The 72,089-nt window shown below is 44.4% G+C and overlaps 1 protein-coding gene across 2 annotated transcripts; it reads left to right on the top strand.

Moving 5' to 3' along the window:
• The first annotated feature begins 36,733 nt into the window (after positions 1–36,733).
• Positions 36,734–44,417, top strand: LOC125543038 (transcription factor GTE11). 2 transcript variants are annotated; one of them, XM_048706281.2, is made up of 10 exons: positions 36,734–37,227; positions 37,540–38,788; positions 38,881–39,018; positions 39,698–39,765; positions 40,232–40,295; positions 42,893–42,952; positions 43,052–43,164; positions 43,248–43,290; positions 43,373–43,494; positions 43,579–44,417. In XM_048706281.2, exons 1-10 carry the CDS (start codon positions 37,198–37,200, stop codon positions 43,828–43,830), a joined length of 2,139 nt encoding a protein of 712 aa, XP_048562238.1. In that variant the 5' UTR covers positions 36,734–37,197; the 3' UTR covers positions 43,831–44,417. The 2 variants fall into 2 exon arrangements, with proteins under 2 accessions (XP_048562238.1, XP_048562237.1); XM_048706280.2 differs by having other exon boundaries at positions 37,537–38,788.
• The last annotated feature ends 27,672 nt before the right edge of the window (positions 44,418–72,089 follow it).

Below are 72,089 nucleotides of genomic sequence, written 5' to 3'. Positions count from 1 at the left end.
GAGGCTATTCGCATATTACTTTCTTATGCTAACCATCATGATATCACTCTATATCAAATGGATGTGAAAAGTGCATTCCTCAATGGTAAGCTTGAGGAAGAAGTATATGTTGCTCAACCCCCAGGTTTGAAGATCCAAAGCATCTTGACAAAGTCTTTAGACTCAATAAGGCCCTCTATGTCCTCAAGCAGGCCCCACGGGCGTGGTATGATACTTTGAAGGAATTCCTTATGAAGAAAGGCTTCAAACCCGGTTCACTCGACCCTACTCTTTTCACTAAATCTTATGATGGTGAATTGTTTGTGTGCCAAATATATGTTGATGATATTATCTTTGGCTGTACTGACCAACGTTATACTGATGAATTTGGTTATATGATGAGGGAGGAATATGAAATGTCTATGATGGGAGAATTGAAATTCTTCATAGGTCTTCAAATTCGTCAACAACGCAATGGCATATTCATATCTCAGGAGAAATACCTCAAGGATGTACTGAGGAAATTCGGCATGCAAGATTGCAAAGGCGTCAAAATTCCTATGCCCATAAATGGCCATCTATGCACTGATGAAAATGGTATTGACTTCGATCAAAAGTTATACCGCTCCATGATTGGTTCTTTATTGTACTTATGTGCATCTAGGCTAGATATTATGCTTATTGTTTGCATGTGTGCCCGATTTCAAGCTACACCGAAGGAATCACACCATAAGGCTGTGAAGCATATTCTTTGATATCTAGCTCACACACCAACACTTGGATTATGGTACCCCAAGGGTTCGGCTTTTGATCTCATTGGATACTCTGACTCTGACTATGCTGGTGATCGTGTGGACCACAAGTCAACATCTGGTACATGTCATTTCCTCAGACAATCTTTGGTCTGTTGGTCCTCGAAGAAACAGAACTGCGTATCACTATCTACTGCTGAAGCTGAGTACATTGCCGCTGGTTCTTGCTGTGCTCAATTGCTATGGATGAAGCAAACTCTCAAGGACTACGGTGTCAACATGAAGAATGTGCCTCTCTTCTGTGACAATGAGAGTGCCATCAAGATTGCTCATAACCCAGTTCAGCACTCGAAGACAAAGCACATTCAGATTCGTCATCATTTTCTTCGTGATCACGTGTTGAAGGGTGACATTTCTATTGAGCATGTGAAGACTGAAGAACAGCTAGCCGATATCTTCACAAAGCCCTTGGATGAGAAGAGATTTAGCAAGTTGCGGTGTGAGCTAAATATCTTAGAATCTTTGAATGTTCTTTGAAAAGGACACTCATCCTAACACTTATGCAAAATTGATGACTTAGATGTGCAACACATGAAGAAACGTTTTTTCTTCAATCAATGAAGAATAACACTCTAAGTGTGAAGAAATTAACGAAGAATTTGATTCTTAGAACCCTACGATAATTGTACGCGGTGTCTGAAGTCATCATTCTTATACGGTGGGTCACGCCACCACCAAAGGTTAAAATTCCTCAGTTGTTCAGATTCTTCAACTTTGCATTGTCTTCTCTGTTTCCGTCATTTTTCTTCATTGGCTATATATATATATATGAGTTGATGTCCTCTACAGCATTCACTTATGACTATTTCTTCAAGTTGGTTTTTCTGCTAAGTGAATGTGATCGGACCCTTCCCTCTCTATGCTATACTCAACCCAATCTGTTCACAAATTCTTCATGTGCGTTCTATTTGAAACTCGTTCAAAATCTTCACTGTGTCCTTGTCAGCTGATGAAATTGCGAACGAAACTTTAAAACCTATCTTATCTAAACTTTCGGCTTTGCCGCTCAAACCGTTCCGCATCCCACGATATACTTATCCATTCACCCACGATCACGCACGATCTCCACTTCTCAGTACGTGGGTGACACATGTCAAGCGAATGAGAAGGGTCAGGGGCACGTTCGTCCAAATTCTTGGGGCGAACAGTTTTTCACCGCGGCTATAAATACCCCCTTCCCCTTCCTCACTTCCTTTACTCTGCTCAACCACTCTCCAGCTCGAGCTTCTCAAACCCTAGCGCCGCTGCTACATCATCGTCACCGGTGAGGAAAAGCTTCACTGCCTCGACCTCATCGCCGTCGTACTCGCGCCGGCCGCAGAAATCTTCACCCCGCCATCGCCGTAGTTGTCTTCCTCCGCCAAGTTAGGGCGTGGAAGATCTGCACTGATGAACTTCACATCTCCACATTCCAGTTCGTCGTGTTCTTCGTCCAGGGTAATTAAAAGTTACTTTTACTGCCCTCTTTGATTCAAATGATTTCTACAAAATCCTCAAAGGTGTTTTTGTTCCTATCTTCACACACTAAAACACCTCACATGACATCTGTTCTTGATTCGTTTCTCTAAGCTATGTTTTTCTTCAAGATTCCTCATATGTGTGGATTTTCAATCTATACATCTCTGAAACCTTAGACAAAGAACGCTTAGTGAAATTCTTCAAGACTCATCTGGTCAAATTCCTCAAACTTTTTCTTTATATAAAAACCTTCTGAGAACGGATATGACCTCTCCAAATTCCTCGCAACTATACTCTGTTCACAGGTACTCATGTCAGCTGCTGAATCACTAGGTTCTCATCAACTTAACTCATTTGCAGCGTTCCTCGAATAAAAGTTGCATACCTCTTCAGAGAATTCAATTGTTCAAATTCCTCAACTGAAGAAAATGGCTAATGGTAAGAAGCCACAGAAAGGAGGAAAGAGGCTTGAGGTCAATACTGCTTTTGAAATCCTCGAGGACATCTATGCTGGGTACTGCACACCCCCTGAGGAAGATAAAAATCAGCGCAAGGTGCGCATTCAAAAGATTGAGAGGAGATGGGCAAGAGAGTGGAGGGAGTACAGATATGTCACTCCCAAATATATGAAGAAATTTGCACTAAATCCTCCATGCCCAAGACCTCCGTTGGCACATGGCCAAATAGCTGATCCCACCAGCCTCAAGCGCGGTGAGGACTATCCTGACGAATGGGCTAAGCGCCAGGCCAAGTTGGCCAAACAAGCAAAAGATGCAGTGAGGAAATTCAACGAAGACTCTGCTGCCGCTGCTGCTGTTGAGGCCTCTATAAAGCCGAAGAAGGCCATGCTAAAGAAGCCTGCTCACAAGGCCAGTGCTTCACCAGCAATGCCCTCATGGCCGAGTTCCTCAGCTATGCCCTCACGGCCAGATTCCTCAAAGCCCTCACGGCCAATTCCTCACGTTGCTCCTGCTCCTCCAAAATCTTCAGCTCCTCCGCCAAAATCTTCAGCTGCTCCGTCCAAATCCTCAGCACCTATGCATCTCGCCATGTGCCAAAGGACCACAGGCATATCTATTGCCTCAGGAGCCTCTGCAAGTTCCTCAGCTGCTCCCTCTCTTCTGAAGAAGAAGACTACTGCTGGACGAGGTCCTCGACCAAGTCCTCACAAGAAACAAGTTGCTTTCCAAGTGCCCTCTGATGATGATGAAGCTGATGATGAAGAACTTGCCGAAATCATCAGAGACAGGCAAGTCAGGGCCGCTAGAGCCAAGGGTACAAGTGTGCCTCTGCTTTTGGATCCAAAGTTGATCCTCGAATATATTGATGTTTGGCACAAGGACCCCAACACTCCCATGCCTGACTTCAAGCTGACTCCTGGCCAGAGCCATATGTTGACTCACTTCATACAAGAAGAGAAATGGAAGTTTGAGAAGGCCAGGCAGATCAAGAAAGCGCGGTACAAGAAGGAGCGCTATCTGAAGAAAAATGTTGTCTCTATGACAACTGAAGAACTTATCACTATTCAAACCGAGATCAAGAAACTCAATGATGAATTTGACGCATACCGCGCTTATTGGCTTGGAGCCAAGGTTCACTTTGTGAGACTTGCTGATAACTTCACCTCAAATGGTACAGCCCCAACGCAACAAATTCCTCAGGCTGAAGCATCTGCTCAGCCGACTGAAGAACTTGCCAGCACCACTGATGAAAATCAGGTTGCTGAAGAAAATATGAGTTCCAGGGCTCTGCATTCCAGCCACTGAAGAAATTGCCAGGGCATCCACTAGTGGTGCGCCTGGAGAAAATGAAGAAGTCAGGGCGACTGCATTAGTTGTACCTGAAGAAATTCAACCCAATTCCTCTGCTCCTCCTGCACCTACACCAACTCCAATACTTCCATCTGCATCAGATATGAAGAAGACTAAGGCTGCAGAGCATGCAGCAGTGAAGAAAAGGAAGGCATCGACTTCATCAGATTCTTCATCCCCGAAGAAGATGAAGCCACTGACAAGCTCGTTTGCAAACCCCATAGATGTTGTTCCTATCTCAACCATGCCATCAAAGGACCTTGTTCCTTTTGATGAAGAATATGTTGGGGAACGTAGCAGAAATTCAAAATTTTCCTACGTATCACCAAGATCTATCTATGGAGAAACCAGCAACGAGGGGAAGGAGAGTGCATCTACATACCCTTGTAGATCGCTATGCGGAAGCGTTCAAGTGAACGGGGTTGATGAAGTCGTACTCGTCGTGATTCAAATCACCGATGATCAAGTGCCGAACGCACGGCACCTCTGCGTTCAACACACGTACAGCCCGAAGACGTCTCCCATGCCTTGATCCAGCAAGGGGAGTGGGAGAGGTTGATGAAGATCCAGCAGCACGACGGCGTGGTGGTAGATGCAGGGCGTCACAGTAGCATGGCTTCGCCTATACTACGAGAGAAAGACGTAACGGGGAGAGAGGGAGGCGCCAGGGGCTGGTGTATGAAGTTCCTCCTCTCCCCCACTATATATAGGAGGGCCAAGGGGGGTGGTGCGCCAGCCTAGGAGATCCAATCTCCTAGGTGCGGCTGCCCAAGGGAGGTTTCCCTCCCCCCCAAGGCACCTAGAGGTGCCTTCCACTAGTGGGACTCCTCCCATATGGAAACCCTAGGCGCATGGGCCTATAGGGGCTGGTGCCCTTGGCCCATGTAGGCCAAGGCGCACCCCTTACAGCCCATGTGGCCCCCCAGGACAGGTGGCCCCACCCGGTGGGCCCCCGGGACCCCTCCGGTGGTCCCGGTACAATACCGATAACCCCGAAACTTGTCCCGATGGCCGAAACAGCACTTCCTATATATAATTCTTTACCTTCGGACCATTCCGGAACTCCTCGTGACGTCCGGGATCTCATCCGGGACTCCGAACAACATTCGGGTTACTGCATACACATATCTTCATAACCCTAGCGTCACCGAACCTTAAGTGTGTAGACCCTATGGGTTCGGGAGACATGCAGACATGACCGAGACGTTCTCCGGTCAATAACCAACAGCGGGATCTGGATACCCATGATGGCTCCCACATGTTCCACGATGATCTCATCGGATGAACCACGATGTCAAGGACTTAATCAATCCCGTATTCAATTCCCTTTGTCTAGCGGTATGTTACTTGCCCGAGATTCGATCGCCGGTATCCAATACCTTGTTCAATCTCGTTACCGGCAAGTCTCTTTACTCGTTCCATAACACATCATCCCGTGATCAACTCCTTGGTCACATTGCGCATATGATGATGTCCTACCGAGTGGGCCCAGAGATACCTCTCCGTTTACACGGAGTGACAAATCCCAGTCTCGATTCGTGCCAACCCAACAGACACTTTCGGAGATACCTGTAATGCACCTTTATAGCCACCCAGTTACGTTGTGACGTTTGATACACCCAAAGCATTCCTACGGTATCCGGGAGTTGCACAATCTCATGGTCTAAGGAAATGATACTTGACATTAGAAAAGCTTTAGCATACGAACTACACGATCTTTGTGCTAGGCTTAGGATTGGGTCTTGTCCATCACATGATTCTCCTAATGATGTGATCCCGTTATCAACGACATCCAATGTCCATGGTCAGGAAACCGTAACCATCTATTGATCAACGAGCTAGTCAACTAGAGGCTTACTAGGGACATGGTGTTGTCTATGTATCCACACATGTATCTGAGTTTCCTATCAATACAATTATAGCATGGATAATAAACGATTATCATGAACAAGGAAATATAATAATAACCAATTTATTATTGCCTCTAGGGCATATTTCCAACAGTCTCCCACTTGCACTAGAGTCAATAATCTAGTTCACATCGCCATGTGATTAACACTCACAGGTCACATCGCCATGTGACTAACACCCAAGAGTTTACTAGAGTCAGTAGTCTAGTTCACATCACTATGTGATTAACACTCAATGAGTTTTAGGTTTGATCATGTTGCTTGTGAGAGAGGTTTTAGTCAACGGGTCCGAACCTTTCAGATCCGTGTGTGCTTTACAAATCTCTATGTCATCTCCTAGATGTAGCTACCACGCTCTATTTGGAGCTAATCCAAATAACTGTTCTACTTGGAGCTATTCTAAATTGTTGCTCCATTATATGTATCCGGTATCTCTACTCAGAGCTATCCGGATAGGTGTTAAGCTTGCATCGACGTAACCCTTTACGACGAACTCTTTTACCACCTCCGTAACCGAGAAAATTCCTTAGTCCACTAGTTACTAAGGATAACTTTGACCGCTGTCCTGTGATCCATTCATGGATCACTCTTGTACCCCTTGACTGACTCATGGCAAGGCACACTTCAGGTGCGGTACACAGCATAGCATACTGTAGAGCCTACGTCTTAAGCATAGGGGACGACCTTCGTCCTTTCTCTCTATTCTGCCGTGGTCGAGCTTTAAGTCTTAACTTCATACCTTACAACTCAGGCAAGAATTCCTTCTTTGACTGATCCATCTTGAGCACCTTCAAGATCATGTCAAGGTATGTGCTCATTCGAAAGTACGATTAAGCGTTTTGATCTATCCTTATAGATCTTGATGCTCAATGTTCAAGTAGCTTAATTCAGGTTTTCCATTGAAAACACTTTCCAAATAACCCTATATGCTTTCCAGAAATTCTACATCATTTCTGATCAACAATATGTCAACAACATATACTCATCAGAAATTCTATAGTGCTCCCACTCACTTCTTTGGAAATACAAGTTTCTCATAAACTTTGTATACACCCAAAATCTTTGATCATCATCAAAGCATACATTCCAACTCCGAGATGCTTACTCCAGTCCTTAGAAGGATTGCTAGAGCTTTGCATACCTATCAGCATCTTTTAGGATTGACAAAACCTTTCGGTTTGTATCACATACAACCTTTCCTCAAAAACCGTCGAGGAAACAATGTTTTGACATCCTATCTGCAAGATTTCATAAATAATGCAGTAATCGCTAATATAATTCCAACAGACTCTTAGCATCGCTACGAGTGAGAAAGTCTCATCGTAGTCAACTCTTTGAACTTGTCGGGAAACATCTTAACAACAAGTCGAGCTTTCTTAATGGTGACATTTACCATTATCGTCCGTCTTCCTTCTAAAATCCATCTGTACCTAACAGCCTTACGACCATCAAGTAGTATTCCCAAAGTCTACACTTTGTTTTCATACATGGATCCTCTCTCGGATTATATGGCCTCGAGCCATTTATCGGAATCCGGGCCCACCATCGCTTCTCCATAGCTCGTAGGTTCATTGTTGTCCAGCAACATGACTTCCAAGACAGGATTACGTACCACTCTGAAGTAGCACGCATCCTTGTCATCCTACGAGGTTTGGTAGTGACTTGATCTGAAGTCTCATGATCACTATCATAAGCTTCCACTTCAATTGGTGTAGGTGCCACAGGAACAACTTCCTGTGCCCTGCCACACACTAGTTGAAGAGACGGTTCAATAACCTCATCAAGTCTCCACCATCCTCCCACTCAATTCTTTCGAGAGAAACTTTTCCTCGAGAAAGGACCCGATTCCAGAAACAATCCCTTATTGCTTTCGGATCTGAGACAGGAGGTATACCCAACTGTTTTGGGTGTCCTATGAAGATGCATTTATCCGCTTTGGGTTCGAGCTTATCAACCTGAAACTTTTTCACATAAGCGTCGCAGCCCCAAACTTTTAAGAAATGACAGCTTAGGTTTCTCTAAACCATAGTTCATACGGTGTCATCTCATCGGAATTACGTGGTGCCCTATTTAAAGTGAATGTGGTTGTCTCTAATGCCTAACCCATAAACTATCGTGGTAATTCGATAAGAGACATCATGGTATGCATCATATCCAAATAGGGTGCAGTTATGATGTTCGGACACACCATCACACTATGGTGTTCCAGGCTGTATTAGTTGTGAAACAATTTCCACAATGTCTTAATTCTGTGCCAAACTCGTAATTCAGATATTCATCTCTATGATCATATCATAGATCTTTTATCCTCTTGTCACGACGATCTTTCAACTTTACTCTAAAATTACTTGAACCTTTCAATAATTCAGACTCGTGATTCATCAAGTAAATATACTCAACGTCTACTCAAGTCATCTGTGAAGTAAGAACATAACGATATCCACTACATGCCTCAGCACTCATTGGATTGCACACATCAAAATGTATTACTTCCAACAGGTTGCTTTCTAGTTCCATTTTACTGAAACCGAGGCTTTCAGTCATCTTGCCCATGTGGTATGATTTGCATGTCTCAAGTGATTCAAAATCAAGTGAGTCCAAACAGTCCATTTGCATGGAGTTTCTTCATGCATATACACCAATAGACATGGTTCGCATGCCTCAAACTTTTCAAAAATGAGTGAGCCCAAAGATCCATCAACATGGAGCTTCTTCATGCGTTTTATACCGATATGACTTACGTGGCAGTGCCACAAGTAGGTGGTACTATCATTACTATCTTTTGGCATGAACATGTGTATCACTACGATCGAGATTCAATGAACCATTCATTTCAGGCGCAAGACCATTGAAGGTATTATTCAAATAAACAGAGTAACCATTATTTTCCTTAAATGAATAACCGTATCGCGATAGACATAATCCAATCATGTCTATGCTCAATGTAAACACCAATCTCGATGGTAGAGGGAGCGTGCAATGCTTGATCATATCAACATTGAGAACACTTCCAACAGATATCGTCAGCTCACCTTTAGCTAGTCTCCGTTTATTCTGTAGCTTTTATTTCGAGTTACTAACACTTAGCAACCGAACCGGTATCTAATACCCTGGTGCTACTAGGAGTACTAGTAAGGTACACATCAACACAATGTATATCCAATATACTTCTATCGACCTTGCCAGCCTTCTTATCTACCAAGTATCTAGGGTAATTATGCTCCAGTGGCTGTTCCCCTTATTACAGAAGCACTTAGTCTCGGGTTTGGGTTCAACCTTGGGTTTCTTCACTAGAGCAGCAGCTGAATTGCCGTTTCATGAAGTATCCCTTCTTGCCCTTGCCCTTCTTGAAACTAGTGGTTTCACCAACCATCAACAATTGATGCTCCTTCTTGATTTCTACATTTGTGGTGTCAAACATCACGAACATCTCAAGGATCATCATACATGTCCCCGATATATTATAGTTCATCACGAAGCTCTAGCAGCTTGGTGGTAATGACTTCGGAGAAACATCACTATCTCATTTGGAAGATCAACTCCCACTCGATTCAAATGATTGTTGTACTCAGACAATCTGAGCACAAGCTCAACAATTGAGCTTTTCTCCCTTAGTTTGCAGGCTAAGAAAATCGTCGGAGGTCTTATACCTCTTGACGCGGGCACGAGCCTGAAATCCCAATTTCAGCCCTCAAAACATCTCATATGTTTCGCGACGTTTCAAAAACATCTTTGGTGCCTCAACTCTAAACCGTTTAACTGAACTATCATGTAGTTATCAAAACGTGTATGTCAGATGTTCGTAACATCCACAGACGACGTTCGAGGTTCAACACACCGAGCGGTGCATTAAGGACATAAGCCTTCTATGAAGCAATGAGGACAATCCTCAGTTTACGGACCTAGTCCGCATAATTGCTACTATCAACTTTCAACTAATTTTTCTCTAGGAACATAACTAAACAGTAGAACTAAAGCGTGAGATACGACATAATTTGCAAAATCCTTTTTGACTATGTTCAGGATAATTAAGTTCATCTTATGAACTCCCACTCAGATAGACATCCCTCTAGTCATCTAAGTGATTACATGATCCGAGTGAACTAGGCCGTGTCCGATCATCACGTGAGACGGACTAGTCAACGTCGGTGAACATCTTCATGTTGATCGTATCTTCTATACGACTCATGCTCGACCTTTCGGTCTTCTGTGTTCCGAGGCCATGTCTATGCACATGCTAGGCTCGTCAAGTTAACCCTAAGTGTTTTTGCTGTGTAAATCTATCTTACACCCGTTGTATGTGAACGTAAGGATCTATCACACCCGATCATCACGTGGTGCTTCGAAACGACGAACTGTAGCAACGGTGCACAGTTAGGGGAGAACACTTCTTGAAATTTTAATGAGGGATCATCTTATTTACTACCGTCGTTCTAAGCAAATAAGATGTATAAACATGATAAACATCACATGCAATCAAATAGTGACATGATATGGCCAATATCATGTAGCTCCTTTGATCTCCATCTTGGGGCTCCATGATCATCTATTACAAGAACATGATCAATCTCATACATTACATATATCATTCATCACATCCTTTTGGCCATATCACATCACATAGCATACCCTGCAAAAACAAGTTAGACGTCCTCTAATTGTTGTTTGCATGTTTTACGTGGCTGCTATGGGTTTCTAGCAAGAACGTTTCTTACCTACGCAAAACCACAACGTGATATGCCAATTGCTATTTACCCTTCATAAGGACCCTTTTCATCGAATCCGATCCGACTAAAGTGGGAGAGACAGACACCCGCTAGCCACCTTATGCAACTAGTGCATGTCAGTCGGTGGAACCTGTCTCACGTAAGAGTACGTGTAAGGTCGGTCCGGGCCGCTTCATCCCACAATGCCGCCGAATCAAGATAAGACTAGTAACGGCAAGCATATTGAACAAAATCAACGCCCACAACTACTTTGTGTTCTACTCGTGCATAGAATCTACGCAATAGACCTAGCTCATGATGCCACTGTTGGGGAACGTAGCAGAAATTCAAAATTTTCCTACGTATCACCAAGATCTATCTATGGAGAAACCAGCAACGAGGGGAAGGAGAGTGCATCTACATACCCTTGTAGATCGCTATGCGGAAGCGTTCAAGTGAACGGGGTTGATGAAGTCGTACTCGTCGTGATTCAAATCACCCATGATCAAGTGCCGAACGCACGGCACCTCCGCGTTCAACACACGTACAGCCCGGAGACGTCTCCCATGCCTTGATCCAGCAAGGGGAGTGGGAGAGGTTGATGAAGATCCAGCAGCACGACGGCGTGGTGGTAGATGCAGGGCGTCACAGTAGCATGGCTTCGCCTATACTACGAGAGAAAGACGTAACGGGGAGAGAGGGAGGCGCCAGGGCTGGTGTATGAAGTTCCTCCTCTCCCCCACTATATATAGGAGGGCCAAGGGGGGTGGTGCGCCAGCCTAGGAGATCCAATCTCCTAGGTGCGGCTGCCCAAGGGAGGTTTCCCTCCCCCCCAAGGCACCTAGAGGTGCCTTCCACTAGTGGGACTCCTCCCATATGGAAACCCTAGGCGCATGGGCCTATAGGGGCTGGTGCCCTTGGCCCATATAGGCCAAGGCGCACCCCTTACAGCCCATGTGGCCCCCCGGGACAGGTGGCCCCACCCGGTGGGCCCCCGGGACCCCTCCGGTGGTCCCGGTACAATACTGATAACCCCGAAACTTGTCCCGATGGCCGAAACAGCACTCCCTATATATAATTCTTTACCTCCGGACCATTCCGGAACTCCTCGTGACGTCCGGGATCTCATCCGGGACTCCGAACAACATTCGGGTTACTGCATACACATATCTTCATAACCCTAGCGTCACCGAACCTTAAGTGTGTAGACCTTACGGGTTCGGGAGACATGCAGACATGACCGAGACGTTCTCCGGTCAATAACCAACAGCGGGATCTGGATACCCATGATGGCTCCCACATGTTCCACGATGATCTCATCGGATGAACCACGATGTCAAGGACTTAATCAATCCCGTATTCAATTCCCTTTGTCTAGCGGTATGTTACTTGCCCGAGATTCGATCGCCGGTATCCAATACCTTGTTCAATCTCGTTACCGGCAAGTCTCTTTACTCGTTCCGTAACACATCATCCCGTGATCAACTCCTTGGTCACATTGCGCATATGATGATGTCCTACCGAGTGGGCCCAGAGATACCTCTCCGTTTACACGGAGTGACAAATCCCAGTCTCGATTCGTGCCAACCCAACAGACACTTTCGGAGATACCTGTAATGCACCTTTATAGCCACCCAGTTACGTTGTGACGTTTGATACACCCAAAGCATTCCTACGGTATCCAGGAGTTGCACAATCTCATGGTCTAAGGAAATGATACTTGACATTAGAAAAGCTTTAGCATACGAACTACACGATCTTTGTGCTAGGCTTAGGATTGGGTCTTGTCCATCACATGATTCTCCTAATGATGTGATCCCGTTATCAATGACATCCAATGTCCATGGTCAGGAAACCGTAACCATCTATTGATCAACGAGCTAGTCAACTAGAGGCTTACTAGGGACATGGTGTTGTCTATGTATCAACACATGTATCTGAGTTTCCTATCAATACAATTATAGCATGGATAATAAACGATTATCATGAACAAGGAAATATAATAATAACCAATTTATTATTGCCTCTAGGGCATATTTCCAACAGAATATGTGATTCAGAGTGAATCCGATGAAGAGAATCCCTCTCCTGCTTCATCAGAGCAGATGGATGAAGAAATTGAAGTGGATACAATTCCTTCAACTCCAGTTGTCTCCCCGCCTATGCATCAGTTTACTATTGAAGAGGCCGGCGTTGAAGAAATGGAAGATGAAGATGTGGACATTGGCTATACCACACCTGTGCTAAGTGATGAATTTTGGGAAAGTCAGCACCCCAACTCTCCACTCTTCACACCGTTGCAACAAATTCCTCAGTCCCCAGAAACTACTGTACAAATGGGATCTGATGAACCTCATGCCACACTGTATGTCCATGAAGAAATACCAACCATTAGTGCTGAAGATCATGTAAATGAAAAATTGAAGTCCCAGGGTGCCACTGAAGTAGCACCTGAAATTCCTCAGCCTGTGGAACCTGAGATCGAGATCTCGGAGGTGGTGATGCAATTGACTCACACTCTTCACCCCAAGCCAAAGGATCCATTCTCAAAGAAGCAGAAATTCAAGGCTGATGATTTCTTCGGCGAGCACGTGTTCTTCACTAACTACAATCCTTATGACTCTGCTTGTCTAAGGAGGAAGCGTTTCTGGACTGCAAACCAGGCCAACTTCTATTCTTCACTGCTTTTCAACAAAGACAAAATCTTCTACCATGAGCATATTCCTCACATGGACATGGAATCATTACCTTGCTTCTCTCCTGTCCTCAGTGTTCTTCATGATGCAGGCCTCCTCAACTTTTGCTCTGACATTGTTGATTGGAATGAAGAGCTTATATTCTTCAGTTCTACGCTACATTGCATATCACAGGTGATCCTGAAGATATCAACACCTGGGTCTTGGACTGGATGACCGAAAATACTCACTATAAGGCACCAGCCTCTGAATTGCTTCACGCCCTGCCCATCAGTCCACCCAGTGAAGGAGCTCGCTGCCTGTATCATGAACCAGAACTCACAGCTCATTACATGCAAGTGTTAATGAAGCCTTTGAAGCTCGGTCAAGCCCCAAGGACCAAATTCCTCGTAAAGGATTTACTCTATGTGCCCAGAACCGTCTATCGCATTCTGACGAGGACAATGAGTCCCATCAAAGGCCACGACTCATCTGATGAGGAAATAGTTGCCATCATGAAGAATCTGCTATTCAACATCATTCATAACATTCCTATCAACTATCACGATTTCTTCATGAGGACTTTGGCAAATGATGCACTTTCTCCGTTTGAGCTGAAGCCTTATGCACCTTGGATTATGAGATTCCTTAGGACAAGGTCTTCACTCAACTATAAGGCTGATTTTCAAAATCACCTTAGCTATGTGCCCCCGATTGAAGTCCTCAAGCAAGCTTTTACTTCAACTGATGGAAAGGGCAAAGCTCCTGCAGTCATTGACGAAGGCATTCGTCCATTGGATGGTCAGTTTCGAAAAGCGGAATCTTATTCCACCAATGATGACTCTGCCACACATGACTCTGCTGCCAATGCACCCAATTCTACTCCTCAAGCCACTGCTCCTCGTGTGATGACTGACCGTGAGCTTCTACTTAGTTTTCACCAGAAGGTGGATCGAAACCATAAATGGGTTAAGCGTCAGTTTGGTTCATTTCTTCACAACATGACTGCCACACACAATGCAGTGAAGAAAAACCATTACTACCTCCATGAAGTCTTTGGTCGCACCTGGGCTATTCTATCACATCTATATGGTGAAGAAGATCTCAAGAAAATGGGTCTCAAGGAAGATTTTGACTGGTCTGCACCTCCACCGAAGAAATTCAAGAAGGTCAAGGTTCCTTCTTTGGTGTCCAGCTCATATTCTTCATCACGCGATACCGACGAGTATGAAGACTTGGACGACACTGCGGCAGGCCCTTCCACGACAAACGACCCCAACAACGCTGGCACTCCTTCATCAACTTGATATTCTTCAGGGGTGTTAGTCCTCATTTTCGATCCTTTTGGTCATTCGATGACAAAGGGGGGGGGATTTTGATTTAGTCTTCAAGCGGGTCTGTCTATATGGGCATTTTTAGTTGCTGAGTTACAACTCTCGTTCTTCTGAAACTTTATTGGATCGAGTTGTAAACTTAAACTCGATGGTGCTCTGATACTTTTGATGTGTTTTTCTTCATGCTTATTCCTCATATATGTTAATGCACGCATGCTGAATTACATCAGTCACCATATTTCATCATGCATTTCAAATTCTTCATTATGATATGTCAAATGCGTGTATGAATTACAAGATATAGAGGGAGATCTCCATGATTTTACTCTTCAAGTGTGCAATGCTTCAAAAGCAAATTTCTCATCATGCACATCTTCAGCGAGAGTTCTTCTATATCTTGCAATCAAATTCCTCAATATGAGTATTTACACTTCATATGTTATCCCCGTTGAAAACTTAACCTATATTGTCATCAATCACCAAAAAGGGGGAGATTGTAAGTGCATCTAGTGCCCCTTGGTGATTTTGGTGTATTGAAGACTTATAGGTTAAGGGACTAATGCATTTTTGAGTGTACACAGGTCTATAAGTCCATGAGGAGTTTGATATTTACAGAGAAAGTCGACCCCTAAAAATGAAGTTCTTCGATTGAAGACTTTGGATTTCTGAAGACTTTGAAAGTGAAGAAATTGGTGCAATCCTGAAGACTTGGTATTCATTCGAGGAACATGAAGCGTGAAGACTTTTGTTTTCGTAGTTTCATTTTTCTCTTTCTTGAGTCATAGGAAACACCGTGCTGTTAAAGGGGGTCGAGGAAATACTAAGGAAAATTTTCCATGTGGTGCTCAACTCAATATCCTACACCTACCAATCCCTTCGAGTGAAGCCATTGGAAATCTCGTACAATTCAGTCATATTCTTCAGTGATAGAGACGAAGTTCTTCTGGTCTCTGAGGAATTTGTTCTGACTGAGGAGTTAGGAATTCGCCAGTGCGGATTGCCTACACAGTGAGGAACATGATAGCCCTGAGGAATTTGATACTCAAATTTCCGACCGTTGTTGTGCTTTGTGCCAGCTGTCCCAAAATATCTATCCACCTAACGGTCATATCATTGAAGGGCATTTATGTCTTATCATGTCGGGCTGCTCCCTAGGCTATAAATAGCCACCCCCTACAACCACTAGCTGGCCGGCTGCTCCGAGAGAAACTGACACTTGTCATTTGAGAGCATCCCATCCTCCGAGGACTTTGAGCGAAAATCATCAAGTGAGGAAAACCCAAACCCAAACCCAAACACCTACAAATCCCAAGTGATTGAGCATCACTGAAGAGATTGATCCTGCGTGGATCCGATGCTTGTTACCTTTGAAGACTGTGCTTCTTCCAAATGGTTAGGCGTCAAGGTCTAGAGCATCCAAGAGGAATTGTGGATCGCCGAGTGACCAAGTTTGTGAAGGTTCGGAATTCACCTGAAGACTTACCACGAGTGATTGGGCGAGGTCTGTGTGACCTTAGCTCAAGGAGAATACGGTGAGGACTGTGTGTCCTCAGGTTTAAATACCTAGCCGCTCCAACCAGATGTACAACTGAGACAGCAGTTGGAACTAGTCTACCAAATCATTGTCTTCACCAAGCTCACTGGTTCTATTTCCTCAACTCTTTCATTTCCTCATAACTGTGTTGAGTGCTTGTTCGTATGTGTGTTTGAAGACTTTGACTGAAGACTTTCTCAATTTCCTCAGTTCAATTTCTTCAGTCTATTTGTCTTCATCCTGTGTTATCCTGTGTTTACGCTTACTGTACTCGGTGCTTGTCTTCATTTCATCATGATGACTATGTTTGTATTCTGCTATGTTTACTTTTGAGTACTTATTCCGCTGCTAGTAGTTCTTCGCTAAGGAATTTCCTCACCTGCAAATTCCTAAGTGAAGAATTCATAAAAAATCGCCTATTCACCCCTCCTCTAGTCGATATAACGCACTTTCAATATCATCGGCACAAAGTGGATCTACCGCAACAAGCAAGATGAAAATGGCCTTGTGGTGAGGAATAAGGCATGACTTGTAGCGCAAGGCTACGCACTTTCATTTTCGGCTGTACTAACCAACGTTACAGTGATGAATTTGCCTATATGATGAGTGAAGAATATCAAATGTCTATGATTGGAGAATTGAAATTCTTCTTAGGTCTTCAGATTCGTCAACAACGCAATGGCATATTCGTATCTCAGGAGAAATACCTCAAGGATGTACTGAGGAAATTCGGCATGCAAGATTGCAAAGGAGTCAAAATCCCTATGCCCACAAATGGCCATCTATGCACTGATGAAAATGGTACTGACTTCGATCAAAGGTATACCACTCCATGATTGGTCCTTTATTGTACTTATATGCATCTAGGCCAGATATTATGCTTAGTGTTTGCATGTGTGCCCGATTTCAAGCTACACTGAAGGAATCACACCATAAGGCTGTGAAACATATTCTTTGATATCTACCTCACACACCAACACTTGGATTATGGTACCCCAAGGGCTCAGCTTTTGATCTCATTGGATTTTCAAACTCTGACTATGCTGGTGATCGTGTGGACTGCAAGTCAACATCTGGCACATTCCATTTCCTCGGACGATCCTTGGTCTGTTGGTCCTCGAAGAAACAAAACTGTGTATCACTGTCTACTACTGAAGTTGAGTACATTGCTAATGGTTCTTGGTGTGCTCAACTGCTACGGATGAAGCAAACTCTCAAGGACTACGTCATCAACGTGAAGAATGTGCCACTCTACTGTGACAATGAGAGTGCCATCAAGATTGCTCATAACCCAGTTCAGCACTCGAAGACAAAGCACATTCAGATTCATCATCATTTTCTTCGTGATCATGTGTTGAAGGGCGACATCTTATTGAGCATGTGTAGACTGAAGAACAGCTAGCCGATATCTTCACTAAGCCCTTGGATGAGAAGAGATTTAGCAAGTTGCGGTGTGAGCTAAATATCCTAGAATCTTCGAATGTTCTTTGAAAAGGACACTCATCCTAACACTTATGCAAAATTGATGACTTAGATGTGAAACACATGAAGAAACGTTTTTCTTCAATCAATGAATAATAACACTCTAAGTGTGAAGAAATTAACGAAGAATTTGATTCTTAGAACCCTACGACAATTGTACGCGGTGTCTGAAATCATCATTCTTATACGGTGGGTCTCGCCACCACCAAAAGTTGAAAATCCTCAATCTGAGTTTTTCCTCATTTTGAAATTCCTCAGATATTCTTCAACTTGCATTGTCTTCACTCTTTCCGTCGTCCTCAGATATTCCTCAGATGTCCTCTACAACATTCACTTATTGCTATTTCTTCAACTTGCTTGTTCTGCTAAGTGAATGTGATCGGACCCTTTCCCCCTCTATGCTAAACTCAACCTAGTCTATTCACAAATTCTTCATGTGCGTTCTATTTGAAACTCGTTCAAAATCTTCACTGTGTCCTTGTCAGCTGAAGAAATTGCGAACGAAACTTTAAACTTATCTTATCTGAATTTTCGGTTTTTGCCGCTCAAACTGTTACACATCACACGATAATACTTATCCTTTTCACCCACGATCGCACACGATCATCACCTCTCAGTACGTGGGTGACACATGTCAAGCGAATGAGAAGGGTCAGGGGCACGTTCGTCCAATTTCTTCAGGCGAACAGTTTTTCACTTCAACTATAAATACCCCACCCCTTCCTCACTTTGTTTTTACTCCGCTTGACTTCTCTCCCGCTCGAGCTTCCCAAAACCTAGCGCCGCCGCTATTTCATCGTTGCCGGTGAGGAAGAGCTTCACTGCCTCAACCTCATCGCCGTTGTACTCACGCCGGTCACGGATTTCTTCACTCCGCCGCCGCCGTAGCTGTCTTCCTCGGCCAAGTTAGGGTGTGGAAGATCTGAACCGACAGGCTTCGAATATACACTTCACAGTTCGTCGTGTTCTTCGTCCGGGGTAATTAAAAGTTACTTTTACTGCCCTCTTTGATTCAAATGTTTTCTACAAAATCTTCAAAAGGTGTTTATTCTTCAAATCTTCACACACTGGACACCTCCCATAACATCTGTTCTTGATCTGTTTCCCTAAGCAACATTTTTCTTCAAGATTCCTCAATTGTGCGGATTTTTCAATCTGCACAACTCTGGAACCTAAGTCAAAGAACGCTTAGTGAAATTCTTCAAGACTCAACTGGTCAAATTCTTCAAACTTGTTCTTATTGCAAAACCTTCTGAGAACGCATATGACCTCTCCAAATTCCTCGTAACTATACTCTGTTCACATGTACACATGTCCGCTGCTGAATCACTAGGTTCTCATCAACTTAACTTATTTGCAGCGTTCCTTGAAGAAAAGTTGCACACCTCTTCAGAGAATTCCATTGCTCAAATTCCTCAGCTGAAGAAAATGGCTGACGGTAAGAAGCCACAAGAGGGAGGAAAGAGGCCTGAGGTCAATACTGCTTTCGAGATTCCTGATGACATATACAAGGATTATTGCACTCCTGGTGAGGCCACACATGGAAAGGAGGACAAAAATCAGCGCAAGGTGCGCATACAAAGAATAGAGAGGAGATGGCACGGGAATGGAGGGAGTACAGATATGTTACTCCCAAGTATATGAAGAAATTCGCTCTTAATCCTCCATGCCCAAGACCTCCATTGGCACCTGGCCAAGAAGCTGATCCCAGCAGCCTCAAGCGTGGTGAGGACTATCCTGATGAATAGGCCAAGCGCCAGGCCAAGGTAGCCAAATTAGCTAAGGAAGCAGTGAAGAAATTTAATGAAGACTCTGCTGCTGCTGCTACCACTGCTGAGGCCTCTGCAAGCAAGCCAAATAAGGCCATGGCAAAGAAGCCTGCTCATAAGCCAAGTGCTTCACTCCCAATGCCCTCAAGGCCAGATTCTTCAAAGCCCTCACGGCAAATTCCTCAAGCTGCTCCAGCTCCTCCAAAGTCCTCAGCTTCTCCATCAAAATCCTCAGCACCTGTGCATCTCGCCACGTGCCAAAGGACAACAGGCATCTCTATTGCCTCAGGAGCTTCTGCTAGTTCTTCAGTTGCACCCAATTCATCAATTGGCCCCTCTCTGCTGAAGACAAAGGCCACTGCTGGACGAGGCTCTCGACCAAGTACTCAAAAGAAGCAGGTTGCCTTTCAAGTACCATCTGAAGATGATGAAGCTGATGATGAGGAACTTGCCGAAATCATTAGATACAGGCAGCTCAGGGCCGCTAGAGCCAAAGGCAGCAATGTGCCATTGATACTGGATCCGAAATTGATCCTAGACTTCATCGACCTATGGCACAAGGATCCCAACACACCTTTGCCGGAGATGAACCTCACTCCTGGTCAAAGTCATGTGCTGACTCACTTCATTGACAAAGAAAAATGGAAATATGAACAGGGGAGGAAGGTAAAGAGAGCGCAGTACAAGAAAGAGCGCTTTCTAAAGCAAAACGTTCTGAAGCTTTCACCTGAAGAACTTGTTACTCTTCAATCTGAGATCAAGCAACTAAGTGATGAATTTGATCGCTATTATGCTGACTGGCTTGGTGCCAAAGTCAGATTTGTCAAGATAACTGAGAAGTTCACTTCCCATGTTGCAGCCCCAAAGCAACAAGAAAATCCTCAGGCTGAGGCATCTGCTCAGCCTACTGAAGAGCATGCCAGCACTGCTGATGAAAATCAGGCTACTGAAGATTCTCATAGTACCAGGGCTGATGAAGAGATTCCAGCCGCTGAAGATATTGCCAGGGCACCCACTAGTGTTGCGCCTGAAGAAAATGAAGAAGTCAGGGCAACTGCATCAGTTGTGCCTGAAGTTGTAGAACCAAATTCCTCTGCTCCTCCTGCACCTACCCCAACTCTGATCCTTCCATCTGCATCAAATGTGAAGAAGACCAAGGCTGCAGAGCGTACAGTTGTGAAGAAAAGGAAGGCATCAACCGCATCAGATTCTTCAACTCCGAAGAAGATGAAGCCGCTAACTAGCTCTTTTGAAAATCAAATTGATGTTGTTCCTGTCTCATCCATGCCATCAAAGGACCTTGTTCCTTTTGATGAAGAATATGAGATTCCAAGTGGATCTGATGAAGACATTCCTTATGCTGCTTCTTCAAAGCAGTTGGATGAAGAAATTGAAGCGGATGCAATCCCTTCAACCCCAATAGTCTCATTGCCCATGCCTCGGTTCACTGCTGAAGAGGCCGACATTGAAGAAAAGAATGAAGAAGAAGATGTGGACATTGGATGCACAACTCCAGTGTTGAATGATGACTTTTGGAAAAGTAAGCACCCTAATTCTCCTCTGTTCACACCCCTTCAACAAATTCCTCAGTCCCCTGTAACCACTGAAGTTCAAATGGGATCTGAAGAACCTCATGCCACACCATTTGTCCATGAAGAGATTCCAGCCACTAGTGTTGAAGAAAATGTTAATGAAGAATTGAAGACTCAGGCTGTCACTGAAGAAGAAGCTGAAATTCCTCAGCCAGTGGATCCTGAGATTGTGATTTCCTGAGGTGGTGATGCAATTGACCGATACCCCTCAGCCCAAGCCAAAGGATCCCTTCTTGAAGAAGCAGAAATTCAAGGCTGATGACTTCTTCGGTGAGCATGTGTTCTTCATAGACTATAACCCTTATGACTCTGCTCATCTTAGAAGGAAGCGCTTCTGGACTGCCAGCCAAGCAAACTTTTATTCTTCACTGCTCATCAACAAGGACAAAGTCTTCGACCATGCGCATATTCCTCACGTGGACATGGAATCACTGCCTTGCTTCACCCCAGTTCTCAGTGTGCTTCATGATGCAGGACTGCTCAACTTTTGCACGGATATTTGTGATTGGAATGAAGAGCTCATTCTTCAATTCTATGCAACTCTGCATATCACAGGCGATGCTGACGATGTGAACTCTTGGGTTTTGGACTGGATGATATAAAACACACATTTCAAAGCACCGGCCTCTGAATTACTTCATGCCCTCCCTGTCAGTCCTCCCCTTGAAGGCGCTCGTTGCATCTATCATGAACCTGAACTCACTGCCCATTACATGCAAGTGTTAATGAAGTCTCTGAAGCCAGGTCAAGCTCCAAGGACCAAATTCCTCGTGAAGGAGTTGTTGTTTATGCCTAGAACTGTCTATCACATTCTGACGAAGACAATGAGTCCAATCAAAGGCCACGATTCAAATGATGAAGAAGTAGTTGGCATCATGAAGAATTTGCTATTCAATATCAAACATGGCATTCCTATCAACTATCATGATTTCTTAATGAGGACTCTGGCAAATGTTGCCCTCTCTCCGTTTGAGTTGAAGCCTTACGCACCCTGGATTATGAGATTCCTCATAACAAGGTCTTCACTCAACTACAAGGCTGACTTTCATAATCATGTCAGTTACCTGCCCCCTATAGAAGTCCTCAAGCGGACATTTTCCTCATCTGATGAAAAGGGCAAAGCTACTGCAATTATTGATGAAGGAATTCGTCCATTGGATGGTCAGTTTCGCAAAGCTGCATCTTACTCCACCAATGATGATTCTGCTACTCATGATTCTGCCGCTAATGCATCAAAGCCAAATCCTCAAGCAACAGCTCCCCGGGTGATGACTGACCGTGAGCTTCTTCTTAGTCTTGACCAGAAAGTGGATCAAAACCACAAATGGGTTAAGCGTCAGTTTGGTTCTATTCTTCACAACATGACTACTACACACAATGCAGTGAAGAAAACCATTACTACCTCCATGAAGTCTTCGGTTGCACCTGGGTTGTTTTGTCACATATGTATGGTGAAGATGATCTAAAGCAAATGGGTTTCAAGCAGGACTTTGAATGGTCTCAGCCGCCACCAGCGAAGAAATTCAAGAAGGCTAAAGTTCCTTCCTTGGTGGCCAGCTCATATTCTTCATCACGCGAAACCGATGAGCATGAAGACTTGGACGACACTGCGGCAGGCCCTACAACAACAAACGGCCCCAACAACGATGGCACTCCTCCTTCAACTTGATATTCTTCAAGGGCGTTAGTCCTCATTTTCCGTCCCTTTTTTGGTCATTTGATGACAAGGGGGGAGAAATTTGAGTTAGTCTTCAAGCGGGTCTACTTATATGGGCGTTTTTTAAGTTACAACTCTCGTTCTTCTGAGACTTTATTCAATCGAGTTGTAAACTTAAACTCTATGGTGGTCTGATACTTTTGCTATGTTTTTCTGCATGTTTATTCCTCATTAATGTTAATGCACGCATGATGAATTACATTAGTCACCATATTTCTTCATGCATTTCAAATTCTTCTTATTATATGTTAAATACGTGTATGGATTACAAGATATAGGGGGAGATCTCCATGATTCTACTCTTCAAAGTGTGCATTGCTTCAAAAGCAAATTCCTCACTATGCACATCTTCAGGGGGAGTTCTTCTATACCTTGCAATCAAATTCCTCAATATCAGTATTTACACTTCATATGTTTATCCCCATTGAAAACTTAACCTATATTGTCATCAATCACCAAAAAGGGGGAGATTGTAAGTGCATCTAGTGCCCCTTAGTGATTTTGGTGTATTGAAGACTTATAGGTTAAGGGACTGATGCGTTTGTGAGTGTACACGGGTCTATAAGTCTATGAGGAGTTTGATATTTACAGAGAAAGTCGACCCCTAAAAATGAAGTTCTTTGACTGAAGACTTTGAAAGTGAAGAAATTGGCGTGATCCTGAAGACTTGGTATTCATTCAAGGAACATGAAGCATGAAGACTTTTGTTTTCGTAGTTTCATTTTCTCTTTCTTGAGTCATAGGAAACACCGTACTGTTAAAGGGGGTCGAGGAAATACTAAGGAAAATTTTCCAAGTGATGATCAACTCAAATTTTACACCTACCAATCCCTTTGAGTGCAGCCATTGGAAATCTCATACAGCTCAGTCAATTTCTTCAGTGATAGAGACGAAGTTCTTCTGATCTCCGAGGAATTTTTACTGACTGAGGAGTTAGGAATTCTCCAGTGCGGATTGCCTACACAGTTAGGAACATGATAGCCCTGAGGAATTTGATACTCAAAATTCCGACCGTTGCTGTGTTATGCGCTAGCTGTCCCAAAATATCTACCCACCTAACGGTCATATCATTGAAGGGCATTTATGTCTTATCATGTCGGGCTGCTCCCTAGGCTATAAATAGCCGCCCCTACAACCACTAGCTGGTTGGTTGCTCTGAGAGAAACTGACACTTGTCATTTGAGAGCATCCCATCCTCCGGGGACTTTGAGTGAAAATCATCAAGTGAGGAAAACCCAAACCCAAACACCTACAAACCCAAAGTGATTGAACATCACTGAAGAGATTGATCCTGCATGGATCCGACGCTTGTTACCTTTGAAGACGGTGCATTTTCCAGACGGTTAGGCGTCATGGTCTAGAGAATCCAAGAGGAAATTGTGGATCGCCGAGTGACCGAGTCTGTGAAGGTTTGGAAGTCACCTGAAGACTTACCACGAGTGATTGGGCGAGGTCTGTGTGACCTTAACTCAAGGAGAATACGGTGAGGACTAAGTGTCCTGATCTGCGTGTTCAGGACTGGGTGTCCGGGACTGTGTGTCCTCGGGTTTAAATACCTAGCCGCCCTAACCAGACGTACAACTGTCACAATAGTTGGAACTGGTCTACCAAATCATTGTCTTCACCGAGCTAACTGGTTCCATTTCCTCAACCCTTCCATTTCCTCATTTCCGTGTTGTGTGCTTGTTGATATCTGTTTGAAGACTTTGACTGAAGACTTTCTCTATTTCCTCAGCTCAAGCTTCTTCAGTCTGATTGTCTTCATTTTGCTTATCATGTGTTTACGCTTTCTGTACTCTGTGCTTGTTTTCATTTCATCATGAAGACCATGCTCATGCTTTGTTACGTTTACTTCTGAGTACTTATTCCGCTGCAAGTAGTTCTTCTCTTAGGAATTTCCTCATCCTGAAATTCCTCAGTGAAGAATTCATAAAAATCGCCTATTCACCCCCCCCTCTAGTCGACTTAACGCACTTTCAATAACATAACCCTCAGGCACAACAGGCAATTCATATCTAGGGGAGAATCTTCATCATCACTTTCATTAATATTATCAGTTTCAATAATTTCATTCTCACTAACCCTAGCAAGTTGTTCATCAAGAAATTCACCTAGTGGCATGGTATTATCAAGCATAGAAGTAGTTTCATCATAAGTATCATGCAAAGCAGAAGTGCCATCATCAATAACATGCGACATATCAGAATGAATAGCATGACTAGGTGTCACAAGTTTACTCAAAACAGAAGGTGAATCAAGTGCAGAGCTAGATGGCAGTTCCTTACCTCCCCTCGTAGTTGAGGGAAAAATCTTGGTTCTTTTATCTTTCAAGTTCTTCATAGTGATCAACAGATATAAATCCCAGGTGACTCAAAGAATAGAGCTATGCTCCCCGGCAACGACGCCAAAAAATAGTCTTGATAACCACAAGTATAGGGGATCGCAACAGTTTTCGAGGGTAGAGTATTCAACCCAAATTTATTGATTCGACACAAGGGGAGCCAAAGAATATTCTCAAGTATTAGCAGCTAAGTTGTCAATTCAACCACACCTAGAAACTTAATATCTGCAACAAAGTATTTAGTAGCAAAGTAATATGATAGTAGTGGTAACGGTAGCAAAAGTAACGATAGCAGTTTTCGTTTTATAGTGATTGTAACAGTAGCAACAGAAAAGTAAATAAGCGAAGAACAATATGTGAAAAGCTCGTAGGCAATGGATCAGTGATGGATAATTATGTCGGATGCGATTCCTCATGCAATAGTTATAACATAGGGTGACACAGAACTAGCTCCAGTTCATCAATGTAATGTAGGCATGTATTCCGAATATAGTCATATGTGCTTATGGAAAAGAACTTGCATGACATCTTTTGTCCTACCCTCCCATGGTAGCGGGGTCCTATTGGAAACTAGGGATATTAAGGCCTCCTTTTAATAGAGTACGGGACCAAATAGTTAACACTTAGTGAATACATGAACTCCTCAAACTACGGTCATCACCGGTAAGTATCCCGATTATTGTCACTTCGGGGTTAACGGATCATAACACATAATAGGTGACTATAGACTTGTAAGATAGGATCAAGAACTCTCATATATTCATGAAAACATAATAAGTTCAGATCTGAAATCATGGCACTCGGGCCCTAGTGACAAGCATTAAGCATAGCAAAGCCATAGCAACATCAATCTCAGAACATAATGGATACTACGGATCAAACCCTAACAAAACTAACTCGATTACATGATAAATCTCATCCAACCCATCACCGTCCAGCAAGCCTATGATGGAATTACTCACGCACGGCGGTGAGCATCATCAAATTGGTGATGGAGGAAGGTTGATGATGACAATGGCGACGGATTCCCCTCTCCGGAGCCCCGAACGGACTCCAGATCAGCCCTCCGGAGAGAGATTAGGGCTTGGCGGCGGCTCTGTATCGTAAAACGCGATGAATCCTTCTCTCCTATTTTGTTCTCCCCGAACGTGAATATATGGAGTTGGAGTTGAGGTCAGTGGAGTGTCAGGGGGCCCACGAGGCAGGGGGCGTGCCCAGGGGGTAGGCGCGCCCCCCACCCACGTGGACAGGGTGTGGGCCCCCTGATGTGGATTCTTTCGCTAGTATTTTTTATATATTCCAAAAATATTCTCCGTTGATTTTTAGGTCATTCCGAGAACTTTTATTTCTGCACAAAAATAACACCATGGCAGTTTTGCTGAAAACAGCGGCCGTCCGGGTTGGTTCCATTCAAATCATGCAAGTTAGAGTCTAAAACAAGGGCAAAAGTGTTTGAAAAGTAGATACGATGGAGACGTATTAGCCGCTTCATCCAACAATACCGCCGAATCAAAGTAAGACGTTGGTGGTAAGCAGTATGACTATTATCGCCCACAACTCTTTGTGTTCTACTCGTGCATATAACATCTACGCATAGACCTGGCTCAGATGCCATTGTTGGGAACGTAGTAATTCAAAAAAAATCCTATGATCACGCATAGCAACGACGGAGATGCATAACAACGAGAGGGGAGAGTGTGTCCACGTACCCTCGTAGACCAAAAGCGGAAGCGTTTAATAATGCGGTTGATGTAGTCAAACGTCTTCACGATCCAAACGGTCCAAGTATCGAATGTGCGGCACCTCCGTGTTCAGCACACGTTCAGCACGATGATGTCCCTCGAGCTCTTGATCCAGTTGAGGACGAGGGAGAGTTCCGTCAGCACGACGGTGTGGCGATGGTGATGATGAAGTTACAAGCGCAGGGCTTCACCTAAGCACTACGACGATATGACTGAGGTGTTGAACTATGGAGGGGGCACCGCACACGGATAAGAGATTGTCTGTTGTGCCTTTGGGGTGCCCCTCGCCTCCGTATATAAAGGGGGGAGGTGGCCGGCCAAAGGGGGCGCACCATGGGGGGAGTCCTACTTGGACTCCTAGTCCAAGTAGGATTCGGCCCCCCTCCTTCCTTCCACCGGAGAGGGAAAGGGGAAGGGAGAGAGAGGGAGAAGGAAAGAGGGGGACGCCCCTTTCCCTATTCCAATTCGGTTTGTGCAAGGGGGGCGCGCCCCTCCTCACGTGGCCTTTCTCCTCTCCTCCTATTCGGCCCAATAGGCCCAATACTTCCCCCCGGGGGGGTCCGTTAACCCCTCGGTACTCCAGTAAAATATCTGAATCACTCGGAACCATTCCGATGTCCGAATATAACCTTCCAATATATGAATCTTTACCTCTCAACCATTTTGAGACTCCTCGTCATGTCCGTGATCTTATCCATGACTCCGAACAAACTTTGGTCATCAAATCACATAACTCATAATATAAATCGTCATCGAACGTTAAGCGTGCGGACCCTACGGGTTCGAGAACTATGTAGACATGACCGAGACACATCTTCGGTCAATAACCAATAGCAGAACCTAGATGCTCATATTGGATCCTACATATTCTATGAAGATCTTTATCGGTCAAACCGCATAACAACATACATCATTCCCTTTATCATTGGTATGTTACTTGCCCAAGATTCGATCATCGGTATCATCATACCTAGTTCAATCTTGTTACCGGCAAGTCTCTTTACTCGTTCCGTAATGCATCATCCCGTAACTAACTCATTAGTCATATTGCTTGCAAGGCTTATAGTGATGTGCATTACCGAGAGGGCCCAGAGATACCTCTCCGATACACGGAGTGACAAATCCTAATCTTGATCTATGCCAACTCAACAAACACCATCGAAGACACCTGTAGATCATCTTTATAATCACCCAGTTACGTTGTGAGGTCACATAGCACACAAAGTGTTCATCCGCTATTCGGGAGTTGCATAATCTCATAGTCAGAGGAACATGTATAAGTCATGAAGAAAGCAATAACAATAAAACTAAACGATCATAATGCTAAGCTAACAGATGGGTCTTGTCCATCACATCATTCTCTAATGATTTGATCCCATTCATCGAATGACAACACATGTCTATGGTCAGGAAACTTAACCATCTTTGATTAACGAGCTAGGCATACTAGGGACACTCTGTTTGTCTATGTATTCACACATGTACTAAGTTTCCGGTTAATACAGTTCTAGCATGAATAATAAACATTTATCATGATATAAGGAAATATAAATAACAACTTTATTATTGCCTTTAGGGCATATTTCCTTCATTTTTATCTCCCTACATTCAGCATGAACTCTGTAATGTTGTTCAATGTTTAATTAAAAGCTCTGATTCACGAAAAATAGATAGTTTTCGTTCTTGAAGGTAAATTGCAACTGCCCAGACCATTGCTAACCACTAAAAACACCACATTTTATACTAACCTGCCAAAAAGCAGGTCTTTTAGTGGCTTTAGTCCTTCATACTCACCTTGGGTGCAAGACAATATACTTAGGTCCAGTGCAGCAAGAACCTTTACTTCTCTTTAAACTTATGCTAGGAACCTCCTATTTAACGCTTAAGGCACGGAATACTCCACTATTAGATGGAAATGAGCACCTCCCTAGAAAGTAGGAAATGAGCACCCATGGAAAGTAACAACCCAACCCAGTAGCATCTGCTTGCCTCGCTCATCTTTTTTTCCTTCGCTTGCTCATTTGAAGAAACAACCCAAGACAGGGTTTATCCAGGTTCAGACTCTCCGAAGAGATAATACTCTATGTCTTGTTTGTGTTTTACTATGTTAGAGTATGTACAAAGTACAAATTAACTATCAAGAGATTGTAATGTGTGTCTACGAGTTAGACCCCTTGGTTTATAGAGATAGGGGGTCTTAGGTACAAGTTCATAGTCGGCTACGTATGGGGAGACAGTCCTTCACGGATCCAACATCTTGGAGTATACGTCAAGTCTTCTACATCTTCCTTCTAATCGTCATGAGATGCTCGAAGTGGCCCAGTGTAACGCCCTCAATGCGGCTATATCTTCTACGTGCCGAAGCACGACTTAGAGGCATAACCACATTGAAAGCAATGTCGCAAGAGAGGTAATCTTCGCAAACAACCCATGTAATATAAATAAAGGGGAAAGGATACATAGTTGGCTTACACTCGCCACGTCACACAAATACATGAATAACATTACATTCATCCAAATACACTCAAGGTCCGACTACGGAACCAAAATGAAGATCAACCCCCAAATGCGACAAAGTCCCCGATCGCCCCAACTGGGCACCACTACTGATCATCTGGGAAAGACACATAGTAACGGCGAGAGTCTTCATCGAACTCCCACTTGAGCTCGGTCATATCCTCTGGAATGGTATCATCGGTCCCTGTATATGGTTTTGGAAGTAAACTGTGAGTCACGGGGACTCAGCAATCTCGCACCCTCGCGATCAAGACTATTTAAGATTATAGGTAAGGTAAGGAATGATGTGGAGCTGCAGCAAGTGACTAGCATATATGGTGGCTAACATATTCGCAAAAGAGAGCGAGAAGAGAAGGCAAAAGCACGGTCGGACAACTATGATCAAGAAGTGATCCTAGAACAATCTACGCCAAACATTACTCAACACTGTGTTCACTTCCCAGACTCCGCTGAGAAGAGACCATCACGGTTACACACGCAGTTGGTGTATTTTAGTTAAGTTAAGTTTCATGTTATCTACAACCGGACATTAACAAATTCCCATCTGCCCATAACCGCGGGCACGGCTTTCGAAAGTTCAAATCCCTGCAGGGGAGTCCCAACTTAGCCCATCACAAGCTCTCACGGTCAACGAAGGATATTCCTTCTCCCAAGACAATCCGATCAGACTCGGCATCCCGGTTACAAGACATCCTGGACAATGGTAAAACAAGTCCAGCAAGACCACCCGCTGTGCCAACAAATCCCGATAGGAGCTGCACATATCTCGTTCTCAGGGCACACCGGATAAGCTAAGCGTACGGAAGCCAACGTAACCCAAGTTGCCAAGGGACGGCCCCGCGCGGTGCTCTGGGTTGGACCAACACTTAGAGAAGCACTGGCCCGGGGGTTTAAAAATAAAGATGACCCTTGAGTCCGCGAAACCCAAGGGTAAAAAGCTAGGTGGCAAATGGTAAAACCAAGGTCGGGCCTTGCTGGAGGAGTTTTATTCAAGGTGAACTGTCAAGGGGTTCCCATTATAACCCAACCGTGTAAGGAACGCAAAATCCGGGAACATAACACCGATATGACGGAAACTAAGGCGGCAAGAGTGGAACAAAACACTAGGCATAAGGCCGAGCCTTCCACCCTTTACCAAGTATATAGGTGCATTAAGATAAACAAGATAATATTGTGATATCCCAACAATAAACAATGTTCCAACAAGGAACGATCTCCAAACTTCACCTGCAACTAGCAACGCTATAAGAGGGGCTGAGCAAAGTGGTAACATAGCCAATCAACGGTTTTCTAGGACAAGGTGGGTTAGAGGTTTGACATGGCAATTTAGGAGGCATGATAAGCAAGTGGTAGGTATCGTAGCATAGGTATAGCAAAAGAGCGAGCATCTAGTAAGCAAAGATAGAAGTGATTTCGAGGGTATGGTCATCTTGCCTGCAAAGTGCTCAGAGTTGCCTTGATCCTCGTAAGTGTACTCAACAGGCTCCTCGTTCACGAACTCGTCTCCCGGCTCTACCCAAGCAAGAACAACAAGCAAAAGAACACAATCAACCACGAGCAATGCTCAAGCAATATGATGCAAACATGGTATGATATGCGGGATGCGATATGTGATGCATATGCTAGATTTGGAAAGGAATGATTGAACCTGGCCTCAACTTGGAAATCCAAGAGTGCCACTAGAAAGGTGAGGTGATTTCGGTTGAAATCGATATAAAGATCACCGGAATCGGATGCACGGTTTGGAAATGGCAAGCAAAACAAATATGACACCGGTCTGCGATAATCAGCAAGTAGCCATCTAAATGCATCAAGTTAAATATGCTACAGCACTCAAACATGGCAACAAAATACATGACAGGGATCCACTCATGATGCTTGAAAAAAGATGAACACTGAGCTACGGCTAATTCACTCATTAACAGGTTCAAACAAACATGGCAAAAGTGCAAAAAGGTAACAGGTTTCAGACTTAGTGAAATAACAACAAATCAGGAATTTATCAGCAGGAAGCAATCTTTAGAGCATGAAAACTACATGCTACAGGAACACATCATGGCAAAGGAAGGCATGGCATGAAGCTACTCTAAGCATATAACAAAAGTCCCTTAGTGACCTTGAGCCAAAAGGGATCAGAAAATACAATTGCAAGCATGTGAACATAGCAAAAATATAAACAGATTCAGACTTAGTGAAATTCCAGGACATGAAAAAAACAGATTCAACATGGCATCTTTACAAGCTTGATTAACTCACTACAAGGCATGTCATGGCATGGGACAAGTTCTAGCATGAAGTATACATGAAAATGAAGCTAACCATGTGCCAAACCACCTCATAGCATGTTTGAAATAAATCACACAAAAATGCCAAAACAACATCATGATGTAAAATGACATGCTTATGAACTTGCTCAAATGCAGAAACTAATGCCACCACTGGGTTGGTGGGATTTTTCTACCCCAAAAACATATATAATATGTTGGGGTTGATGTAGAAGAATCATCACAAGTGCATTAAGTTAGAAACTGCCCTAAATGGAAAAATGACAGAATTGGCATTTTCCTTATCTGGAAACGTCCAGAAAAGGACTTGCCCGAAATGGAAATGGCATCTTTCCAGAAATGGAAAAATCGCTGGGAATAAAAAGAAAAGGAAAACATGGGGCTATGGGAGGATGACAGGTAGGGTCATCCTGCCAGTGAGTCATGCGGAAGATTATAAAGAAGAAGAAAAAAAGGAGGGTTTATATAACATGCGCCCGCGGGGGATCGAACTCGGATCTTTGCAGTGCAGGCTTGCGTGGTCAACCACTGGGCTAACTTGGTGCCACTGGAAAGATATGGGGTTCTGCCTCCTATGAGCTGATCCGAGACAGAGATGACCTCCAGGTCGAGGCCAGAGACGACAACGACGGCGGCGACGACGGCAACTGACGAAGCAGAGGGGCTCTGGCGGGCGTGCGGGGTCGACAAGGGAGCACGTGCAGCAGAGAGCTTGGGCGCTCGAGCACGAGCATAGCTCTGCTCAGGGCCATGGCGTGCGCAGCAAGCAAGGAAGCAGCACGGCGCGGCGGCGAAGCAGACATGACGCGCGTGGGTGAGGATGCGCGCGGGTGCGACATGCGCGCAACGGGGCACACAATAGATTCCGAAGCGGGGAATGCACGGGCATGCGGCGGCAGGTACATCAGCTACACAACAGCAGCAACACACAAAAAATGCAGACTTGCCGAAGCACCGAGAGCACGTCAAAGACACGGATCGGGCGAGTCCTACGGGGTGTCTACACGCCATGCAAAAGACTGGAGAGGGAGGTGCGTTACCCAGCTCACCCTAGGACATGACGGGCTCGACGGTGACGCGCTGAAGGCGACGAGAGGGAGCTCTGAACTTGGCGAAGATGCTAACAGGGAAGAAGAGGAAGAAGAGGACGACAGGGAGGTAGATCCAGAGGCCGTAGAGGTGCGTGCGTCGAAGTAATACGTAGGGGAACTTGGCAGTCTTCTCCACGGCGTCCGAGGTGATGGGAGGCGCGGCGAGCGTCTATCCCGAGCTGAAGCTCGAGCTCGACCAGGTCATGGCGGGCAGGGCGAGGGCGAGGCGTGGCTAGCCTTACTTGGCAGCGGCGATGGAAGGAGATGAGGGGGATCGGTCGAGGCGAGACCCTAGGGCACCGGGGACAACTTTATAGGGGTTCTAGGGAGCTTCTCCGGCCGTCAAATCGACCGGACATCGACGTGGCACGTCTGGATGATCTACCATATAGGGGAGACGATGCCCCTGTCGCTAGCAGGCTGGATGGGCTGCTGCGGGGATTGGGCTACAGGCGCTGGGAGGCCGGCCCAGGTATGTTCCTCACTTAACTTTCTGTTTAATAAATAAACAGTCACCAAAGGAAAAGTCCAGGAGGTTTGGGGAAGAATATGGAAGAAGTAGAGATATACTCAGACTCCTGGAATTATGGGCCATTTGAATAAATTGCTTTGGGGATTTTTAAAGGAAGAAAATTAAATCAAGTTTGAATTAAATTTAAACTTGAGTCAATTTTTAACCTAACCAAAACATATTCAAATGAGTTGAAAATTGGCAGAGAGGATGTAGGCATGGTGCCAGATTTAAAGGGAGAAGATGAACATTTATGAAGTAGGGCAAGATGGCACTTGCAAGAAAAGAAAAGAAAAGGGAAGGAGATGAGGTGATGCATGGAGGTGGTGATGCATGGACCACACATAGAACATGCAACAACATATCATGCATGAATATCATGGAAAAGCAAGTTGACATAAGCACAACACAACATAGGTATGCACACGATGCAAACATAAGATGAGGCCATAGAGCAACAATGGAAGACAAAAGAAATATGACAAAGCAAAGACAAGATAATGCAAAGACAAACAAAACAAACCCAAAATGAAACCCACCAAGAGGAAAACCACTTGGAATAGATGAAGAACAAGATGGATATATTGTCAAAATGGGAAGTTTTACATCTGGGGTGTTACAACACTCCACCACTACGAAAGGATCTCGTCCCGAGATCTAGGACTGGAAAAACTCCGGGTACTCAGAATGGAGGTGATCCTCGCGTTCCCAGGTGGCTTCACGGTCGGAATGATGTGACCACTTGACTTTCAGGAATTTGATTGACTTGTTGCAAGTCTTGCGCTCAGTTTCTTCAAGAATAGCAACTGGGTGCTCACGATAAGAAAGGTCTTCTTGGAGATCAATGTCTTCGAAGTTGACGGTGCGGTTAGGAGTCTTGAAGCACTTGCGGAGTTGAGACACGTGAAACACGTCGTGCACGTTTGCAAAGTTGGAGGGAAGATCAAGTAGATAGGCGAGATCGCCTCTCTTGCTGACGATGTTGAAAGGACCCACATATCTAGGGGCAAGCTTCCCTTTGATACCGAAGCGACGAGTACCTTTCATTGGAGAGACGCGGAGGTAGACATGGTCTCCGATCTCGAAAGCCAAATCACGATGCTTACTATCATAGTAGCTCTTCTGGCGCAATTGCGCGGCTTTGAGATTATCACGAATGACTTTGCACATCTCTTCTGCCTCTGTGATCAAGTCATTTCCAAGAAGTTGACGTTCATCAGTCTCTGACCAGTTGAGAGGAGTACGGCACTTCCTGCCATAGAGAATTTCAAATGGGGCCTTGCCCGAACTCGCTTGAAAGTTGTTGTTGTAGGAGAATTCAGCATATGGAAGACAATCATCCCACTTCATACCGAAAGAGATAACGCAAGCCCTGAGCATATCTTCAAGAATCTGATTAACACGTTCAACTTGGCCACTAGTTTGGGGATGAAAAGTTGTGCTGAAACGGATGTTGGTGCCCATGGCCTTCTGAAAAGAATCCCAAAACTTGGAGGTGAAGATGCTGCCACGATATGAAGAAATCAACTGCGGAATGCCGTGCAGAGAGACAATCCGGGAGGTATATAGCTCTGCCAATTGAGCTGCTGTGATGGATTCTTTGATAGGAAGGAAATGAGCCACTTTAGTGAGTTTGTCGATGACAACGAAGATAGCATCATTGCCACGCTTGGACTTTGGAAATCCAGTCATGAAGTCCATCTCAATGTGGTCAAACTTCCATTCTAGAATGATAAGAGGTTGGAGGAGACCAGCTGGTCGTTGGTGTTCTGCCTTCACTCTTCTGCAGACATCACATTCGTTCACAAACTGAGCAATATCATACTTCATTCGAGTCCACCAATACGACTGCTTGAAGTCATGGTACACCTTTGTACTTCCAGGATGGATAGAGAGGAGTGAATTGTGAGCCTCGTTCATAATGACTTTACGAAGGTCACCTTTAGGCACAACAATGCGATCCTCGAAGAATAGAGTATCATTGTCATCAAGGCGATAACACTTGTACTTGGGTTGACTCTTGGCAATCCCAATCTTCACCTTCTTCACCATGGCATCAAGAAGTTGAGTCTTGCGAATCTGATCTTCCAAAGTAGGAGAGACTTGGAGGTTGGCGAGGAAACCTTGAGGAACAACTTGCAGATTGAGTTTGCGGAAAACTTCACAAAGCTTGGGTTGGTAAGGCTTGAGAATCAAACTGTTGCAGTGAGCCTTCCCGCTCAAAGTGTCAGCAATTACATTGGCCTTGCCTGGAGTATATTCGATACTCGGATTATACTCTTAAATCATTTCGACCCAACGAGTCTGCCTGAGGTTGAGATTAGGCTGAGTGAAGATGTACTTGAGACTCTTGTGGTCAGTGAAGATGTCCACTTTTCTTTCCAATAAGAGATGTCTCCAAGTTAAAAGAGCATGAACAACTGCCGCCAATTCGAGGTCATGAGTGGGGTAGTTCTTTTCATTGGGCTTCAACTGGCGAGAGGTATAAGCCACAACTTTCTTCTCTTGCATCAACACTGCACCAAGACCTTGAAGAGAGGCATCACAAAAGACCTCGAACGGTTTGGATTCATCAGGAGGAGTCAGAACTGGAGCAGTGACTAACTTCTCTTTCAGGGTGTTGAAAGCGATGTCATATTCAGGAGACCAGACGTACTTCACGTGCTTCTGAAGAAGGTTGGAAAGAGGCTTCGCGATCTTTGAAAAGTTCTCAACGAACCTTCGACAATAGCTTGCGAGCCCAAAAAAGCTGCGGAGTTGCTTCACGTTTTGAGATGGTTCTTAATTCACAATTGCAGACACCTTCTTAGGATTCATCGATATGCCTTTGGCAGAAATGATAGCCCAAGGTAGAGAACCTCATCGAGCCAAAACTCGCACTTGAAGATAGTAATATAGACTAGTAACATCGGCAACTTACTACTCTATGTTACTCTTCATTGTGAGCAGTTTAAAAGTAGGATCTTCCCTATCCCGCACGTGGTTCCCTCGCTCCAATTTTTAGGGGAAATCTCCTTTTCACAACCGAAAAACACCCAGCAGGCAGACCAGGAGTCCCAAGACCCACTGCTTCCACGTGTCACCAGCCTTCGCCTCCAGGTCACACCGCTCTCCGGCCGTCACCCGACCCACCCAGATCCCGCGTGCTGGACAAAAGACGGCCGCTCCCAAAACAGTACGGTACTGCACCAAACCTACTCAACCACAATGACAAGTGGTCCCAGAAACCTTGTTGCCCCACGATACATCGTCATACAGCCCGCGATCCTTGCCCAAACCAGAAACCTTCTGGAAGAAAGTCAAAGCGCGCCCCGCTCCACGTCACGTCGGTCCCGGTGGGCCCCGCGCGTACATCTCTCCCGCTGCCCGTCCGATCCCCGCCAACCGACGGCCACGATCGGGCACCCACCGCCCCTCGTACCCCCCCACCCCTATAAATACCCACCTAGAGGGGCACCAGCCCCGCGCGCGTCAAGTCGCATCGAATCGTACCGTTTCGCTCCGCTCCGCTCCACTTCGGGTCTCGACTGGACCGGCTCGTGCGCAGGAACCGACTCTACTTTGGGTTCGGGCTCGGTCGCTTCGGCGAGGAAGAGGAGTTCGGGCTCGGTCGCTTCGTCGAGGAAAAGGATAAGCAGGCACAGACGCGCACCGCATCGCACCCTGCACCTCCCGTCCTCCCGTCTCGCCCGACGCCACGGCCGGAGCCCGGAGAATCCACGCCGCGGCCGCTCGCCCTCCCGCTCCCAGGAGGCTCCCGCGGCCCGCCCGCCCGGCGCCCCGGCGGCCGTCCTGCCCACAGTAGGCGGAGGGGGGAGGCGCTTGCAGGCTCACCGTCAAGCCGCAGCGGCGGATCTGTCCCCAAGCCACAGCCGCCGAGGTCTTCGACGCCGCGCAGGGGATCACGGGGCGCGTCTCGGTCTCGTTCCAGATGCCAACGACCTCAATCTCCAAGCCTAAGGTGAATTAACCCCCTTCCAATCTGAAATCCACTCGTTGGCATCTACATTTGTAGCTTCTGTTTGGATTTAGATCTGATTGATTTCACCAGTGGGAAATTAACAAATGATGCTGTCATATCCCGCTTTCAAGCCATGATGACATAGGCTCGCTTGGTACGGATTGGTCCTAGGGCCAAGTGTAATGTTAGGGTTTTGCTGCACGACATTTGAATACCTGTAAATTTCGGTTTGTGTGTTCTCATTTCAATCCGCGTGAGGTTTCAATTTGGTGCCTGTGTGTGTGGCTGAAGCTGTTTGTCATTATTCAGCAGGTCTGCGCCTCGCTGGCGCCTGGTAACATGACACCAACGGTCCGCATGGAGTGCGGGCCGCAGATGCAGGCTAAACGGAGCTACGATGAAATAGCTTACCGGGGCACGGGGTATGCAGAGACTGTGGGCGAGTCAGGCAGCCCTGTTCGTGCTGGCCCGGAAGGTTTCTCGGCGTCAAAACGCAAGTGCATCAGCCTTAATAGTGATGGCTTTGATGTGAAGCGAGAGATCTTTGTCCCGTCTAAGATGTCGTCGTCTGAGCGGCGCTACCTTCGGAAGAGATTCCGGGCAGAGCTTGATTCGGTTCGAGAACTCCTCAAGAAGCCAGAGTTTTTGTCCGTCATGCCTGTCAGCAAAGCACCTGCGCTGTCATCGTCAGCTGCCCCTCGAGCTAAAAAGGTGCAAAGGGGGAGCCATGTTGTCCGTGGTGCCAAGGGACGCTTCTTGCCGACAAAACCCCGGCCTGAAACGTCTACAGTGTTGCCTGAAGCTACAATTCTCAAGCAGTGCGAAGCTATTCTGAAGAAGCTGATGACTCAGAAATGTAGTCATATTTTTAATGATCCAGTAGACGTGGAAAAGCTGAACCTTCCAGATTATAATGACATTATCAAGCACCCGATGGACCTTGGGACCATCAAGAAGAAGCTAGATTCTGGTTCCTACGCAAGTCCATCTGATTTTGCAGCTGATGTCAGGCTGACCTTTAACAATGCGATAACTTATAATCCTCGAGGGCATATAGTGCATGATCTGGCCATTCAACTGAATAAAATGTTTGAGTCCAGATGGAGAACAGTTGAGAAGAAGTTAGCTACTGCCGCCACTAAGCCACATGTTGAGGTTGATAAGGCCGACTCAAAGAGGAGAAAGACCCCTCCTGTGGAACGCAGTAACTTGTCAATAGACCGTGTCAGGCCAACTGAGATTGTGAAGCCAAAGATGACAAAAGAGGAGAGAGAAACCTTGGGAGACTGCTTAAGTTCTTTGGCCGAGGGTCCAGAAGAATTACCTGGTCACATCATTGATTTGTTACAACAGTGTATGGAGAGCAATACAGAGCAGCATGGGGATGGAGAGATAGAGATTGATATCCATGCACTCAGTGATGACGTACTATTTGAACTTAAGAAGCATGTGGACACGTATTTGCAAGAGAGAGATCATCAGCAGACAAAATCTCAGCCCTCTGAGAATGAGGCTGTGAATGTTTCTTGCCTCAGTCACTCGTCCACAAATCCCTGCAAAGGTATTTTGTCGTGTACCCTTTCAGGTTCTCAATAGATTTAACTTTAATGCCGTCAATGCAGTTGTTAGAGATCGACTTTTTTGTGCACTCAGGTGCTGAGCCTGTTGAGGAGGATGTCGACATTTGCGGCAATGCATCCCCTATATTGATAGAGAAGGATCCACAGATCATAACTGACAAATGTGGCAGCCCAAGTAGTTCGAGCAGTGACTCAGGATCTTCATCCAGCGGTGTGTACATATGAGTTATTTAGTTATCTATATATTTGTGTTTACCATAGGATACATCCTTGTAAAACATGTTTCTCCGCGAAAATTACTTCGAGTCTTTGACCGTCTCTATATTTCCCTTCTCATGTTCTTTTTATAGAGGTTTGTGCTTACGCTAGTTCATAATTCTTAATATATCTTTGGCTAAACTTTAGTAAACTTTGAATTTATGAGTTCACACGTGAGGTTGTGAAGCATAAGTTGAGAAGCAAACATTTTTCACTATGGGTGGTACCATCTGAAATTCGGAATATTATATGAGATTGGCATGTGCTTCAAATTTGTGCTTGTCATTTATCTTTTGAAACTATTATTATCTTTCAGGAGACTTAGCAGTATCCATAGAAACTTAACTATATAGTTAGGGCTTCATGATGTCAGTGTCACACAGGATGTCAGAATGCCATCCTGCAATTAGCTCGCACTGATTCTTAGTGAACTGATGTGCTGCAAGGGGTCATATATAGCTGCAAGGGCACCATAGATGCTTTATAGAAATTATTATTGGGAATTATAGATACTTTGTACCAGTTATTATTTTTTAAACAGTCAGCCCAGTTGTCTACAAGACCCTACTGTATTTGATATATCTATCATGTAAAGGTGTCCTCAGATCGTATTTGCTATGTTGGTAATGCAGATTCTGACTCAGGCAGTGACATTGAAAGCGAACCAGAAAAAGTTGTTAGCCCAGCAAAGCTTGCGAAGGTACTTTGGCAATTTTTTACTGGGTGATCCTTCAATTAAGCCAGTTAATGCAATAAGGACTATATTGTTAGTGAAGATATGGACCAACGGAGTGTGTTAGCAGGATTAAATCCTACCAATTCTTTCTCTCCTTGGCTCTCTACATCAATCCATTATTCCCTTGTCATTTTCTTTACCGCCTCTGTAGTCTTACCAGCCCTTATGTTCGCAACTTGACCCTCCTTGTCCAATTTTTCTCTGATAGTACCATGCCATATTAGTATCTGCAGTTAGCTTTGTAGCTTACTTCATTGGTTGACTTGCCTTAGTCAGACCGAACCAGATAACAGAATGGTGATCTGGTTGCTCTACCTTTACACTAGTCTGGGTCAAGATTACGATATTCAGATCTGCAAGACTTTGTCATTTCATTTCCAATGACTGGCCAACCTTTTCCGCTGCAATAATTGGTTTATTCTAATTGCAGGGACCAGAACAACCTGCAGAGCAAGTCAAGAGTGATGATGTTATAAGCCCTGTTGATGCTAACCGTAAGTTTTATCCCCATGCTCTTTAGCTGCTTGTTGTGACGAGCTTTTCTTAATCTACCTTTAGGGCATGACGGCTCCAGTCTATAACCTCTGTCCATGTCAGATTTAGTCTGCAGTACAGACATCCTCTACAATGCATTGTCTAGTTAGTTGTCTGTATAGGCCCAAAATTTATGGGAAACTTGAACGAATCCTCGAAGGAAAAATGGCTGATTGCAGACACCCATCGTACAACGGGAGGAACGCTGTCGTTAAGGAGCTATTTTTATGCGTTTAGCCGATCTGTAATTAATAATTATACAGACAGACAGTTTCTCTCTCGTCCTTCTCTTTCATCGACGTGACCAAAATTTCTATGTTACCCTGTTGTACATGCCCTTACTAGTTAGATGTCTGTGGGTTGCCACAGACTAATGATAAAATATACAGATACATTATTTGCTATGAACATACTCCCTCCGCTTGGAATTACTTGTCACAGAAATAGATGTATCTAGAACGTATTTTTAGTTTTAGATACATCCATTTCTACCCATTTCTGCGACAAGTGAATGCAGTTTCTCACTATGTGACAAATCCCAGCATGCTTTTTTTCCAACCGCCCCCAAGGCAACTTGCACCTTGCTCCCACCTCCGTAGGATATATATCTCTTTCAACCCTCCCTCGTTAGTATATGTTCGATATTTTTCTCATCATCATCTCTTTCAACTCCCATCGATGCAGTGTTGCTGTTGTGTCCCTCAATCATTCTGCCTCCAGTTATATGCTTGCATTCTTCAACTCTAGAGGGGGCTCCGATCACCTCTTTGATGGATGGATGCGCATTAAATGTCTTGCTTTCGTGTTGAAAATGATGAGTAAAGGAACATGTTAAACAACAGCACTCATCACATTATATTGAACAACCAAGTTATAAGCACTTCGAACAAAGACAATTACCTGGTTTCTAATTATCTATAAACATTGTATTTACTCATTCCCCATCACCTCTTTGCCTCTTTGGTGACTGTTGCGTGCCTGGGCTTTTTTCTCCCCACACGCTTCCTTTCTCCTCACAAACCGCCACTTGCATCATGTCTTCTACAACTTTGGTGATTAGCGGGTGCTCGTATCATTGTGAAAACAATTTGTCATATTTGGCATGCAACATTCTCCCTGTTTGTATATTAGTAATGAGAATAGTGAATATGTGACATACAACCACAATAGGGTTTATGCTGCATATTGAACCTAATGGTGACAACTAGCATTGTTTGTGCTCCTCTTGTTGGCTTTGTTCCGCCCTGGATCAAGTAACATTCTCCCGCTTTTTTTTCATCTCCTCGTGGCAGTCGTTTCCAGGAAAGGATGATACCGTAATCCATATACACACATGTATTATGTGAAAAATATACAAACAAGCGAGTAGATGTATAAATAGGAAGCAACCATTTTGTTAATTCTCATCCATGAACTCACAAATTCAACAGGACATGAACCTTTTTCCAGGTCATGAGATGCTGCTTTTAGGGATGTAAACCTGGTCCCGTTTAAGCCCACTTGTTGGTCTAACAGTTCAATAAAAAAATTCTGAGGAAAATGAACTATCGAGCTAACTAAACGGGACTTGCGGGTGCCATTTACATCCCTAGCTGCTTTGGCCAACATATTAGTAAGAACATCTACAGCTAGATTAAAAAGGAGTGGGGATAGGGGATCTCCTTGTCTAAGGCCTTCGCCAGTCAGGAAGAAGTCATTCATGACCATTAATTTTGACTCCCAGAGAACCCCCCATCGGTGATACACCCACCACGAAAAGCCTTACATTGTAGCAGCTCTTCTAAAAAATCTAGATTGACAAAATCAAAAGCTTTCTCATAGTTTAGCTTAAGCACTAAACCTGACTTTTTGGATGAGTGGACTGAGTGTAGCACCTCATGGGCAGTGACCACACTCTCTAGAATATATCTACCCTTAATGAAAGCAGATTGGTTACTACTCCCTCTGGAAGTAGCAATTAGTGTCTGCAAATCAAGCTAATCCTATTAGTCAAGACCTTGGCGAAGATCTTAAAACTACAATTAAGCAGGCATATTTTTTGTCTAAAAATTTCCCCATAGCAGTAGCATCAGCCTCCTTAGGGATGAGGGTTAAAATTGCAAAATTAAGCCTATAAATATCTAGTTCCCCTTTATTAGAGAAATCCTGAAACATGTTAAAGGCATATCGAGGCGATGATGAAGGCACGGCGGAGTGATGGCATTGCATATTGAAGTGTAGTTGCATAGTGCTACGCCGCCTGGAGCGTGGGGCACCGCGCCGAGCGGGGTGGTTCTGATTCGTGAGCGATAGTGGTTTGGACACAAGCACTACCAGGTCGGGGGTGTAGGTGGAGGATGTGCTGATGTGTGGTTGTTTTTATAATGTGGGTCTTTTTCATGGGATTATTTTTGTGGGGAGACCTTGTGCGTGGGCAGCAGATGTTTATTTTGGTTTTCTCTTTTACGGTAAAAGATTGGTGAGGGTGATGATGTGGGAGGTCAAACCATTACGACGGCAGACTCCCCTAATATTTAAGATTTGTCATACTTAACATTTACCATTGATTAAATCACAGAGACTGCTGCTGATGTGGAACTCCGTGAGCAGGACAATGAATCCAAGGCTGCACCTGAAGGTAAGCATGATTATGTAAGCAGGCTCCTATGAGACACCAAGCCGTCTTGGTGCATTAATCTGGTCGGATCATCTGATCCTTTCCCAATGAAAAATATAGGGGAGAATGCAAAACCCGACAGGCAACTCTCCCCGGACAAGCTCTTACGAGCAGCTGTTTTGAGGGGCCGTTATGCTGATGTAATCGTGAAAGCTCGTGGGATTCTCAGCCAGGTCTGGAGGCTTTTACGTCTAGCTTTATTTCCTTCATTATTGGCTGCACCTCTTCCTGACATGTAATTACCTAATGAGCTCAGGGTGGAGATAAACAGGAGGAGCTGGAGAAACTGCAGAAGGAAGGTAAAAAGCACACACACCTGTTTGTTTGCTGCCAAGGAGTAATCTCCTGCTTTTCTAAGAATTGTCTTGCCTATGGACACAGAGAAAGAACGGCTTTTGGCTGAAGGCAATGCAGCTTTGGAAGCCCGCAGAGCTGAAGCCGAAGCTGAATCTAAGCGTAAGCTGGACCTTGAGAGGGAAAAGGCTCGTCAGGCCTTGCAGGAGGCAAGTGATATTATTTGCTGCTGCTATGAAACTCATCTTCTGTGTTATTATAGCTAAGAGTTTGTTCAAACCTGATTGATGCAGATGGAGAGAACTGTAGAAATTAATGACATCGTCCATCCCAAGGACCTAGAAATGCTTGGTACAGTCACCACGGAACATATTATGAGTTCTGTTGATGAGACGAGTCCCGAGCATTCCCTGGATGGCCTGCCCAGTTTTCTTCCTGGTTCTGGCAGCATGTTGGAAAAACTTGGACTGTTTATGAAAGTGGATGAGGAAGAAGAGGAAGAAGAGCCATGCAGCAAAGGTGCAGAGGTCGGAGAAATCAACTAATGTGTGTTGGCATGTTGGAGCCTTGTCAAAGACAGAACAACCGCCTGTTTCAGCCGATGCACATAGGGAAATTGCTGGGTAGCTGTGCACATTTCGGACATTTTTTTCTCGATCGGTGCACAGAATACCCTCATATTTGAGAGGTGTTGCTTGCAGGATGCACGCCCGCCCTTGGAAGGGGAGGGAGGATAGAGATCGAGGCCACCATGTACAGCTGCAAATGAAAATGGAGTTCATCTCTCAAATGAACTATTTCTCCCAGAATCAAGATAGTTGATGCGAGCTGGTGTATTCATGTGATACGTAGATCTCATGTAGAGCCTTGGAAATTACACGAGGACCAAATGGTTCTCCCACGCTGCTCACCTTGTGCACTGTGATCCAAGTGCGTTTTCCCTTAGTGGCTAAGCATAGCTTCTCTTAGTTTTGGATGTTTGGTTGCTTCTTCCTGCTGTAAATTCAAATTTTGATGTAGTCGAGGAAGTTACTAGCAGTTGTTTGCTGGGAATCTGCGAAGAACGGCCACTGCTATTCTTTTGACAAGGAAAAACGTACCAACAGTATATGCTAGACACAGAAAACCTGAACTCATGAAGGGCCTTGTCCTTATTGGAGCCTCTACAGACTTGAATGAGCGATGCTATACACATGATGAAATTGCAGACGATGTGTGCACGATCCCATGTGGCAGCACAGCAGCGCATGTAGATGCAGGAGGGAGTTGGTTTTTCTGTTAGCTGATGCATGCACACTGTGTATCATTCGCAGATCGTGCAGTCCGTGTCGTGTGTGAAGCCATTTCAGACTTGAATAGTTCTTAAAAGTAAATACCCCGATAAGGCCTTCCTTTGGGGCCATTTGGTTTGTTGGAATGAATGCCTATTCCTATATCCTAGTATCAACCAAAGGAGGTTTAAGTCGTTGAAAAACAATTTATAAATACAAATAACATTCCATTCCATGAACTTAAATGCCTTTGTTAAATAAAGTTTGAGATAGGATCTCCTTCTACAGCAATTTTCTTAGTTTATTTGTTGGCTGCCGGAGTTTTGCACCGAGTCAACAGTGTTAGGTTCCTATCAAATCAAAAAGCAAAACACTGTTTTAGGGCAGAATAGTATACATATGGTGAAAAAATGGGAAAAATACATATGGTTTGGGCCTTGATCCAACCAGGGATAAACGAACAAGGCCTAAATAATCAAGAGGTAAATACACCGGGAGTCTTCAAACTTGTACGCGACGGTCAGTTTGGTGCACAAACTTGTAAAATACGTGATTCTGCTCATCGAACTTGTGCGGACGTGCAAATACGGTCACATATCCCGTACATGGACGTATCCGATGCTTGGCTGCCTGCTGTCAGCAACAGATGGCGCTCAGCGCGGCGTGTTTTTGCACAAAACCCCATAGCCTTTTTTATTTGTGAAAAATTAACAACTGGTGGGTCCCACTTATCAGTATATAGCGAAATTTAAATACGAAGAAGTGTGTCGCCCAGTCTAGAACACACGCCTAAGGCGAGGACACAATCCGGCCAAGCCACTCCAACCCAATCCTGTGGATGTTTACGTAGTATAACTTTGCTTTACTGTACTATAACGAAGGAGCTCGTGTAGCAGAAATGGGTTCCATTTTGTGCGGCCTATTTTGCATCTGCTCTCCTTTTTTTTACAGATTAATAGATATGTAGTATGTAAATTATAATATCAATAATAAAATGACTTTCAAATATTGTTCATTTATTATTTTAAAATAATATTTATGAATTGTAAAAGATATTTGCATAATTATAATATAAATATTTTTTAAATATTCATAATTGTAAAAACATTGTTTTCAAAATTTGTAGAATAACTTTAAAAATAAAAATAATAATTTTAAAAATAGTAATAATTAAAAAATGTATGTATGGTTGCACCTGTTCGTTTTTTTTGAAATTTTTGAAGAAAACTTTGTTCATGTATTATTTTAAGATAATATTGTTAATTAAAAAAATTGTGTCATAATAATATAAGTATTTTTATAATTACTATTCATAAATATTATTTTAATTATACAAGAATTTCAATAATTATACACACGTTTTTAAAATCTTATGTTTGTATAAGTAAAATATTCATAATATAAAATCTAAAGTCTTGTTATGAATATTTAATCGTGTCTAATATGTAAATTATATATTCTTTTTGAATATAAATCATGATTAAAAATTATACACAAGTGAATATTCATAAATATTTAATAAATATTGTATTCATCATTCTGTATAATTTAAATATAAGCCACGAGTGTATAATTCTTTTTGTATTCATTATTTTTTTATTTAATAACATTTTAAATGTCTGTATTAAATAAATATATTTTATGTAATACACAAGTTTATATTTCATAAACTGTTGACTCTACATTTTACGCAAGAACATGTGTCGAACATTGTATGAAGTCACGTCATGTGCACGACACATATTTAGTTGATAATCCCGGACGTTTTCAGTATAAGTGAAATTGTATCTCATGTTAGACACGTAAATGTTCCTGTTGCAATGGTTGGGTCTTTCTTGTGCGTACCTGAGCTAGCTAGACCGAAGACCCACCACCCGCGCTTCTGTATTTCGCTCCTCGCTGGAGCGTATTTTTGGTACCAATGATGATTGTTTTTCTGCAAATAAATAAAGGCGAGGCTGTTTTAAGCAAGAACATGTCGCACCGAGTGCCATCTTGTCATTGACAGTGGGCCTTGCACACTCTGGCCTGCCAAGTAAGCATCGGATACGTCTGCGTATGGGATATGTGACCGTATTTGCACGCTCATGCAAGTTCGATAACCAAAATCACGTATTTTACAAGTTTGTGCACTAAACTGATCGTCGCGTGCAAGTTCTAAGACCCCCAATGTATTTACCTCAATAATCAACATATGGGTCAAGGCCTCACTCCCTGGCGTGCCTAGTTGGATCAAAAGTTGCATGTATGTGATTGGAGTACGTGCCTGTTCCTCCGCGACAGCCGAAGGAATATTTTTTGATGAATGAGGCCCGGCTGGTTCATGCATGGATCAGAACATAAGAAGAATCTATGAAAAAACCTACATCCGGATCCGACCGATCTTCCTTTTCTTGTTTGAGTTCTCATTGTGTAAGAAGTTTTCTTTTCTTGTGTAAGCAAGGATATAATAGACATGATCTTCATGATTCTTTGGAGAGCCTCCTGGCACCTCCGATGCGACGTGGTTCATGATAAAGGGGAATGTAAAATATCTAACTATTAATTTGTTGACTAGATACATTCAAGATCTTATGGTAAATTCACAAAGAAAAATGTCTTATGGCTAATGCAGGAACCAGTTCGAGCAACATAGTTTCTTGGAAACCATCGGATATGGGTTGGATGTTAACATGGACGAGACTTTCCGTTCGCATGATGGCGGTAGCCATGTGGGGTGCATCGCCGGGGATCACCTTGGAAGGATCCGCCCCTTGTGGACACATAGTTACGAGATTGCGAGATGCGAAAATGCAGAGGAAGTTGAAGCGATGGCCTGTCTCATTGGTCTCCAATCCATCCCTAACACATACATTGCTTGGCTATTATGGATGCCATAGGAAGAAATACCAAAACTTATCCAGAGGCGTACTTATAGAGAAATATCATAGTCATCTTTGTGTGAATTACAAAAAACCACCACCTTCCTCATCGAAATCTTGTTTTGGTACCACTTGTCGTGTACGCAACAAAATCTGCCACTTTCCTTGCTAGTTTTCTCAATAAAGTCTAATGATCGATTCGAGCCAATTTAATCCTATTTCTGAGAGATGGGGCTTGCTTCCAGCTGCCACATTGGCTACCAGAGACGGAGAGGGCTAACGGTTATTAACTGAAACTGGTCAAAAGAGGGGCCCGATCCGTTTCCCTCCCTCACTGCGTCACTCACTCTTGCACCCTCTCCTACTCACTCTCAGCTAGACGCTGGCGTCGACGCCGCTCCTGCTTGCTGCCGTGATACGTCTCCAACGTATCTATAATTTTTGATTGCTCCATGCTATATTATCTACTGTTTTGGACATTATTGGGCTTTATTATCCACTTTTATATTATTTTTGGGACTAACCTATTAACCGGAGGCCCAACCCAGAATTGCTGTTTTTTTGCCAATTTTAGGGTTTTGAAAAAAAGGAATATCAAACGGAGTCCAAACGGAATGAAACCTTCGGGAACGTGATTTTCTCACCGAACATGATCCAGGAGACTTGGACCCTACGTCAAGAAACAAAGGAGGAGGCCACGAGGTAGGGGGCGCGCCTACCCCCCCCAAGCGCGCCCTCCACCCTCGTGGGCCCCCTGTTGCTCCACCGACGTACTCCTTCCTCCTATATATACCTACGTACCCCCAAACAATCAGATACGGAGCCAAAACCCTAATTCCACCAACGTAACTTTCTGTATCCACGATATCCCATCTTGGGGCCTGTTCCGGAGCTCCGCCGGAGGGGGCATCCATCACGGAGGGCTTCTACATCAACACCATAGCCCCTCCGATGAAGTGTGAGTAGTTTACCTCAGACCTTCAGGTCCATAGTTATTAGCTAGATGGCTTCTTCTCTCTTTTTGGATCTCAATACAATGTTCTCCCCCTCTCTTGTGGAGATCTATTCGATATAATCTTCTTTTTGCGGTGTGTTTGTTGAGACCGATGAATTGTGGGTTTATGATCAAGACTATCTATGAATAATATTTGAATCTTCTCTGATTTCTTTTATGTATGATTGGTTATCTTTGCAAGTCTCTTCGAATTATCAGTTTGGTTTGACATACTAGACTGATCTTTCTTGCAATGAGAGAAGTGCTTAGCTTTGGGTTCAATCTTACGGTGTCCTTTCCCAGTGACAGCAGGGGCAGCAAGGCACGTATTGTATTGTTGCCATCGAGGATAACAAGATGGGTTTTTTTTTTATCATATTGCATGAATTTATCCCTCTACATCATGTCATCTTGCTTAAGGCGTTACTCTATTTTCATGAACTTAATACTCTAGATGCATGCTGGATAGCGGTCGATGAGTGGAGTAATAGTAGTAGATGCAGGCAGGAATCGGTCTACTTGTCTCGGACGTGATGCCTATATACATGATCATACCTAGATACTCTCATAACTATGCTCAATTCTGTCAATTGCTCAACAGTAATTCGTTCACCCACCGTAAAATACTTATGCTCTTGAGAGAAGCCACTAGTGAAACCTATGGCCCCCGGGTCTATCTTCATCATCTTAATCTTCCAATACTTAGTTATTTCCTTTGTTTTTTTACTTTGCTTTTTATTTTACTTTGCATCTTTATCAAAAAAATACCAAAAATATTATCTTATCATATCTATCAGATCTCACTCTCGTAAGTGACCGTGAAGGGATTGACAACCCCTTATCGCGTTGGTTGCGAGGAGTTATTTGTCTTATGCAGGTACTAGGGACTTCGCGCGCAGCCTCCTACTGGATTGATACCTTGGTTCTCAAAAACTGAGGGAAATACTTATGCTACTTTGTTGCATCATCCTTTTCTCTTCAAGGAAATCCAACGCAGTGCTCAAGAGGTAGCAAGAAGAATTTCTGGCACCGTTACCGGGGAGGTTCGCTCAAGTCAAGATTTGACTCCCGACAACGAGCCATTTCTGGCGCCGTTGCCGGGGAGTCTACGCAAAAGTCAACATACCAAGTACCCATCACAACCCTTATCTCCCGCATTACATTATTTGCCATTTGCATCTCGTTTTCCTCTCCCCCACTTCACCCTTGCCGTTTTATTCGCCCTCTCTCTCTATCCTCCCTCTCGTTCTCTATTTGCGTCTTTTTTCCCGCTTGCTTTTTGTTTGCTTGTGTGTTGGATTGCTTGCTTGTCACGATGGCTCAAGATAACACTAAATTGTGTGACTTTACCAATACCAACAACAATGATTTTATTAGCACTCTGATTGCTCCTCTTACCGATGCTGAATCTTGTGAAATTAATGCCGCTTTGCTGAATCTTGTCATGAAAGATCCGTTTTCCGGCCTTCCTAGTGAAGATGCCGCTACCCATCTAAATAGCTTCGTTGATTTGTGTGATATGCAAAAGAAGAAAGATGTGGATAATGATATTGTTAAATTGAAGCCATTTCCTTTTTCGCTTAGAGATCATGCTAAAGCTTGGTTTTCATCTTTGCCTAAAAATAGTATTGATTCTTGGAACAAGTGCAAAGATGCTTTTATCTCTAAGTATTTTCCTCCCGCTAAGATCATCTCCCTTAGAAACGATATTATGAATTTTAAGCAACTTGATCATGAACATGTTGCACAAGCTTGGGAGAGGATGAAATTAATGATACGTAATTGCCCTTCTCATGGTTTGAATTTGTGGATGATTATACAAAACTTTTATGCCGGATTGAATTTTTCTTCTAGAATTCTTTTAGATTCGGCCGTGGGAGGCACTTTTATGGAAATCACTTTAGGATAAGCTACTAAACTCCTAGATGATATTATGGTTAATTATTCTCAATGGCATACTAAAAGATCTACTAATAAAAAGGTGCATGCGATAGAAGAAATTAACGTTTTGAGTGGAAAGATGGATGAACTTATGAAATTATTTGCTAATAAGAGTGTTTCTTCTGATCCTAATGATATGTCCTTGTCTACTTTGATTGAGAATAATAATGAATCTATGGATGTGAATTTTGTTGGTAGGAACAATTTTGGTAACAATGCGTATAGAGGAAATTTTAATCCTAGGCCTTATCCTAGTAATTCCTCTAATAATTATGGTAATTCCTACAACAATTCTTATGGAAAATATAATAAGATGCCCTCTGATTTAGAATCTAATATTAAAGAATTTATTACTTCGCAAAAGAATTTCAATGCTTTGATTGAAGAAAAATTGCTTAAGATTGATGAGTTGACTAGGAACGTTGATAGAATTTCTCTTGATGTTGATTCTTTGAAACTTAGATCTATTCCTCCTAAGCATGATATCAACGAGTCTCTCAAATCCATGAGAATTTCCATTGATGAGTGCAAAGAAAGAACCACTAGGATGCGTGCTAAGAAAGATGCCTTTATAAGAGCGTGTTCTTCTAGTTCCTATGAAAATAAAGATGAAGATCTAAAAGTTATTGATGTGTCCCCTATTAAATCTTTGTTTTGCAATATGAATCTTGATAATTATGGGACTGAATATGATCCACCTTTACCTAGAAGGCATTCCAAAAATTCGGAGTTTTTAGATCTTGATGCTAAATTTGATGAAAGTGGGATTGAAGAAATTAAAACCCTAGATGTTGCTAAACCCACTATTTTGGATTTCAAGGAATTTAATTATGAAAATTGCTCTTTGATTTATTGTATTTCCTTGTTGCAATCCGTGCTAAATTCTCCTCATGCTTATAGTCAAAATAAAGCGTTTACTAAACATATCGTTGATGCCTTGATGCAATCTTATGAAGAAAAACTTGAGTTGGAAGTTTCTATCCCTAGAAAACTTTATGATGAGTGTGAACCTACTATAAAAATTAAAATTAAAAACCATTAATGCTATGCTTTGTGTGATTTGGGTGCCAGTGTTTCCACGATTCCAAAGACTTTGTGTGATTTGTTAGGTTTTCGTGATTTTGATGATTGCTCTCTAAACTTGCACCTTGCGGATTCCACTATTAAGAAACCTATGAGAAGAATTAATGATGTTCTTATTGTTGCAAATAGGAATTATGTTCCTGTAGATTTTATTGTTCTTGACATAGATTGCAATCCTTCATGTCCTATTATTCTTGGTAGACTTTTCCTTAGAACGATTGGTGCAATTATTGATATGAAGGAAGGAAATATTAGATTCCAATTTCCGTTAAGGAAAGACATGGAACACTTTCCTAGAAAGAAAATTAAATTACCTTATGAATCTATTATGAGAGACACTTATGGATTGCCTACTAAAGATGGCAATACCTAGATCTATCCTTGCTTTTTATGCCTAGCTAGGGGCGTTAAACGATAGCGCTTGTTGGGAGGCAACCCAATTTTATTTTTATTCCTTGCTTTTTGCTCATGTTTAGTAATAAATAATTTATCTAGCCTCTGTTTTGGTTGTGTTTTTTGTGTTTAATTAGTGTTTGTGCCAAGTAGAACCGTTGGGAAGACTTGGGGAAAGTCTTGATATCTTGCTGTAAAAAAACAGAAACTTTAGCGCTCATGAGAACTGCTGCCATTTTTATTTGGAAAGTGCTATTTAGTTAATTATTTTGCAGATGATTAATAGATAAATTCCTCACGTCCAGAAATTTATTTTAGAATTTTTGGGGTTCCAGATCTTGCGCTAGCTACATATTACTACAGACTGTTCTGTTTTTGACAGATTCTGTTTTTCGTGTGTTGTTTGCTTATTTTGATGAATCTATGGCTAGTAAAATAGTTTATAAACCATAGAGAAGTTGGAATACAGTAGGTTTAACACCAATATAAATAAAGAATGAGTTCATTACAGTACCTTGAAGTGGTCTTTTGTTTTCTTTCGCTAACGGAGCTCACAAGATTTTCTACTTTAAGTTTTGTGTTGTGAAGTTTTCAAGTTTTGGGTAAAGATTTGATGGATTATGGAACAAGGAGTTGCAAGAGCCTAAGCTTGGGGATTCCCATGGCACCCCCAAGATAATCTAGGGACACCTAAAAGCCAAAGCTTGGGGATGCCCCGGAAGGCATCCCCTCTTTCGTCTATTTCTATCGGTAACTTTACTTGGAGCTATATTTTTATTCACCACATGATATGTGTTTTGCTTGGAGCGTCTTGTATGATTTGAGTCTTTGCTTTTTAGTTTACCACAATCATCCTTGCTGTACACACCTTTTGAGAGAGCCATACATGATTTGGAATTTGTTAGAATACTCTATGTGCTTCACTTATATCTTTTGAGTTATATAGTTTTGCTCTAGTACTTCACTTATATCTTTTAGAGCATGGTGGTGGATTTGTTTTATAGAAACTATTGATATCTCATGCTTCACTTAGATTATTTTGAGAGTCTTAAATAGCATGGTAATTTGCTTAAATAATCCTAATATGCTTGGTATTCAAGAATAGTAAAAACTTTCTTATGAGTGTGTTGAATACTATGAGAAGTTTGATGCTTGATAATTGTTTTGAGATATGGAGATGGTGATATTAGAGTCATGCTAGTTGAGTAGTTGTGAATTTGAGAAATACTTGTGTTAAAGTTTGTGATTCCCGTAGCATGCACGTATGGTGAACCGTTATGTGATGAAGTCGGAGCATGATTTATTTTTTGACTGTCTTCCTTATGAGTGGCGGTCGGGGACGAGCGATAGTCTTTTCCTACCAATCTATCCCCCTAGGAGCATGCGCGTAATACTTTGCTTTGATAACTTGTAGATTTTTGCAATAAGTATATGAGTTCTTTATGACTAATGTTGAGTCCATGAATCATACGGACTCTCACCCTTCCACCATTGCTAGCCTCTCTAATACCGCGCACCTTTCGCCGGTATCATACACCCACCATATACCTTCCTTAAAACAGCCACCATACCTACCTATTATGGCATTTCCATAGCCATTCCGAGATATATTGCCATGCAACTTTCCACCGTTCCGTTTATTATGACACACTCCATCATTGTCATATTGCTTAGCATGATCATGTAGTTGACATCGTATTTGTGGAAAACCCACCATTCATAATTCTTTCATACATGTCACTCTTGATTCATTGCATATCCCGGTACACCGCTGAAGGCATTCATATAGAGTCATATTTTTTTCTAAGTATCGAGTTATAATTGTTGAGTTGTAAGAAAATAAAAGTGTGATCAGCATCATTATTAGAGCATTGTCCCAGTGAGGAAAGGATGATGGAGACTATGATTCCCCCACAAGTCGGGATGAGACTCCGGACGAAAAAAGAGGCCATAAAAAAAGGAGAACAGGCCCAAATAAAAAAATGAGAGAAAAAGAGAGAAGGGACAATGTTACTATCCTCTTCCACACTTGTGCTTCAAAGTAGCACCATGATATTCATGATAGAGAGTCTCCTATGTTATCACCTTCATATACTAATGGGAAATTTTCATTATAGAACTTGGCTTGTATATTCCAATGATGGGCTTCCTCAAAATGCCCTAGGTCTTCCTGAGCAAGCAAGTTGGATGCACACCCACTTAGTTTCTTTTGTTGAGCTTTCATATACTTATAGCTCTAGTGCATCCGTTGCATGGCAATCCCTACTCACTCACATTGATATCTATTGATGGGCATCTCCATAGCCCGTTGATACACCTAGTTGATGTGAGACTATCTTCTCCCTTTTTGTCTTCTCCACAACCACCATTCTATTCCACATATAGTGCTATATCCATGGCTCATGCTCATGTATTGCGTGAAGATTGAAAAAGTTTAAGAATGTCAAAAGTATGAAACAATTGCTTGGCTTGTCATCGGGGTTGTGCATGATTTAAATATTTTGTGTGGTGAAGATAGAGCATAGCCAGACTATATGATTTTGTAGGGCTAACTTTCTTTTGCCATGTTATTTTGAGAATACATGATTGCTTTGTTAGTATGCTTGAAGTATTATTATTTTTATGTCAATATTAAACTTTTATCTTGAATCTTTCGGATCTGAATATTCATACCACAATTAAGAAGAATTACATTAAATTTTTGCCAAGTAGCACTCCGCATCAAAAATTCTGTTTTTATCATTTACCTACTCGAGGACGAGCAGGAATTAAGCTTGGGGATGCTTGATACGTCTCCAACATATCTATAATTTTTGATTGCTCCATGCTATATTATCTACTGTTTTGGACATTATTGGGCTTTATTATCCACTTTTATATTATTTTTGGGACTAACCTATGAACCGGAGGCCCAGCCCAGAATTGCTGTTCTTTTTGCCTATTTTAGGGTTTCGAAGAAAAGGAATATCAAACGGAGTCCAAACGGAATGAAACCTTCGGGAACGTGATTTTCTCACCGAACATGATCTAGGAGACTTGGACCCTACATCGAGAAACAAAGGAGGAGACCACGAGGTAGGGGGGCGCGCCTACCCCCCAGGCACGCCCTCCACCCTCGTGGGCCCCCTGTTGCTCCACCAACGTACTCCTTCCTCCTATATATACCTACGTACCCCCAAACGATCAGATACGGAGCCAAAACCCTAATTCCACCGTCGTAACTTTCTGTATCCACGAGATCCCATCTTGGGGCCTGTTCCGGAGCTCTGCCGGAGGGGGCATCCATCACGGAGGGCTTCTACATCAACACCATAGCCCCTCCGATGAAGTGTGAGTAGTTTACGTCAGACCTTCGTGTCCATAGTTATTAGCTAGATGGCTTCTTCTCTCTTTTTGGGTCTCAATACAATGTTCTCCCCCTCTCTTGTGGAGATCTATTCGATGTAATCTTCTTTTTGCGGTGTGTTTGTTGAGACCGATGAATTGTGGGTTTATGATCAAGACTATCTATGAATAATATTTGAATCTTCTCTGAATTCTTTTATGTATGATTGGTTATCTTTGCAAGTCTCTTCGAATTATCAGTTTGGTTTGGCCTACTAGATTGATCTTTCTTGCAATGGGAGAAGTGCTTAGCTTTGGGTCCAATCTTGCGTTGTCCTTTCCCAGTGACAGCAGGGGCAGCAAGGCACGTATTGTATTGTTGCCATCGAGGATAACAAGATGGGGTTTTTATCATATTGCATGAATTTATCCCTCTACATCATGTCATCTTGCTTAAGGCGTTACTCTGTTTTCATGAACATAATACTCTAGATGCATGTTGGATAGCGGTCGATGAGTGGAGTAATAGTAGTAGATGCAGGCAGGAGTCGGTCTACTTGTCTCGGACGTGATGCCTATATACATGATCATACCTAAATACTCTCATAACTATGCTCAATTCTGTCAATTGCTCAACAGTAATTCGTTCACCCACCGTAAAATACTTATGCTCTTGAGAGAAGCCACTAGTGAAACCTATGGCCCCCAGGTCTATCTTCATCATATTAATCTTCCAATACATAGTTATTTCCTTTGTTTTTTTTACTTTGCTTTTATTTTACTTTGCATCTTTATCACAAAAATACCAAAAATATTATCTTATCATATCTATCAGATCTCACTCTCTTAAGTGACCGTGAAGGGATTGACAACCCCTTATCGCATTGGTTGCGAGGAGTTATTTGTCTTGTGCAGGTTCTAGGGACTTCGCATGCAGCCTCCTACTGGATTGATACCTTGGTTCTAAAAAACTGAGGAAAATACTTACGCTACTTTGCTGCATCATCCTTTCCTCTTCAAGGAAATCCAACGCAGTGCTCAAGAGGTAGCATGCCGCCACACAATGCCTTCATGGAAAGACGGAGAGGAGAGCAATGATGACAACCTCGAGTAGACCGACATGGACATGAATATGTGGGTAAGTGTTCCAATAGGTTAGGTTTAGGGTTTGGATTTAGGGATCTTGGATTTGAGATCCCATTCGAGCCGAATTGAAAGGATTTCTTGGTTAATCTAAGTTCCATCAATGCAGGAGAACCCTGAGACCACTCTGGGTTCTTCTTTCTATTGCACAATGGAAGATCCCTCCTTGAAATGCAAGCTTCACTAGGCCAAGGCCAAGAAGCATGGCATTTGAAGGCATAGAAACTGGAAGGAGATTTTATGGCCTTGTTGTGCAGGTAATTAGTCCCTGTATTGTTGTTTTAGCTTAGCACTTTGCTCTGTAGCTAAATCCTAGTGTTCATAACAGTACTCATATTCAATGTGTAGTGGATTAACATGAACTAAATTTCAGTGAGCACTAGATTCATGGTTGTGTGTATAGATATTAAATTTCACGGTGTAGTTATCTGAACTTTGTCAATGTTTGGTTGTTAATCACTATGCCCATGTAAGTAGTACTCAAAGCTCTACGTGTAGTTAACTTTGCCTGGATTTGATTGTAACTGATTTCTTCTTACTTTTTATAGCTCACTCTATGGTTAATGTGACTGGATTTAGCTAATTCTTTTGTTGTAGTACGTTGAATTGTGTTGTGAGTTCAAATATTACTAGAAGGGTTGGACGCGCTTTGCTGCGCCATTGTTATTGTTGGGTTTCTTTAAAAAACACTATGTTTTAAAATATAAGGTGTGTTACTTTTTGAAAAGGCAAACCTTTTAAGTTTGATCAAATTTGCAGAGAAATATATCAAAATCCACAATATCATATTGGTATTTTTGAATTCATCATGAAATGAATTTCCATACTTTCTTTAATATTGTGGATGTCGATATTTTTGCGCTGAATTTGGTCAAAGTTAAAGAAATTTAACTTTCTAAAAAAACGGATACCCCTTATATTTTTGGAACTGATAAAATATTTAGTTTGGCGGGTGGGGAGATGATAGAGTGTGTTTTATTTATATTTATAATGGGTTGATTTGGTGGGCCTTTTGTTGGGTGATTCTATGTTATCTGCTAAAGTCTATATTTATGTGGAGAAATTTCTGTGTCGGTGGTTGCATATACTATTGATGCTACAATATCACATGGTGACACTTCTTTTTTCTAGGTGGTGGGAGGGTGCGTGGGATTGATATGTTTTTATAGGCTAGGTTGTTGCTGATTGATTTAAAAAATTGTTGGCCCAATCAAAATCGTAAACCAAATCCAAAATTGAATACCTCAATTGAATGAAAGAACTTCAAAATTAGGAAAACATAGTGTATTAAAAGAATTGAATGGGAGAGCTTGAGAAATCGTTGACCCGGTCAAAATTGGATGACACAATTATAAATTGAATACGTCGATTAATTATGAGGCCTTAAAAATTAGAAAGCATAGTGTATAGTATAAAATAATTGAATGAGAGAGTTTTGCGAAATTGTTGACCTAGCCAAAGTCGGTGACCCAATTCTAGTTAGAGACCTTAATTGAATGTGGGCTCTTTAAACCTAGGGAGCTTAGTGTTATAGATGATTTGCAGGGAGGTGTAGATTGTGGAGTTGTTAAGTGGGTTGATGGAGCTTGGCGTGTCATACTATAGAAGTGTCTCACAAAGCTTTGGGAGGTGTTTCATTACTACCTCCAGTACCGGTGGCAGCACCAACATGTAGGCATTGGTTACCAAACATTGCCATGTTTCGCTTTCGGCTCGGATCAAGGTTGTTCCGATCAGCATTCACATTACTTTTGTTAGCATCAATCTCCATATTCTTATCATCCTCTAACATCACATGATATATTACCATTTGAATCAACTCTATCAGATTGGCTACTATCTCTAGCATGACCAATAGAGCGCATGACCCAATTTGCTCACACATCCTTAAAGATTAGAGCACACTCACCATGCAATGTAAATAAATGCCCAATCATGCGACAAACAACACACCAATCAGGCAACCTTTCATACTTAGCTTTCAAGATCTGTCTTTTCTTATATTTAGCTATAGAGACATGATTTATCAATTGTTTCCTAACATCAACTATCACTTTAACTCGATAGAACTTGTTGGAGAAGTCACGGTCCCAGCTTACTATGGATCTGGGCCGTCACCGTCTTCGTCGGGGAATTTTAGGTCTTCCACTGCCGATGTGTATGGGAATTGAGATCGAACGAGGAGGACATCAGCCGCAAATTAACTTGTTGTGTTCCGGATATTCCCCATGGTTATAACCTGACTAAAGGTTTGACCCGGCCTAGAGCTTGAAGGCTCTATGGGTCGCTCCATTTTCTGGGTTAGGATAAGATGACAAGGAGGAATCTAGGGCTCAACGACGAGACCCAGCATGAGGCCAGCTTGACAGGAGCCCAATGGGTCGGCTCATAGAGAAGGTCCAAGAAGAGGAAAGTTCCCTGACAAGGGAAGCGAGACCAAGCGAAGGATTGACCCGGTTTGGGTTGATTGGTTCGGAAGAGGAGACCCGGTTTGCTATTGCCGGCTCAACAATCATACACGGGGGTGGATACTTCCTGACTTGGAAGGCACAAAAGATCAACAAGACCTAGAGTAGGACTCCAATTAAGAGTAGGACTCTAAAACCTACTGTAAACGCCAAGGACCCTACTATTATATAAAGTGGGCTCCGGGGTTGTCTAAAGGAGAAGTTAGAGACAAGTCATTGGAGATAGGTCAATGGCCCTCGAGGTTAGAGGTAGTGAAATAGCACCCTAGTAATCGAGATCATCACCATCATCATCAATAGCAATCAAGCAGGATGTAGGCTTTTACCTCCACGGCGAGTGGCCGAATTTGGGTAAAACTCATGTCTCTCGATTCTGACCAACCCCGTTCAAGCGATCACCTATCATCGATGGCCTCACAACTTGGTCCTTTCATGAGGACATCTGCCGTGACAAAACCATGACATCGTGCGAGGGACCTTTTTGCAAAGTTGTTGGCACAAATCCCTTCAACCGAATCTAAGCCATCAACCGCCCATCTGATGGCCTCACAACTTGGTCCTTTCATGAGGACATCTGCCGTGACAAAACCATGACATCGTGCGAGGGACCTTTTTGCAAAGTTGTCGGCACAAATCCCTTCAACCTAATCTAAGCCATCAACCGCCCATCTGATGGTCCAACTCCATTTTTTCTATTTTTCATTTCAGGGGGAGATCCTATTGTAGTCGTTCCCGAAAAGTCACATGAGTGATTTTTCTCTGCATAGAACTCACCCATATTACCGAGGCATCAGGCAAAGGTTTCCATATTGGTGCAACGAGACCAAGATCAGCAGAACGGCAGGATGGAGGTCACTATGGAGCCCAAGACGGCGTCACCACCAGAGCCTTTGGCAGGCGAAGACCACCTTTAGTCAGGATAGCTTGTACTAGCTGTCACCCTTCAAATTGGCCGTTGTGGCATCCCTTCCCGCTCAATATTTGGGAAGAGGACCAGGCCTCTATAAATAGGACTAGCCACCACAGTAGGAGGCAACTGATTCAGATCATCCTCACCCACACACACTCATCTTGGACCGGATCCACTCCGTCCTCACACCCACCAAGCACAAGAACACCTCTCCTCAGGAGACTGTTCTTCCCCTTGTACTGTTCATCCCCAGCCCAAGAGGCAATCCACCACACCACACTAGAGTAGGGTATTACACCACAATGGTGGCCCGAACCAGTATAAATCTCGTGTCTCTTGTGTTGCGAGTTCGTCGAGCTAGGCTTTGAGATCGCGGTGAGGCTGAGGGCGTGATTAGGTAGGGGGAGATCTTCGCACGCACCCTAGTGTTGGAACCTCAAGGGTTTTGTCGGAACCCGAAATCCAACAGCTTCTCACAAACCGGAGCTTCTGACAACAAGCATGCTGGTTTTTGGTAGGGAACGTCCCACCTTTGGGGACGAAACAATATCCATTGCCTCTTATTGCTTTCAATTTTTGTTCTCGTGTCAACATAGAACAACAGGAGTGTTGTGTGGATTTTTGTGATTTCTCGAGGTTCGTTTGGACATTTTTATGCATTAACTGAGTTTTCAATGCATTTATGTGCATAATTCAAATTTGAACTACATGCACATGCTCCAGTCCATATAAATTGGTTGAAAAATCAAATCTGTGTCCTTGGGTGCATGCTTAGGTCCCATGCAAGAAATGGGCATGAATTTCAAACACCAGGGCACCGTTGATGCCGGCAAAACATTGAGATGCCTGGTTTTTAAATTCTAGTAAATCCAAAATTCTGTTATCCATTCACGTGACGCCACATGTCTTGGTTTTAATGGCTGTAGGAGGTGCCGTGCGGACAGCTGCTTGACCTTGGCTGAACAGGAGGCGTGCGAGCGCCGTTCGGTGCGCAGGCTGACCGAGAGGAGTGCAAGCTGTCCTTGAGTGCGTAGGCTCACCGGGAAGCGTGCGAGTTGTACGCTGCGCAGGCTCACTGGGAAGCGAGCCCTTTGACTTCCATGGCCACCCGCCTTGCTCGCATCCTCTCCATTAATGGCACCCAAGCCGTAGTTTAATTCGCTTTTTAAATATAAAACACTTATCACAAACATTTTAGTTAGAACACCCGTATGCAAACTGACAGCTTCCCCATGAAGCCAAGAGAAAATGTGCCGAGCAGGATTTCTGCAGCTCTTGATCACAAACGATTTAGATAGAACACCCGTATGCAAAGTGAGAGCAGTGCAGCATTTGTGCTTCCCTTCAATGTAAACGGTTGTTTTGGATGACCCGTGTGGAACCACGTACAAACAATTTGGTAAGATTTGCATCTGTCATATTGGGTATGTTGCCATTTATCAAACTGGAAAGATTTACATTTGTTGATCTAGTAACGTTGCCACTACGTCAGGGACTGCGCCGCCGCCGTGGTGTAGCCTCCCAGCTGATCCTCTGATGACGGCGGAGTGGCTGAGCGACAACGACGGGCCGGTGCCATTGGCGATTGTGGAAGAAGCAGACAAGATAAGCTACAGGAAGGGAGGGGAAAATGTGACGCAGGACTCGCCGGCCGTGAGGGTTTTTCTAGCAGGCTGGTAAGCATTGGGATTTGGGGGATTTCACCGAGTCGGGCGGGAAGCTTGCGCAGGAACCTGCGAGGTTGCGTGGCAACGGGCTCACCGACGATTCATTGGTGCCACTGTTTGGCCAAAAGAATGCCCCCGCGCGCTGCGCAAGCTTGCGCTGTAAGCCGTCTGCGGCAGCGGGGTGACAAGACGTGCGAGAGGAGGACGAGAGGACATGTACACATACTGTTAATAAAAAAACATTTACGATTTAATTACCTACTATACCCCTGTCCTGGTTTGTATGTAGGATTTATTAATGTCACAGCCCTAGAATATCTGAGTGTAATAGTTGCATCAGTGAGCATGCATCATGTTTAATTCAAGAAATTGAAATGAGGAATATTCAAAGCCTCATAAATTATTTTAAAAGAAGGGCAATAGCCCTTTAAATTGCATTCAGTGATTCCAAAAATTCCCTAAAAATAGTTTTGGAAATTTTGGCAAGGGTTATATACCAAACCAAAATTTTGGAACATTTTAAGGAATCATTTGGTCTCTGAATTTAAGACAATATTCTATTTGAATTTGAAAATATATTCAAATATATATGGGATATATCTTCAAATGCTCTATGATAATTTATGTGCCTCTGGAAAAGTCCATGAAGCAACATAAAAATACCCAGAGGATGTTTTGGCATTGTTTGAAATCTGTTTGAATTCAAAACAGTGGCAAAAGATTAAATAATAGAAAACAACAGAAACAAAAAGGAAACAGGAGCTCACCTGAGTAGCCCACCCACCTGGCCGAGGAGAGAAGCCGGCCCAGCCCACTTACCTCCTCGCTCGTCGTCTTCCTCCCGCCAGTAGGTAGGAGCGAACACGCGCGCGCACCCGCGGAGCCCTCCACCTCCTACTTCGCACTGGAGGCCGCTCCTTCATCCTAATCCGCGTCTGGAGACGCGCGAGGCCCTCCTCTCACTTTCCCCTCACCCTCTGCTTTCTCCCTCGCCCTCTAGCCCCTCCTCTGAGCGTCACCGAGAGCTTCGCCGGCCGCCGTGCCTCGCCCGCGTGGCCACCGATGACAAAACGACGCGCCACCGTGCTCCCGAGATTGTCCGTATCTCGTTGCACCTCCTCATCGCACCAAGAAAGGCTGGAGGCCCTCCAGCATCGCCAGTCATCTTCCTCGCCGCCTCGGCCACCGGACGCCGTCGTCGAATTCGCCGCCGCAGAGGCCTCCCCGAGCCAATGAGACCGCCAACAACCCCCCTGTGAGCTCCACTCCGTTTCCCCTCCTTCATTTTGCTCGTTCCCGTGCCGTAGTACCCTCGCCCACATGCCCTAGCACCGCCGTACGCCATGGCCGCCTAGCTTTCTTGTCCCGAGCCCCTCCGCTCGAACCCATGGCACCAGCGTGCTTCTGGTGGCCCGTGGATGCCACCTAGCTCATTAGATCCTCCCCTAGCGCACTGCAGCCCCGCGCCCACATCTAGCCGACCTCCGGCCACCGCCATGGTTGCCGTGGCCATCGTCTCCGGCCACCCTGCAGCCTCCCACATGATCCCCTGGATGCGCGCGAGGATGGGCATCGCTCTGGCACCTCCAGCGCGTCGAGCCGACCCCTGTATCGCTATCCTGAGCAACTCCGGTGATCCTCCACCGTCGGATTTGGTCGCCGGCGTTCAACTCCGGCGTACTGACGTGGCAATGTCATTAGTGGCTAATGACCCACTAACTAACCCCCTGGCTCGCTGACATGCGGGCCCCACTACCTAACTAACCAGCTAACAAAAATAGTTTAAGTTTAATCTAAACACAGTGGCCCCACGCGTCGGCGTTGACCTCGCTGACGTGGTCATTGACCGGACCCACCTGTCTGTGACACTAAGTGTCTCAGGGTCACTGACCAGTGGGTCCCACTGGTCAGGTTTGACCTGGACCGTGCCCCATTGACCTGCTGACGTCATGATGATGTCAGGCTGACGCAGTAATCCTTTTCTGGAATTTAAATAAATCTTAAATTATTTGTTTAATTAAGTTATATATGAAAAATGATCAGAAAAATCCAATCTATCCATCTGTACTGTTTTCATGCATGTTTGAGCAAGTTAACCTCACTGTTTAGGATGAAACATGATTAGGACAAATTTGATAATAGATTTGGAGTTGGAATTTGATCTAGCTTTGAATTCCACTTCAACCAAATTGACTTCCTGTTGCATTAGCCCTAATCATAGCATATTGTCATGTCATGATCATGCATCATATTGTGCATTGCATTGATTGTGTTTTTCCTGTCTGTTGCCGGTATTTGTTCCCCCTCGGTAGACATACGTTTCGACGATGAGTTCGATGACACCGATGAAGAACTATACTATCTTCAGAAGTGCCAGGCAAGCAAAACCCCCTTGTTCATTCCGATACAATCCCACTCTCTCGCTCCTGCTCTCTTTTACTGCATTAGGACAACAACAATTCAACTGTTACATGCTGCGGTAGTTGAACCCCTTTCCTCTGCATGACTTGTCATTGCCACAGTAAATAGATGAAACCCACTAGCATGAGTAGGAATTTTTTGAGCCCTGATGTGCCTACTCATTCATGCTTGTTGTCATGCCTGCTACTGCTTAGAGTTGAGTCAGGTCTGATTCATCGGGAATGAATTGGAACGTGGTGAACATGTCCTACCGTTGAGAGCTAAGTGTGTGAACACGATTTGGTAAAGGTAGCGGTGAGAGGCCATGTAGGAGTACATGGTGGGTTGTCTCATTACAGCCGTTCTCAGGAACTGAGTTCTGTGTTTGTGATCCATGAACAGTTACTACCACACATTGGGTTCCGGTAACTCGGCCCCTCTCGGCTTATTAATCAACTCGATCTCTGTCCAGGAGTTGCAACTAGTTTCTGGTGTTTGTAGGTAGTGTTAGTAGTCTACCAAGTGGCACCCAGTACATGTGGGCTTAGGACAGACTAGGCATAGTGGCACGGTGTACCAAGTGGCACCCGGATGGTGGGCTTAGGAACCCTGCACACATCGTTTGGGGCCGTGAGAGACACCCCGGCCGGATCTCCTTGCGGATGGAACCCGAATAGGCGATAAACCTGGACGAGAGACTTGTGTGGTTAGTCAGGTCATGGCCGACTCCCTCGCCAGGCTTCCGCTTGAAGGGTGCCGAGATACACGACGTGTACATGGTGGTAAGTGGCGAGAGCGTGTGTGAAGAAGTACACCCCTGCAGGGTTATCATTATCTATTTGAATAGTCGGATTCCTCGGATATGGAAACTTGGACCCCTTGCATCGTTCATAGACAAGTGAAAGTGGATACTCTAAAATGTGCAAGATAAGCGTGAGTGCTATGTATGGCGTTCTCATAGGGAGACGGAAGCGGATCCATAGTGGAGTGTTGATATGGTGAATATGTGGACTCGTGTGCGCCACCTCAAAAGAGTTACTTGCAGTCGTAGTTCAGGTTAGCCACTGAGTCAAAAGCTGGCTTGCTACAGTTAAACCCCACCATCCCTTTGTTGATAATGATGCATATGTAGATAGTTCTGATGTAAGTCTTGCTGGGTACATTTGTACTCACGTTTGCTTATTTTATGTTTTGCAGAGAGACTTCAGTCTCGCTAGTAGTTTTGCGTGGGCTTTGACGTTTAGCTTGTTACCTCAGCTACGATCTTGTGCCCTCGGCAAGATCTTGTAGATAGTCAGGCTTCTCAGCCTTTTTCATTTGTAGTTGTCTGTACTCAGACAAGTTAAGCTTCCGCATGTGCTTGTTGCTTGTATGCTCTGTATGTGGGGTCATGAGACCCATGTTTGCAATACTTGGTTCTTCGGAGCCTAATGAATAAATACTTGAGTCGTAGAGTTATGTTGTGATGCCATGTTGTATTTACACATATCGAGCATATTGTGTGTATGATTGAAATGCTTGGTATGTGTGGGATCCGACAACCTAGTTGTTTATCCTTGGTAGCCTCTCTTATGGGGAAATGTAGTCTAGTACCTCCATTGAGCCATGGTAGTCTGCTACAGCCCGGTTTACCGGAGTCCTGCTAGCCCAACACTACTGCTCCGGAACACTTAGACCGGACGACATGTGATTCACTTTGTTCCTGTGTCTGTCCCTTCGGGGAAATGTCACGGGCGACATCCGGAGTCCTGCTAGCCTGCTACAGCCCGGGTTCCCAGAGTCCTGTTAGCCCAGTTGCTACAACCCGGATTCACACGCTGCCGACCGACATGCTCGATGTTGATTCATGTATGCCTGTCCCCATAAGTTAGTGCCACTTTGGGTTCACGACTAGTCATGTCGGCCCGGGTTCTCTGTCATATGGATGCTAGCGACACTATCATATACGTGAGCCAAAAGGCGCAAACAGTCCCGGACCATGGTAAGGCGACACCCGTGGGGATACCGTGCGTGAGGCCGCAAAGTGATATGAGGTGTTATAGGCTAGACCGGTGTGACTTAGAATCAGGGTCCTGACAATTAACTAATAAAATACGAATGCATGTCGCCATAGATTATATCGTTGGAGTCGTATTTGAACATAGTTTCCAGCTATACAATTTTTGTAACATGCATTACCACTTTTTTGGTTAAATTTAAGGTTATACACTAGCAAGCGTTTGCCCGCAACACACACGGCTTATTCCATCACAAACAACTCTGATGGATCAACTGTGTGCCACGTATCGCACATGCAACTCTAATCTGATTCATGCTTGATGTCTCCAACATCGCTCGCACAGTTCATCTTTATTTGCCACGTATCACCATGCCGTCCTCTGCTCGCGTCCCTCGGCAAGCTCTGCTCACTGTCAGGCGCCGCGGCGTGCTCGGTCACGTCCGTTGGCGTGCTCTGCTCGCGTCCGTCGGCGTGCTCGGCTTGTGGACGGCTTTTCCTTGAGGCGACGGTGGAGCGCTCTGCTCGCGTCCCTCCACGCGCGCTCTGCCAGCGGTTGCGCGTGCGCACGATCATGTCGGGGGCCCCATATGCATGCGGTTGTGCCGCGCGCATTGCCATGTGATGCAGTTACGTGCTGCAAATTAGAACTGCCATCAGGGCCTGCCGATATTCCTGGCCGTCTAGCTTCCCTTTTAATTCCCGCAGCCATTATAACCTTAGTCTCTTCAACCTTTCGATCGTGCCCCACAACACAACAAGGACACCCACGACGACACATAGAGAGGGGATGTCCGGCGTCGCTCCAATGGAGTTCGGCGAGCATAGAGTGGAGACTCACGCGAGGGAGACATATCTCTTGGCGGTGTACACCATCGACGCGGCTGTGGTGGATGACTACATCAACAACATTGAGTAGTTGCTTGCTGGAGACAAGTACAAGGTGGTCGGCATCGACCTCCAGTACACCGCCGGTCGTCCCGGCATAGATCAGAAGGTTGCCGTCGCCCAGTTGTGCGTGCGCCATCATGTCCTCATCTACCACTACTGCATGGCCACAGAGCCTTGCGACCGTTTCAACAAGTTTGTCAACAGCACCGACTACAAGTTCGCCATGGTGGATACCAAAGATGATGTAAAAGCACTCAGTGTTACGGGCTTGGCCTGCAAGAACCTTGTCGAAATTCGTGACCACTACAGGGTCTGGAGCAGCATGAAGTAGGACTCCCTGGTCGAACTCGCGTCGGCCATCATCGACCCCTACTATGAAAAGATGAAGCAGGATGCCCAGAGAACAAGTCCTGTATCCTCGCATATGGCCTGGATGCGGCAACTGGATGAACCTCACCTCATATTCGTGGCCAAGAGCGTGTACACATGCTACGAGATGCACAGGCGGATCATTGACATGAGGAAGTGCCTCGTTACCCAAATCGACGAGCCCGGATCGAGCCACAAGAAGAGCAAGCGTCACAAGAAGTAGATGATGATCAGATGATCGTTTATGCTAGTTAATCATGCATGTAATATATAGTTTACTTTATTGGTGTGTGTGGAAATGTCATGTGTGTAGTAGCCACCTATGTAATTATGCATGTAATAGTTTACTTTGGTGTGTGCAAATGCCATGGTTGTAGTAGCCACCTATGTAAGTGGATGTTTAATTTGGTTATGCAATCATGTCCTTGTAAGTGTGTGTATATATATATATGTTGTTGTTCTGTATGCAATCCCATCGCACAACACACACGTCTTATTAGTAGCAACCGTCTGTGTTCTTATCGGTCTTCAGACACATTTCTGATTACATACCTGTTTGCCGCGTATCACACACATCTTGTTAAGTTGAACTGTTTCTGTTCTCATGTCTCAACGTAAACAGTTCATCCGAGTGAACCCCATGCCGTATATCGCACACACCTTTGATCTGGCTGACCGTTTCTTTTGTGTTGCCTAATCACAAATAGTTCATCCAAGTGAACCATATGTTGTGTATCGCACACGCCTCCATCTGGCTGCCTGCTTCTTTTGTTCCTCCTCATCGCAAACACTTCATTGAACTGAACCGTATGCCCTTCATCGCACACGCAACTAAAACCTGAACCGTGTTTGATGCATCTGTCATCGCAAACATTTTTCACATTTTTGATGGTTTTCATACATCACCGTTTGCGATTATGGCATCGCACACAGTTTCTTGAAGGGTCTTTGATCGTAGTGTCGCGTTAGCAGCATCCTGCAGTAGTGCACCCGCACCCGAACCAGTTAACCCTCGTACTCCCCTCCGCCTGTGACTGGACCGACGCATCTTCCATGGCTCCTATTCGTTCCATTCGAGGCCTTGCTGTCATCCTCGGCCTTGGTTCGCTCGCCGTGCGCGGTGCGCTGCCCTCTTGCGTTGTCAACATCGTCAACAACCGAGAGGAACAAGGAGATGACTGTACATGGAGAGGATGACAGTAGGGACCCACCAGCGTCATGACAGTACACAAGCAAGTGCCTCGTTATTACAAGCCCCCAAAAATGGTTCCTAATGGTTGGACATCTGGGGCTCACGCCAATGTCAACGTAGTCAATAAACGAGAGACACAATGAGCGGTTAACACCAGGGACCTAGCAGGTCACGCAGTTGTTATTTACTTTTTTTAGGAACAAGCAGTTGTTATTTATACTAGTTTTGGCGACGGGTTAGGGTAACAACGGGGCTGTGCGGGGGCTGTGGCCCATCTAGCCAGGGTTTTATTTATGTTTACCACATCATGAGCCCAGTTGTGTTTTTTTCTTGCTGAAAATGGCTAGCCCAATTCTATTTTTTAAAAAGAAATACCCAAATGAGGCCTACTTGCTTTATCAGCCCTGCTGGGCTGCAAATCTTTCAAGACGAGGAGAGTTTCATTCGGTTTACCTAGAAATGGGATGTACATTTTTAAAACACATCAAGCCGGGAATCAGTTTCAATTTCTTTCATTACAAGATTTTAAATTCCATTGATTTTATGCGTGGACAATTATTTGGATTTAATATTTATATAAATTATTTTTGAAAATAATTTGAATGTGACTCGACATTTCTGGATTAAAAATAGTTGACCGCACCGAAATATGCAAAATTTCTTATAATTTTTAACCGTGGCCACAATATGGAGTGTAATGCTAACAAAAAGAAGATGGGCTCCAATAAAATTCTTAAGAATTTGCAAATGGGTTGTAAATTATTAGACATAATGGCAGATGGGTTGTATGTTGTTTTCCATAGATTTGAGGCTGACTTGTGCACCTACTACAGGTTGACGCGTATGCTTTCCTAACAAAAGGTTGACGCACACGCAACGCCGTGTCAACTTAGTCAACACACGAGAGCAGTGACTGTTGGATGCCAACGGCCGTCGTGCTTCTTCAATCTCTCTCTTCCTGCTCCAGCTGCTCAAACAAGCACCGGCGGGACTGCCTGCTCCCTCCTCCCGCGGCCGGCTATGCTGCCACCACTACAAAAAAAGACACATCCGTGACCTTTTGGACCGAACGAATTTTTTCCTGTCATACATATGACACTTCTATGACGATAATTGTGACAAAACCCGGTATCATCATAGATGTGGTGGGCTCCTACTTCTATGAAAAAAATCATGACAAAAAATGGGCTTTTCGTCCTGGGCGGTCCGGAGACGCAGCTGCATGGCATTCTTTGGGCCGTCCATGACGGAAAAAACCATGGTAGAAGCGAGGGGGAGGAAAATTTCGGGGAGTTCCCGGTTACGGTGGGAGGTCGGGGGCCGAGCGATGCGTGTTTCTCTCATACACGTACGCGCGTGTGTGCGAGGCGTTGGCTCTAACTGAACCCGAGCGAGACATTGGGCTCTAACTGAACCCGAGCGATTGCACTGCAGGCTACACGTTACTGAACCCGAGCGATCGATCGATGGCTATTAACTGAACCCGATCGAGCGATTCTTTCGCTACTGCTGCTAACTGAAGTCGATCGATGCTGCCTCTGGGATGAACAGTGAGCGTTGCGGGGGGGGGGGGGGGGGTTGGATGAAAAGTGAGCGATGGCATTGCCTGTGGATGAACAGGACCCCGTGGTGTGGTGGAGGGCTGCATGAACAGTAGACGGTGGAGGGGTGCCCATGGAGGGGTGGTTGAACAGGACCCCGTGGTGTGGAGGGCTGGATGAACAGTAGATGGTGGAGGGGTGCCCGTGGAGGGGTGGTTGAACAGTAGCCGGTGGAGTAGCGCGCGGTGGAGGCTGGATGAACAGGAGCCCGTGGAGGCTGGAGGAGGTCGATGGTAGCCCGTGGAGGCTGGAGGAGGTCGACGGTGGAGATGAACAGTATCCCGTGGAGTCCCGTTTTGCGGTACGCCACACCCCTCCCGATGAACAGGACCCCCGTTTCGACCGTAGGAGGTCCGTTTCGTCCGTTTTGCGGTACGCCACACCCCTCCCGATCAACAGGACCCCCGTTTCGACCATAGGAGGTCCGTTTCCTCCGTTTTGCGGTACGCCACAACCCTCCCGATCAACAGGACCCCTGTTTCGACCTAAGGAGGTCTGTTTCGTCCATTTTGCGGTACGCCATACCCCTCTTGATGAACAGGATCCCGTTTTGAACGTGGCCGGTCGAACACAAGGCCGTTTCCTCCGTTCTGCGGTACGCCATGCCTCTTTTCCATCGCTTGTTCCGTCTAAGCCCTCCCGACGAACACGACCACACATTCCGTTCCGACCCAGCCGGTTGGCTCCCACGCGTTTCGTTGCCTTCCGATGAACACGACACATTCCGTTGCCTCCCCATGAACACAACGCATTCCGTTGCCTCCCCATGAACACGACGACGACGTTGTTTCTCCATTCTGACCCAGCCATGTCAACGAGCCCTCGCCGTACGTATGCGCGAGTAGGCGTTCGAGACCCCGCCCGTATGTACACATACGTGACCGTATTTTCTTTCTTGCACCCTGGCCGCTGTACGTACGTGCACATGCTACGTGCGTGCCTCTACTACGACACGTACGCGCCTCTACTACGACACGTGCGCGCCTCTACATCCACCAGTATATATGTACGTACATGTTTGCGACCAGAATGACAACGTTACGTATGCTTCGACCAGGTGGGTCCCGACTGTCAGGCACTTCCTTGCGTGCGAAGATGTAGCTGGTGGGTCCCAGCAGTCAGTGGGGCGAATCGTTTTTTTGCCCGCACGCACTTCCTTGTGTGCGAAGGTGTAGCTGGTGGGTCCCAACAGTCAGGGGGAAACATTTTTTCACGAAATACGGTGGCCCGTCCGGTGGGTCCCCGCTGTCAGGTGGAGGAATAATTATTTTGCGCGAAATAAGGAGGCACTTCCTTGCTGTGGCCGTGGACCCAGCTCTCAGCGTCTCCACGCACAGTACTCTTCCGATGTAAGTCGGTCGTTGACCACATTGACCATGCCGCGCTGAGAGCACCACGGCAGTGGACGACGGCGAGGCCTAGGAAGGGGACGACACGGAGGCAGGGAAGACTCGGCAGTTGTTTCCCACACGGAGGGGAGTACGACTGTACGAGGGTTTACTGGTTCGTCTGCCGTCGCCGGAGAATAACAGCAGGTGTGGGTGAGTAGAGGGATGGCTAGGCCAGCAATGGGAGTACGGTGGGGCGGTGAGGCCTGCGCGGTAGCACATCCTGCCGCGGGGAGGAGGGAGCAGGCAGTCCCGTCGGCGCTTGTTTGAGCGCCTGGAGCAGGAAGAGTAGAGATTGAAGAAGCACGACGGCCGTTGGATGGACATCCAACAGTCAGTGCTTGTGCGTCAACCTTTTTTTAGCTAAGCCTCAAATCTGTGGAAAACAGCATACAGCTCATCTGCCATTATTTCTAATAATTTACAGCCCATTTGCTAATTCTTAAGGTTTTTTTGGAGCCCATATTCTTTTTGTCAGCATTACAACCCATATTGTGGCCACGGTTAAAAAATTATACGAAATTTTGCATATTTCGGTGCGGTCCGAACTGTTTTTAATCCCAAAATTACGACTCACATTCAAACTGATTTTAAAAATAAATGTATATCAATATAAAATCCAACAAATTCTCCATGCATAAAAATTAATATAATTTAAAATCTTGAAATAAAAAAAAAGATATTTGAAACTAATTGCCGGTTTGATGTGTTTTAAAAATGTACAGCCCATTTTTCATTACTGATGGCCCATTTTCTCGGACAGCCGAATGAAAGCTCTCCTCGTCTTGAAAGATTTGCAGCCCAACAGGCCTGACAAAGCGACTTACTTGGCAAATCACAAAAAAACTGGGCTGTGGCCGTGGACCCAGCTGTCAGCCTCTCCACGTACAATACTCTTCCAATGGAAGTCGT

The sequence above is a fragment of the Triticum urartu genome, chromosome 3A (genome assembly GCF_056163025.1).
Source record: "Triticum urartu cultivar PI428250 chromosome 3A, HENAU_Tu73, whole genome shotgun sequence".
Taxonomy (NCBI): Eukaryota; Viridiplantae; Streptophyta; class Magnoliopsida; order Poales; family Poaceae; genus Triticum; species Triticum urartu.
This window is presented reverse-complemented; position numbering and strand designations above follow the sequence as displayed.

Coding starts and splice junctions, on each gene's coding strand:
- LOC125543038 (XM_048706280.2), top strand. CDS start 37,198: ATGCCAACGACCTCAATCTCCAAGCCTAAG. Junction 39,019..39,697: donor CTCAGGATCTTCATCCAGCG/GTGTGTACATAT, acceptor TTGGTAATGCAG/ATTCTGACTCAGGCAGTGAC. Junction 43,291..43,372: donor GGAGAAACTGCAGAAGGAAG/GTAAAAAGCACA, acceptor CTATGGACACAG/AGAAAGAACGGCTTTTGGCT.